Here is a 72,089-nt window from a genome sequence, read left to right on the forward strand (position 1 = left end):
GGGATTCGATCTTGCAACCTTTCAGTTACTAGTATGAGTATGTATTTTTAAGTTCTGTCCCAATTATCTCTGTTTCCAGATGAGTGTGTACCGGGCCAGCCGGATGGAGACCAGTATGTCAACAGTTCTGCAGCCCACTGAGGAGGAGCGCTGTGGGGCAGAGCAGCCAGCCAGCCCCCCCTATCAACCAGACAACTATGCAGCTCACCTCCACCTCCAACGGCTCAGCCTCACGATCAGCCCTCAACCCCCCCGACTGCCCTGCTTACTACGGCAGACATAACATGGACTAGTGGCCTAAAAAACACCTAACTAGATTAGTTGTGGTTTAATCTCACTTAACCCAGAACTGAAATGTTACGTCATTTGGTCAGCTGCTCGATTAGGTTCTAGGGGGAAGTGTGTTAGAAATGGAGATTTCCGTTTTGCCTCCACTCTCACAAAAGGAAAATCTCAGTCAATCCCTCCCACCCCCTTCTGATATTTTCACCGGTGGTTATCATCCGCCAAAGTAAAGCAGTTTAAGCACCGCCTTCACCCAATCCTGATATGTCCAAATAAACAGTGATGAAAACCCAAACCCCAGAACTAATGCTGCTCGTATTATGCCAACAGGTGTACTGTACCAGTTATGTTTACGGTAGGTACTGTCCACGGGAGATTATACGTGGTTTAGTGCACTATAGCCTGGGCTAGTGCTTTATTCTCACACATTCTAAAGCCAACACAACATCGGCTAGGGCTGCCTCAATTCGTTGGGGGATGGACTCTACAAGGTGTCGAAAACATTCCACAGGGATGCTGGCCCATGTTGACTCCAATGCTTCCCACAGTTGTGTCAAGTTGTCTGGATGTCCTTTGGGTGGTGGACTACTCTTGATACACACGGGAAACTATTGAGCGTGAAAAACTCAGCAGCGTTGCAGTTCTTGACACAAACTGATGTGCCTGGCACCTACTGTACTACCATACCTCGTTCAAAGGCACTTAAATATTCTGTCTTACCCATTAACCTTCTGAATGGCACACATACACAATCCATGTCTCAATGCTTAAAAATCAGTATTTAACCTGTCTCCTCCCCTTCATCTCCACTGATTGAAGTGGATTTAAGTGTCATTATTAAGGGATCATAGCTTTTGCCTGGATTCACCTGGTCAGTCTATGTCTTTAAAATAGCAGGTGTTCTAAATGTTTTGTACAATCAGTGTATATCAAACTGGGCTAGAGTCTAGAGCTCTTCTTTAGGCAGACATGGGTTTTGTGGCCTTGAACCTAGTGTAGTGTTCTATTCTCATCTAATATATCTGTCCAGGGAGCTCATAAGGATTCTTTCCATCATTAGGGCTGTGTTTGGAACACTCACCAAATCACTTCAGCTAGCATCAATGGCAGCCACAGCTCTCCCTAAGAAAACACTGATGTTTTTGTGTGAGAGTCAGGCAGGGTGTGTATGTTAATTTCTTCGTGCGTGTGTGCGTGTGTGCGTGCGTGCGCGCACGTGTGTGTGTGTTTTCTTTTCCGGGAGGGGATGTGTGTTGGTTCAGCACCTGTTGTCAGGGATTACTGCTCTGAGACGACAATTTGAGGAGCAGTACTCTGTCTGCCTGGTCAGGGCAAAGGTCAGATATATATAGACAGGAGAGGAAAGAGGGGGACACAAATAGAGTCTAGAAGAGGGGGGAGGAGAGTAGAGGAAGAAAGGAGGGAAAACAGTGAGATGGGTCAGTTGAAAGAGAGGAGGGATCAGAGTGAGAGTGGTCATTCAAAAGAGAGGAGGGATCAGAGTGAGAGTGGTCATACAAAAGAGAGGAGGGATCAGAGTGAGAGTGGTCATTCAAAAGAGAGGAGGGATCAGAGTGAGAGGGGTCAGTAGGAAGAGAGGAGGCATCAGAGTGAGAGGGGTCATTAGGAAGGGAGGAGGGATCAGAGTGAGAGTGGTCATTCAAAAGAGAGGAGGGATCAGAGTGAGAGGGGTCAGTAGGAAGAGAGGAGGGATCAGAGTGAGAGTGGTCATTCAAAAGAGAGGAGGGATCAGAGTGAGAGTAGTCATTCAAAAGAGAGGAGGAATCAGAGTGAGAGTGGTAATTCAAAAGCGAGGAGGGATCAGAGTGAGAGGGGTCATTCAAAAGAGAGGAGAGTCAAGAGAGAGGGGTCAGAGAAAAGAGAGGAGGGATCAGTGTAATTCAAAAGCGAGGAGGGATCAGAGTGAGAGGGGTCAGTGAGAAAAGAGAAGAGGGATCAGTGTGAGAGTGGTCATTCAAAAGAGAGGAGGGATCAGAGTGAGAGGTGTCATTCAAAAGAGAGGAGGGATCAGAGTGAGAGTGGTCATTCAAAAGAGAGGAGGGATCAGAGTGAGAGTGGTCATTCATTAGAGAGGAGGTATCAGAGTGAGAGTGGTCATTCAAAAGCGAGGAGGGGTCAGAGTGAGAGTGGTAATTCAAAAGAAAGGAGGGATCAGTGTGAGTGGTCATTCAAAAGAGAGGAGGGATCAGAGTGAGAGGGGTCAGTTGAAAGAGAGGAGGGATCAGTGTGAGAGTGGTCAGTAGGAAGAGAGGAGGGATCAGTGTGAGAGTGGTCAGTAGGAAAAGAGAAGGGATCTGTGTGAGAGTGGTCATTCAAAAGAGAGGAGGGATCAGAGTGAGAGTGGTCATTCAAAAGAGAGGAGGGATCAGAGTGAGGGTGGTCAGTAGGAAAAGAGAAGGGATCTGTGTGAGAGTGGTCATTCAAAAGAGAGGAGGGATCAGAGTGAGAGTGGTCATTCAAAAGAGAGGAGGGATAAGAGTGAGAGTGGTCAGTGAGAAAAGAGAGGGATCAGTGTGAGAGTGGTCATTCAAAAGAGAGGAGGGATCAGAGTGAGAGGGGTCAGTTGAAAGAGAGGAGGGATCAGAGTGAGAGTGGTCAGTGAGAAAAGGGAAGAGGGATCAGTGTGAGAGTGGTCATTCAAAAGAGAGGAGGGATCAGAGTGAGAAGTGTCAGTAAGAAGAGAGGAGGAATCAGAGTGAGAGGGGTCAGTAGGAAGAGAGGAGGGATCAGAGTGAGAAATGTCAGTAGGAAGAGAGGAGGGATCAGAGTGAGAGGTGTCAGTAGGAAGAGAGGAGGGATCAGAGTGAGAGGTGTCAGTAGGAAGAGAGGAGGGATCAGAGTGAGAGGTGTCAGTAGGAAGAGAGGAGGGATCAGAGTGAGAGGTGTCATTAGGAAGAGAGGAGGGATCAGAGTGAGAGGTGTCAGTAGGAAGAGAGGAGGGATCAGAGTGAAAGGGGTCAGTAGGAAAAGAGAAGGGATCTGTGTGATAGTGGTCATTCAAAAGAGAGGAGGGATCAGAGTGAGAGTGGTCAGTTGAAAGAGAGGAGGGATCAGAGTGAGAGTGGTCAGTAGGAAGAGAGGAGGGATCAGTGTGAGAGTGGTCAGTAGGAAGAGAGGAGGGATCAGAGTGAGAGGGGTCAGTAGGAAGAGAGGAGGGATCAGAGTGAGAGGGGTCAGTAGGAAGAGAGGAGGGATCAGAGTGAGAGGGGTCAGTAGGAAGAGAGGAGGGATCAGAGTGAGAGGGGTCAGTAGGAAGAGAGGAGGGATCAGAGTGAGAGGTGTCAGTAGGAAGAGAGGAGGGATCAGAGTGAGAGGTGTCAGTAGGAAGAGAGGAGGGATCAGAGTGAGAGGGGTCAGTAGGAAGAGAGGAGGGATCAGAGTGAGAGGTGTCAGTAGGAAGAGAGGAGGGATCAGATTGAGAGGTGTCAGTAGGAAGAGAGGAGGGATCAGAGTGAGGGAGGAGGGATCAGAGTGAGAGTGGTCAGTAGGAAGAGAGGAGGGATCAGAGTGAGAGGTGTCAGTCGAAAGAGAGGAGGGATCAGAGTGAGAGGTGTCAGTAGGAAGAGAGGAGGGATCAGAGTGAGAGGTGTCAGTAGGAAGAGAAGAGGGATCAGAGTGAGAGGTGTCAGTAGGAAGAGAGGAGGGATCAGAGTGAGAGGTGTCAGTAGGAAGAGAGGAGGGATCAGAGTGAGAGGGGTCAGTAGGAAGAGAGGAGGGATCAGAGTGAGAGGGGTCAGTAGGAAGAGAGGAGGGATCAAGTGAGAGGTCAGTAGGAAGAGGTGTCAGTAGGAAGAGAGGAGGGATCAGAGTGAGAGGTGTCAGTAGGAAGAGAGGAGGGATCAGAGTGAGAGGGGTCAGTAGGAAGAGAGGAGGGATCAGAGTGAGAGGTGTCAGTAGGAAGAGAGGAGGGATCAGAGTGAGAGGGGTCAGTAGGAAGAGAGGAGGGATCAGAGAGAGGGGTCAGTAGGAAGAGAGGAGGGATCAGAGTGAGAGGTGTCAGTAGGAAGAGAGGAGGGATCAGAGTGAGAGGGGTCAGTTGGAAGAGAGGAGGGATCAGAGTGAGAGGTGTCAGTAGGAAGAGAGGAGGGATCAGAGTGAGAGGGGTCAGTAGGAAGAGCGGAGGGATCAGAGTGAGAGGGGTCAGTAGGAAGAGAGGAGGGGTCAGTAGGAAGAGAGGAGGGGTCAGTAGGAGGAGAGGAGGGATCAGAGTGAGATGTGTCAGTAGGAAGAGAGGAGGGGTCAGTAGGAAGAGAGGAGGGGTCAGTAGGAAGAGAGGCGGGATCAGTAGGAAGAGAGGAGGGGTCAGTAGAAAGAGAGGAGGGGTCAGTAAGAAGAGAGGAGGGATCAGTAGGAAGAGAGGAGGGGTCAGTAGGAAGAGAGGAGGGGTCAGTAAGAAGAGAGGAGGGATCAGTAGGAAGAGAGGTAGAGGTGAAACGGTATACTCTTCCGCCTCTCGAAGCCCCCATCTGTATTATATTATATTCATATTTATGTAGTTATCTGTATTACCTCATCTGTTCACACACAGAATATGGAGCAGGGCCATGGGTGGGTGTGTGTGTGTGTGTGTGTGTGTGTGTGTGTGTGTGTGTGTGTGTGTGTGTGTGTGTGTGTGTGTGTGTGTGTGTGTGTGTGCCGATATGTTACTTAGTATTTTATTTGGTCTGTTACTTAGTATTGTATTTAGTATGTCACTTAGTATGTTATTTAGAATGTTACTTAGTATGTTATTTAGTATGTTACTTAGTATGGTATTTAGAATGTTACTTAGTATGTTACTTAGTATGTGTCTAGGATTTAATGTGTATGTATAATGTACGTATGTTCTCTATATACATGCTTGGTTCAAACAAACACTGGTGCTTAAAATCACTGCCACAGCTGGTGGCTGACGTATCACAGCCAGGTATGACATGCCAAGTGTCACTCAATGCCCAGGTGTGTGTGTGTGTGTGTGTCTTGCTTTGAACACCTGACTGAGCGTCCACAAACTGCTCCTTTCCTACAATGTGTGTGTGTGTGTATGTGTGTGTGTCTGAACAATGATGCACACACACACACACACACACGCGCACACACACTTGCTTGTCATGCTTTGTTTCAGCTATCTGTGCATGAGGATAAGCGCCAGTGTGATTGATGCATGATTGTCACAAAAAAACTGGACATATCTGTGACCGTTTAATTTAGAAGATAAACAAACTATTTCAACTGATTTACCTGAACTGAGAATATTATTTCCTCCATGATTGTCATGGCACACAATGTTTTATAAAGTATAGTCATTTTTATTTCTTCTTATTGAGTGTGTCCGGTGTCTACATAAATTAACATGAAAAGTGAAACAATTTAATGTGTTATGGTATGGTGACTGTACTGAATATACAGGTGTATCTATCTTTGGTTTTGTGCATCAAAATATGTTGCCCAGAGTTTTACAGTCTTCATGTTCGTGTTGTATTGAATGACATTGTGACCATGTCAACGTCAGTGGTGTATAGGTGAGGACGGAGTCAAGCGCAGGAAACAGAACTGAGTAAAAATAACATACTTTACTCTGGAAAAATAAACAGTACAATAAATCCACGTAGGGATAACAAACCCTAACACACAAGACTAACACAAGATAGGAACAATCACGCACAAAACATAATGGAAAAAGAAATGTGGATAGGTGGCAGCTAGAAAGCTGGTGACAACGACCGCCGAACTCTGAGAGGAGAGGCACCAACTTCGGCGGGCGCGCCAACACCGGCCTCAGAGACAACCCGGAGGACGAGGCGCAGGGCGATCCGGGTGGAGATGGTGATATTCCTGTAGTAAGGAAGGGTCCAGGATGTCCTCCACCGGCACCCAGCATCTCTCCTCCACCGGCACCCAGCATCTCTCCTCCACCGGCACCCAGCATCTCTCCTCCACCGGCACCCAGCATCTCTCCTCCACCGGCACCCAGCATCTCTCCTCCACCGGCACCCAGCATCTCTCCTCCACCGGCACCCAGCATCTCTCCTCCACCGGCACCCAGCATCTCTCCTCCACCGGCACCCAGCATCTCTCATCCACCGGCACCCAGCATCTCTCATCCACCGGCACCCAGCATCTCTCCTTCACCGGCACCCAGCATCTCTCCTTCACCGGCACCCAGCATCTCTCCTCCACCGGCACCCAGCATCTCTCCTTCACCGGCACCCAGCATCTCTCCTTCACCGGCACCCAGCATCTCTCCGGCACCCAGCATCTCTCCTTCACCGGCACCCAGCATCTCTCCTTCACCGGCACCCAGCATCTCTCCTCCACCGGCACCCAGCATCTCTCCTCCGGACCCTCCCACTCCATGACGTACTGAAGGCCCCTCGCCTGACGCCTAGAGTCCATGATGGCTCGTACAGTATACGCCGGGGTCCCCTCGATGTCCAGAAGGGGCGGAGGAACCTCCCGCACCTCGGACTACTGGAGCGGACCAGCCACCACCGGCCTGAGGAGAGACGCATGGAACGAGGGGTTAATACGATAACCAGGGGGAAGTTGTAACCTGTAACATACCTCATTCAGTCTCCTCAGGACTTTAAATGGCCCCACAAACCGCGGACCCAGCATCCGGCAGGGCAGGCGAAGGGGCAGGTTTCGGATAGAGAGCCAGACCCGGTCTCCCGGTGCATACTCCAGGGCCTTACTCAAATCAAATCAAAATCAAATTTATTTATATAGCCCTTCGTACATCAGCTGATATCTCAAAGTGCTGTACAGAAACCCAGCCTAAAACCCCAAACAGCAAGCAATGCAGGTGTAGATGCACGGTGGTTAGGAAAAACTCCCTAGAAAGGCCAAAACCTAGGAAGAAACCTAGAGAGGAACCAGGCTATGTGGGGTGGCCAGTCCTCTTCTGGCTGTGCCGGGTAGAGATTATAACAGAACATGGCCAAGATGTTCAAATGTTCATAAATGACCAGCATGGTCGAATAATAATAAGGTAGAACAGTTGAAACTGGAGCAGCAGCACGGCCAGGTGGACTGGGGACAGCAAGGAGTCATCATGTCAGGTAGTCCTGGGGCATGGTCCTAGGGCTCAGGTCCTCCGAGAGAGAGAAGGAGAGAATTAGAGAACGCACACTTAGATTCACACAGGACACCGAATTGGACAGGAGAAGTACTCCAGATATAACAAACTGACCCCAGCCCCCCGACACATAAACTACTGCAGCATAAATACTGGAGGCTGAGACAGCCTCCTTACTGCGGTGGCGGTCGGCACTCGCCTTCTGTCGCCTGATGGTCAGTTGCAGGCGTACATGCGCTGCGTCCCAGGTTTCCTCCGAGCGCCGAAACAAGTCATCCACCGCAGGTGCCTCGTTCTGGCTCTGATGCCACGGTGCCATAACCGGCTGATAACCTAGTACACACTGAAATGGAGACAGGTTAGTGGAGGAGTGGCGGAGGGAGTTCTGGGCCATCTCTGTCCAGGGGATGAAAACCGACCACTCCCCCGGCTGGTCCTGGCAATAAGACTGCAGAAACCTACCACATCCTGGTTAACTCTCTCCACCTGCCCATTACTTTCTGGGTGAAACCCTGAGGTAAGACTAACCGAGACCCCCAGACGTTCCATGAACGCCCTCCAGACCATTGATGTGAACTGGGGACCCCGATCAGACACTATATCCTCAGGCACCCCGTAGTACCGGAAGACATGTGTAAACAGGGCCTCCACAGTCTGTAGAGCCTTAGGGAGACCGGGCAAAGGAATGAGACGGCAGGACTTAGAAAACTGATCCACAACAACCAGAATCGTGGTTCCCTTGTGACAGAGGAAGATCCGTCACGAAATCCACCGATAGGTGGGACCACGGCCGTTGTGGATGGGTAGGGGTTGTACTTTCCCTCAGGGTAGGTGTCTAGTTGCCTTGCACTGAGAGCACACCGAGCAGGAGGAAACATACACCCTCACGTCCTTAGTGGGCCACCAGTACTTCCCACTAAGACAGAGCAGTGTCCGACTGATGCCAGGATGACCAGAGGAGGGTGACGTGTGAGCCCAACTATGACCGCTAAGGAGGGATCAGGATGAGCCAACACAGGAGCCGAGGTAAACAGAGCCTTCAGTTGACAAAAGCTCTGTTCGCCCCAGCTGTCCACTGCAGTCGCACCGGTCCCCCCTTCAGCAAAGAGGTAATGTTAGCCGGTGGCAGCTAGGAAGCCGGTGACGACGACCACCGAACGCCGCCCGAACAAGGAGAGGCAACTTCAGCGGAAGTCATGACAGACCATTATACTTTTCTACCTGACTGAAGTATGAATACATATTATATACTGTATCAAACAGTAGCTAGACATCATTCTGTCAAAATAGTAAAAGTTGTGAATTATCTGAAGAATCCTGCTGATACACCACAAATAAACATATTTATGATACAGAAAACTTTCTAAAGTAGTACATTATATCAAGATAAAATGAGGAACGTTAACTTGGAAAGTTGACGTTCTCTAAATGGCTGTCTTGACAGACATCCCAGCCTTCAGGACAATCCATTCCACAGGAGGACAGACTGTCTGTGTTCAGCATATCCATCACTCTGATCAGAAAACCTGGAAAGTAGTGCAGTATATGGGGAAGGGACCTGACGACAACAACATGAGGAAAGTTAACTGTCTGTGAGTCCCAGACAATCCATTCCACAGGAGGACAGACTGTCTGTATGGAGAGATGCTGTGAACAGCCCATCGATTCGTCTGATCAGTAAATCCATTCAAGTCTCTGTCTGTCTGTGTTGGTCTTGTCTGCCTGCCCATCTGTCTGTCTGTGTCCGTCTTGTCTGCCTGCCCATCTGTCTGTCTGTCAGGTGGTCTCTGAGACGAGCTCTGAACGTCAACAGGTGTCTGGAAGAACTTGTTCCACAGGAACAACAACTCCAGTCTGATCTCATTTTAGGTCTCTGCCAAAATACAGTCAGTTGCTATTAAATCTAAACCGTCCCACTGATTTTATGGCAGTTAAAAGTCCTGATAAAGCAAACAGTCTAAGTGAGCACACATTTTCATTTCAATTGATTGTGAGGCTATTGTACACCATCTGTGACTGCATGATCTGCCATGATGAGTGTGTCCGTTCGTGTGAGTTACGATAGTGATTGGGAGCTGATAGTGATTGGGAGCTGTTATGTTGTGTTGGCAGTTGGTGTGTAAATGAAGAGGAGACCAGGCTGGTTGTTTCTACAGATATGACATTACTCCTGTGTTATTATTCAATAATGACAGATCCTTTTACTGCTCCTCTGTGTTCAGACCAGACGGTGTGACAGAGCTGGTATTGAGAACGGGTGGGGGTCTTCTGTTTGGCTGGGCCAGGTTGTTATGGTTACAGCTACTCTATGTGAACCCATCTGCTTTAGTGTGTGAACACGTACTTGTGTATAAATTGCAGGTCATTTCCTATAGACATCCAGAGTCGGAGGAGAAGAGAGACAGGAAGCTGCCAATAGCTGAATATACTCAGTGGGCAGTTTATTAAGTACACCACCCTGTTCACAATGGTTCGTTCCTACAGACAGTGAGTCACGTGGTTGTGGCTTACTATATGAAGCAGGCAGATAGTCATCGAGGCATTCAGTTACTGTTCGACTTAGAATGGGCAAGATGAGTGACATAAGGGACTTTGAGTGTGGTATGATCGTCGGTGCCAGGCGTGTCGATTCCAGTAGCTCCGAAGAGGTTGGCGTCCTGGGCTTTTCACGCACGACAGTTCTGGGTTAAGAAAGCTTACAGGCGGGCCATAAACAGGCAAATAACGCCGCAGTACAACAGTGGTCTGCAGAACGGCATCTCGGAACACACAACTCATCTGTCTTTGTCACGGATGGGCTATTGCAGCAGATGACCACACCAGGTTCCACTCCGATCAGAAGCGGCTGCAGTGGGCACGCCATCACCAACACTAGACAACTGAAGAGTAGAAAAATATTGCCGGGTCCGACGAATCCAATCCATTTGGCCAAACAGCTTGAGTCCATGGCCCCATCCTGCCTGGTGTCAAAGGTACAGGCTGGTGGTGGTGGTGTAATGGTGTAGGGAATAGCACACATTTGGTCCCTTGATACCAAATTAGCTACGTTTCTGTGCCCCGAAGAATACAGTAGGAGGAGGCAATGGGGGGTCCGACACGGAACGAGATGGGTGTACCTAATAAACTGGCCACTGAGTGTAGCTCTCATATCAACGTGCCCCATATAACAGCAACACATACACATGCACACATGAATACATTAAAGCAAATACTGTCCGTCATTGGTTGACACCATACTGGAGACACTTGATCATTGGAGAAAACGTCCACTAAATTAGTTGTTCTGTTGTCGCTCTGTCCAATGCGTCATGTTGATATGTGCGTTGCTAGTGAATTACAAGTGCATTTTATAGCATAACCTGAAAACCAGGGATTGTGGCATCTGTGTGATGCAAACACAAACATCTCTTCGCAAGAGTTTCTTTTCTAGTTTTTTTCAGACAGTTACTGTATCACCCACGTGTCTGTTTGTTCTGAGCTGATATTCACACTTCTAAAACCTGTGGAAGAGCTGGGTGATATGGAGGGAGGGATGAAGGGATGGAGAAGGGTTCAGAAAGCGGGCACGTTCAAATAGCAACACCTACATAGACACACACCTGCAAGTACACACATAAACATGCACCTGCATGCACACAGAGGGGACAGACAGACAGACAGACAGACAGACAGACACTCAGATTAGCCAAAGGTTTAGCAGCTCTGAATGCTACCAGATGACTCACTCTCCTCTTTCTTCCACATTATTTTTCTCTCTCTCCCTCCCGCTCTCTCTCTTCTGATATCTCAGCTTTAATAGATTCCTTCCTCGTTTGTTTAGCTGACTGCTGTCCTGTTTCATTCCTCTCTTTTAGACAATGTTTCCACGTTAACAGGGACTGCATTTATGGTAAATGCTGCATATGTCGGCTCAATCTGAAGTTAATTTGACATTTCTATATCTGAATCTGTAACGCTTCAGTTTTGCTCTCTTTCCCACATCCCTCTTTCTTTTGTCCCCTTCTGTCCTGTCCTCTCAGGCTGGCTCATCTTTTGTTCATTGTTATATACTCTTCCAGACCCAGGCCCTCTCTCTCCATCTCTCTTTCTCCCTACCCCTCTCTCTCCACCTCTCTCTCTCAGTGGAAGAAATCAGACCATTATCAGTTTGTTTAAGGCCATCTCTGCCCTCGGTGTCACATCCATTTGAGAGGAAGAAGAGGAGAATGAGAACTGATTCTGTTCTTCAACAACAAGCATCTGTTTCACTCTGATGCCATCTAGTGGACCAAACTAAAACTGTCTAGTCTTTCTCGCACATCCCGGAAATACACACACACACACACACACACAGGGGTACAGATGTAAAATCATTAACTAGACTGTAGACTGTAAGAGATGACTGAATAATCAGGAAGATGTTGACTAAATATCCCAAACCAATTTATAACAATGGAGTACCCTATCACTCCTACCAAATTCAACATTTTCTGGGTGATCGCTGAGAGTTTGGACATTTTGGTCATGGAAGATGAGCTGGTGAGTGTGAATAGTGTATGGTATTCAACATGTATTCTCTTATACAACCCTGAATGTGTTTTACCCTGTGAAGAGGGAGGACCAGAGAAGGTGTAGGCTTTCACATTAGCCAAGACAGTTAAACTGCTGATTCAACGAGGGGCACTATTCAATCAGCATCACCGAAGTATCCCAGGAAGAGCAGCGAACAAATTAAAGGTCATTTTCAATTGAGCTGACATATGCAGCGTTTACCTGAATGCAGTGTCCGCAAGAAACAGGAACATTGCCTTTTAATTGTCAATCGGCTATAACGCGGCTCTTCAGTGCTACGAAATGAATAAAGCCCTTATAGATCTTATTTTTTGAAGACTATGATTAGGTGATACTGCTTTAGCTGGAGCAAAAGCCTGCAACTACACAACTGTTTGCAGATAAGATTGTATTTTGAACATGCAAATAAGAGCAGTGTGAACTAAAATCAACTAAAGTAAAATCAACTAAATTTAACTTGAAACAGAACACAGAGAACATGTTGCTGAGGAGAGAGACGGGATCACATCACCTCCATAGCAGAAAACCTCCAGGACTCGGTTAGTAGATTTCCATCCCCTCCATCTCACCCTCCTCACCCCCACCTGGTAGCAGTTGCTGCTCTGAGTTCAGCACATGCCATAGACTACTGTACATCTCTTTTCTCTGGCGTGTGTTTACAGTCAAAGCTCTTTGACAGGATGTGTGAAGCGGTGGCTCGTTCCTGCCGCAGGAAGAACATCAAGCTGATCGTTGGCATAGTGACCGTGGTGATCGTTATCATTGCCATGGTCATCGTCGTTCTGCTGACCACTGGAGTCATCCCGATGAAATAACACCAACCATACCACCCTGAGATTCTCACTGTGTCTGTGATGCAACTCTCCCTGTGTGTTAGAAATCAATAAAAGAACACACTTCACACACGTAGCCTACATACTAAGCAAACACACTCGCATGCACACAAACACATCTAAAGCCTCATGGCTTATATTGTACTTTATCTCTTGCAAAGTCTTTGTACGTGTTGCTCAATACTTTCAGTTACCAGAGTGAAGATTTCTGTGCACACACACACACACACACACACACACACACACACACACACACACACACACACACACAAAAGGATCCAAACATTTCAAAGGTCCCTGTCTGCATGGCACTCAAGAGTACAGAAAGCACCTCCTTCTCCAAACAGCTAGACTGCCCATGACAGCTGAAACAGAGCAGTACCTAGCCAATTGGTTTGCCCTAGTTTATGTCAGGCCTGCAATCTGGAGGCCACGCACTGCAAGCCTGTGTATGTGGCCGAGACTGCCAAATATCAGCACCACCAGCTTGTACCTCCACCCAGGCTGTCTCAGCACCACGAGGGGCTGGTACTGAAGCAGCGTGACAGAAAAGGCCTGCTCCATGTAGCCGTCCAATCAGCACCTCCCCCGGACCTCTCCCACAAATATATCTGGTGTGTTTGTACACAGGAAAACACATCAAACTAGCTTCCCCTTACACAAGAATGTTTATGCATGTGTGCTGTTGGTGAGACGACTCAACAGGTCAACAAAGCGGCCAACAAAGAGGCCATGTCATGCAGTGGGGGAGATCTTCGTGGGCTGTACTCAGCCTTGTCTCAGGGTAGTAAGTTGGTGGTCTGTTGATATCCATCTAGCAGTGTGGGGGCTGTGCTTTGGCAAAGTGGGTGAGGTTACATCCTGCCTGGTTGGCCCTGTCCGGGGGTATCGTCGGACGGGGGCATAGTGTCTCCCGACCCCTCCGGTCTCAGCCTCCAGTATCTATGCTGCAATAATTTGTGTAGGGGGGCTAGGGTCAATCTGTTATATCTGGTGTAATTCTCCTGTTTTATCTGGTGTCCTGTATGAATTTAAGTATGCTCCCTGTAATTCTCTCTCCCGGAGGACCTGAGCCCTAGGACCATGCCTCAGGACGACCTGGCATGATGACTCCTTACTGTCCCCAGTCCACCTGGTCGTGATGCTGCTAGTTTCAACTGTTCTGCCTGCAGCTATGGAACCCTGACCTGTTTACCGGACCTGCTGTGTTCGACTCTAACGCACCTGCTGTCTGGAACTCTGAATGCTTGGCTATGAAAAGCCAACTGACTTTTACTTCTGAGGTGCTGACCTGATGCACCCTCTACAACCACTGGCCATGTACTGTTATAATCTCCATCCGGCACAGCCAGAAGAGGACTGGCCACCCCTCAGAGCCTGGTTTCTTCCTTGGTTTCTGCCTTTCTAGGGAGTTTTTCCTAGCAACTGTGCCTCTACATCTGCATTGTTTGCTGTTTGGGGTTTTAGGCTGGGTTTCTGTATATCACTTTGTGACATCAGCTGATGTAAAAGGGCTTTATAAATACATTTGATTTATTGCTAGAAATGTACAAATCCTTGTTTGAACAGCAGCCATTCACAACATGGGCAATGAACTCCATTACATTTGGCTCATGTAGAATACAAAGTGGGCAATTGTTTGCAGGGCACCAGAGTGATAGATTATATTTTGTTGCAGCCTCGCCTTAACAGTAAAGGTGAGAATGCCCTCACCAACGGCAGCATTCTGGTAGAAGGAATGGGAGACAGAGTGGCCAACACAGTCCAGAGTTGCAGTAGCTGCATCCGTCTGAAACCAAGGAGTGTTGTCCTGGATGTAGGACGAGACGTTCCATCACAGGTTACAGAAGCTTCCACAACACCACAATCTGCCACACCTGGATCAGTTTGCATATCAGTCTGTGTCCACCTGAACTCTACTCCAGTTGAACAGGACCGGACAGTCTGACCTCACTCCAAAGCCCGCAGCATGATTGTCCAATTTTCCATTGGCCTTCCTCCTGAAGCCCAGGAAGTTGTCCTCAGTGTCACTGGCCAGTGGAACCTTCCTACTCCGTAGGTCCAGGAGGAGGGAGGCTCAGGCTAACTGCCACATGGACACTGTTGAGCATGTTCAACAGGTGAGTCAGTCTGGTAGCAGCGTAAATCCACTCAATAGTCATGACACCTAAACCCCACTCTCTTTGGCTCAGGAAGACATCCCGTGCTGTGTGTTGAAGCAGAGACACTTTCTCACCACTTTAACAGTTTGGTTAATCATTTCCCTCAGATCCTTCTGTGGGAGATGCACATTTGAATCTATGCTAGGGCCACTTCTCATAGCTTTTAGCTTCCAGACCACAGGCAGAGGGGAAATGTCAATCATATCAAGCCTGCTTGAATACTCATGGACAAGCTCCTGTCCCCCCCCTCCCGCCAGCAACATTAAACAAGATCACTATATGTTTCATGACGAGTGTAAACGCTGATTGGTTTATTCATTAGTGTTAATGTTGGGTCTTATCAGGTTTAGACTTGTACCAGTGTACCTCTGCTGCATCTTTCATAGAACACTGCTTATAGTCTTTCACTTCCAGCCCAAACCATTTCAAAAAGTCATCACACAGAGAGATGTTTGTCATTTCCCTGAACAGAAGAGGCCACATTCTGATGTAAAATACCACAGGAGACCAAACCAGTAGTAGAAGTACTGTATACCTAGTCCAGGCACATTGATTTATTATTTAAGAAAGAGTTATTAATCTTCACCACTAAAGGAGTCTACAAGGAGTATGAGGGGGCAAATCCACATCTCACATTATCAATCTCATTCAAAAGGTCCTGTGAAAGCACACAGTGAAATGCAGAGGACAGAAACAGCCCAATTCCAAATTGACCCCTGGCACCTAGCATTGGATGCCTCGGCATCACTCACATTAAGAAGTGAAAGCCTGTGACAGAGGCTGGCTTGCTCCTAACCTGGAACATTTTTCTGTATGGTAAAAATCCAGAGAACAATATGGAGCTATCACAGCTATCCAATCCTCTCAAATCTACATCTGCACGGAGTGCCAAGGGGTTAGAGGTCAATTTCGGATTGGGCAAAGGAAACATCTCCAATTAAAAAGGCAGAAGTAAGGTGTAGTAAAACCCCAGACAGAGTCATTTCCAGGGAGAGGACAGGTAGGCCAGAGATAGCTGTTATTGGGCAGTTTCCGGTCTGTGTAAGTGGGCGTACCGTCTCTCACAAGACCATTTTTGCACATGCTCAAGTTGGAAAGCATGCCAATGCGAGAGAGGGAACGCCCACTTACACAGAAAAGAACCTTGACAATTTTTTTCATGAGTCGTCTTCATTATCCCCTATCTTGTGGGAGAATATATAGAGAGCGAGAGTTCCTTATTTAAATGGCTCAATTGTAATCTCAGTCATTATTGGTGCCTAAGACATACCTAATTTGATCTGAATGAGGTGTTATTCACCACATGCAAAAAACAGGGTTAGGTCAATTCCACTTCAATTCAGAAAGTACACCAGATTCCATTTCCACATTTTCCTCATTGAAAAGCATGGGAATTTCAGTGTACTTCCTGAATTGACTGAAATTAAAATACAATTGACCACAACTCTGGCAAAAAATATAATTGCATCTCAGTTATCTCAAATAACAGTAGACTTTGGTTATTTTGTCTGGTGAGCTATTGTAGAATGAAGTTGCCTCTAGAAGCTGATTTAGGGTCAGTTTTGCATTTCTCCCCGTAATGGCTAAGGTTTGCCAATCTTAGATCTGTGCATGTAGGGAACTGCTACCAGGAGTAAAGAGAGGAAAGCAGAATAATACATATCTACACTTAACAAAAATTTAAAACAGAACATGTAAAATGTTGATCCCATGTTTCATGAGCTGAAATAAGATGCCAGAAATGTTCCATACACACAAGAAAAATGTATTTCTCTAATTTTGTGCACAAAACAATTTACATCCCAGTTAGTGAGCATTTATCCTTTGCCAAGATCATCCATCCACCTAACAGGTTTTGGCATATCAAAAAGCTGATTAAATAGCATGATCATTAAAACAGGTGCACCTTGTGCTGGGAACAATAAAAGGCCACCGAAATGTGCAGTTTTGTTACACAACGCCACAGATGTTCCAGGTTGAAGGAGCATGCAATTGACATGCTGACATTAGGTATGTCCACCAGAACTATTGACAGATAATTGAATGTTAATTTCTCTACCATAAGCTGACTCGAACATCATTTTAGAGAATTTGGCAGTACGTCCAATTGGCCTTACAACCGCAGACCACATGTAACCACGTCAGTCCAGCACCTCCACACCCGGCTTCTTCACCTGCGGGATCATCGGAGACCAGCCACCCAGCTGACGAAACTGTGGGTTGGCGCCACAGGAGGTTGGTGGCACCTTAATTGGGGAGGATGGGCTCATGGTAGTGGCTGGAGCGGAATGGAATCAAATATATCAAACACATGGTTTCCACAGCGTGTTCCATACCCCGCCAATATCCAGCAACTTCACACAGCCATTCATGAGTGGGACAACATTCCACAAGCAACAGCCTGATCAACTCTATGTGAAGGAGATGTCATGCTTCACGGGGCAAATGGTGGTCACACCAGATAATGAGTGGTTTTCTGACCCACGCTCCTACTTTAAAATAAAAACATTTTTTGGGGTATTTGTGACCAACAGATGCATGTCTGTACTCCCATCATATGAAATTAATAGATTAGGGCCTAATTAATATATTTCTTAAATGAACTGTAACTCATGAAATTCTTTGAAATTGTTGCATTTGTATTTTTGTCCAGTGGATTCCTACAGCATTTCAGGACACATGATACCGTGAGGAAATGCAAGGATAAGAGAGACGAGCGATTCACAACAAAACAAAAACTGGATACAGTGATGTCCCATGACGATCCTCATTGGAGGGTTGGGTGGGACACCGGAGTGGTCTTGCCTTTCCCTTTCGACTCGTAAGTCCTAAACAGAACCGAAGTCCAGAGCCTCTACAGGACCTGCTGAGAACCGTACCAGGTGAGAACCAGACCAATTGAGGTGTAGGCAGGCAGACACCAGCCCAGGCCTGAGGAAGTTCATGGCTCACCCACACCTGTTCAAAAGGTTGGGGTCACTTAGAAAAACACATTTGTCTATTAAAATATCAAATTGATCAGAAATACATTGTAGACATTGTTAATGTTGTAAATGACTATTGTCACTGGAAATGGATGATTTTTAATGGAATATCTACATAGGCCTATTATCAGCAACCATCACTCCTGTGTTCCAATGGCACGTTGTGTTAGCTAATCCAAGTTTATCATTATAAAAGGCTAATTGATCATTCGACAACACTTTTGCAATTACATTAGCACAGCTGAAATTGTTCTGATTAAAGAAGCAATAAAAAACTGTCCTTCTTTAAACTAGTTGAGTATCTGGAGCATCAGCATCAGTGGGTTCGAACACAGCGTTGTACGAGATCTTCAGTTTCTTGGCAATTTCTCGCATGGAATAGCCTTCACTTCTCAGAACAAGAAAAGACGGACGAGATTCCGAAGGGCTTTGTTTCTGGCCATTTTGAGCCTGTAATCGAATCCACAACTGCTGATGCTCCAAATACTCAACTAGTCTACAGGCCAGTTTTATTGCTTCTTTAAAATCAGAAGTTTTCAGCTGTGCTAACCATTGCAAAAAAGGGTTTTCTAATGATCAATTAGCCTTTTATAATGATAAACTTGGATTAACTAACACAACGTGCCATTGTAACACAGCAGTGATGGTTGCTGATAATGGGCCTCATGTACGCTTATGTAGATATTCCATAAACAATCAGCCGTTTCCAGCTACAATAGTCATTTACAACATTAACAATGTCTACACTGTATTTTTGATCAATTTGATGTTATTTTAAATGAACAAAAAAAAAGTGCTTTTTTCATAAAACAAGGACATTTCTAAGTGAAGCCAAACCTTTGACAGGTAGTGTGATTTTTACACACACACACACACACACACACAGCTCAAAAAAATAAAGGGAACACTTAAACACAATGTAACTCCAAGTCAATCACACATCTGTGAAATCAAACTGTCCACTTAGGAAGCAACACTGATTGACAATAAATTCCACATGCTGTTTTGCAAATGGAATAGACAACAGGTGGAAAGGCAAGGCAATTAGCATGAAACCCCCAATAAAGGAGTGGTTCTGCAGGTGGTGACCACACACACCGCTTCTCAGTTCCTATGCTTCCTGCTGATGTTTTGGTCACTTTTGAATGCTGGCGGTGCTTTCACTCTAGTGGTAGCATGAGACGGAGTCTACAACCCACACAAGTGGCTCAGGTAGTGCAGCTCATCCAGGATGGCACATCAATGCGAGCTGTGGCAAGAAGGTTTGCTGTGTCAGTCAGCGTAGTGTCCAGAGCATGGAGGCGCTACCAGGAGACAGGCCAGTACATCAGGAGACGTGGAGGAGGCCGTAGGAGGGCAACAACCCAGCAGCAGGACCGCTACCTCCGCCTTTGTGCAAGAAAACAGACTCCATGAGGGTGGTATGAGGGCCCGACGTCCACAGGTGGGGGTTGTGCTTACAGCCCAACACCGTGCAGGACGTTTGCCAGACAACACCAAGATTGGCTGTGCTCTTCACAGATGAAAGCAGGTTCACACTGAGCACATGTGACAGACGTGACAGAGTCTGGAGACGCCGTGGAGAACGTTCTGCTGCCTGCAACATCCTCCAGCATGACCGGTTTGGCGGTGGGTCAGTCATGGTGTGGGGTGGCATTTCTTTGGGGGGGCCGCACAGCCCTCCATGTGCTCGCCAGAGGTAGCCTGACTGCCATTAGGTACCGAGATGAGATCCTCAGACCCCTTGTGAGACCATATGCTGGTGCGGTTGGCCCTGGGTTCCTCCTAATGCAAGACAATGCGAGACCTCATGTGGCTGGAGTGTGTCATCAGTTCCTGCAAGAGGAAGGCATTGATGCTATGGACTGGCTCGCCCGTTCCCCAGACCTGAATCCAAATGAGCACATCTGGGACATCATGTCTCGCTCCATCCACCAATGCCACGTTGCACCACAGACTGTCCAGGAGTTGGCGGATGCTTTAGTCCAGATCTTGGAGGAGATCTCTCAGGAGACCATCCGCCACCTCATCAGGAGCATGCCCAGGCGTTGTAGGGAGGTCATACAGGCACGTGGGGGCCACACACACTACTGAGCCTCATTTTTACTTGTTTTAAGGACATTACATCAAAGTTGGATCAGCCTGTAGTGTGGTTTTTCACTTTTATTTTGAGTGTGACTCCAAATCCAGCCCTCCGTGGGTTGATAAATTTGATTTCTATTGATAATTTGTGTGATTTTGTTGTCAGCACATTCAACTATGTAAAGAAAAAAGTATTTAATAAGAATATTTCATTCATTCAGATCTAGGATGTGTTATTTTAGTGTTCCCTTTATTTTATATATATATATATATATATTAGAGAGAGAGAGAATTGTCAGTCAGTGGCTGTAGGGTTTCAGTCTAAAACACAGAGCCCTGCAGCACTGGGGTAGACTGCTATCTGTGTGTCCACCCAGTGCTGTAGTAGAGGGGTTTGTTCGCTCCTGTTGGTGTCCTGTATGACAGTCCTCTCACATCTTATCTGTTAGGAAAAGAGGAGATAGAGAATGTGAGAAATAATGTTAAAAACACAACATTGTTAGCATAGTTACGATCAAGTATGCTCTCATTTCAGTAAGTGAATCTGTTCAGAGAACTTTTATTTGGCCTTTTCACTCCAAAAGGCCAAAAGAAACAATGTCGTCAGTAGTGGTGTAACAGACCGTAGTTGATCCGTGATCCGTATGTAATACCCCCCACGGTGTGAACCGAGGATCAATTGCAAAGTTTAACCATCATAGTGTAAAATATAGTTTTACTGCCGCGGTTACTTTTTAAAGTCATAATTTCCTAAATCTCGATGCAGAGTTGCAGTGAAAAGAAAGACAAGAGGTGCGTCCTGCGTTTTACTCTGAAGCCTGAAGGTTGTTTTGATTATAAACATTTGAAGCGGTTGTGTGTACTGCTCACGTGAAACGGGCATGTTGAATCCTAACGAATCAATCCTGGATCCTCGCGGTCAATCCTGGGGTTCAGGTCCTATTTTTATTTCACCTTTATTTAACCAGGTAGGCTAGTTGAGAACAAGTTCTCATTGGCAACTGCGACCTGGCCAAGATAAAGCTTAGCAGTGTGAACAGACAACACAGAGTTACACGTGGAGTAAACAATTAACAAGTCAATAACACAGTACTAAAAAGGCGAGTCTATATACATTGTGAGAACTTTAGCGTCTCTATGTCGGCTGGGTAGCAGGACAGTGTGGGCGTATGATAACTAATGTTTTGTGTGCAAAAGGCATGAGGTAGGCGAATAATTACAATTTTGCAGATTAGCACTGGAGTGATAAATGATCAGATGGTCATGTATGTCGAACTGCTTTGTTTTATCTTGGCCAGGTCGCAATTGTAAATGAGAACTTGTTCTCAACTTGCCTACCTGGTTAAATAAAGGTGAAATAAAAAAATAAAAAGAGGACCTGAACCCCAGATACCCCCCTAATGTACAGGACTACCTTCATAGATCTACTTGTTCAAGTCCCTGTCTCACCTAGACCCTGCCCTACACCGGAGGACATAATGGGATCTCACCACTGAGGTACCTAATGTACAGGACTACCTTCATAGATCTACTTGTTCATGTCCCTGTCTCACCTAGACCCTGCCCTACACCGGAGGACATAATGGGATCTCACCACTGAGGTACCTAATGTACAGGACTACCTTCATAGATCTACTTGTTCAAGTCCCTGTCTCACCTAGACCCTGCCCTACACCGGAGGACATAATGGGATCTCACCACTGAGGTACCTAATGTACAGGACTACCTTCATAGATCTACTTGTTCAAGTCCCTGTCTCACCTAGACCCTGCCCTACACCGGAGGACATAATGGGATCTCACCACTGAGGTACCTAATGTACAGGACTACCTTCATAGATCTACTTGTTCAAGTCCCTGTCTCACCTAGACCCTGCCCTACACCGGAGGACATAATGGGATCTCACCACTGAGGTACCTAATGTACAGGACTACCTTCATAGATCTACTTGTTCAAGTCCCTGTCTCACCTAGACCCTGCCCTACACCGGAGGACATAATGGGATCTCACCACTGAGGTACCTAATGTACAGGACTACCTTCATAGATCTACTTGTTCAAGTCCCTGTCTCACCTAGACCCTGCCCTACACCGGAGGACATAATGGGATCTCACCACTGAGGTACCTAATGTACAGGACTACCTTCATAGATCTACTTGTTCAAGTCCCTGTCTCACCTAGACCCTGCCCCCTACACCGGAGGACATAATGGGATCTCACCACTGAGGTACCTAATGTACAGGACTACCTTCATAGATCTACTTGTTCAAGTCCCTGTCTCACCTAGACCCTGCCCTACACCGGAGGACATAATGGGATCTCACCACTGAGGTACCTAATGTACAGGACTACCTTCATAGATCTACTTGTTCAAGTCCCTGTCTCACCTAGACCCTGCCCTACACCGGAGGACATAATGGGATCTCACCACTGAGGTACCTAATGTACAGGACTACCTTCATAGATCTACTTGTTCAAGTCCCTGTCTCACCTAGACCCTGCCCTACACCGGAGGACATAATGGGATCTCACCACTGAGGTACATTTTTTTTAAATGTAAGAGTGAATTACTTAAATAATAAATATACTGTAGTCTAATCTTAGTCTATTAGAATTATCCATTTGATTTGGAATAATTATGGCTTTTATTAAATGTTATTGCCACAATTAAAGTTCAAAGAAAAGAAATTCAAGTATTTTTTTTTCTGCAGGGTCAAGCCACAGAGGCGACAGGAGCTTCGAGGCATCTCCTCCACAAAATAATTCGACGATGAAGGAGCTTTTTGTGAAGACCTTTGCGAGCGAGGACACAGGAAAGACGTTTGCCAACACCATCAAAGAGGAGATGGCATCCGACAAGGCAGAAAGCAGCATTCCAGTTGATGGTGATCCCCTGGCATGGTGGAAAGGAATGAGTGTAAATACCCTCACATTGCCATGATTGCAAGATGCTACCTGGCTGTACCTGGCACTTCAATTCCTAGCGAGAGGGGTGTTCTCCACAGCAGGGGACATAGTAACTGCAAAGAAGTCTACCCTCTCAGACAATGTAGACATCTTTTTGAAAAATGATTTTAAAGGTTAAGCTCAGGTCTCCTTTGCTTTCTTTTTTTGATGTGGACAGACAATTTTTTCATTCACTATTGTTCAAAGGAAGACGGTATAATGCTTCATATTGCACTTTAACAATTGACTATTGAATATTTGATTTAAACATTTAAAAGTTCCTTGCTTCAAGTCATAAATGGAAAGCAAAGTTATATCCATCTTTTTTTTGATGATCCGAAAAATGATCTGATCCGTGACTCAAAACAGTGATCCGATCCGGGAGTTTTGTAATCTGTTGCACCACTACTCGTCAGACATGCAACTAAACAGACAAAAACAGTCTCATGTCAGATGCAGAGTCCATTCCACCTGTCAGTGACCGTGCTTAAAAAGTGTCACGTGAAAATCACAACATCCTGTCAACAGATCACTTAAAATATTGTTCATCCAGCAATAGCAGTCTGCTGCGTGTTAACTTTGGGCTGTTGGGAGTTCTTGCTCAACCATGCTTAGATCTTTCAACTTGACACTTCCAAAACCCACACTCAAACCACAGGCAGAGATAACTTGGTCTTATGAAACATGGCACAAGAGCAGTGGATGAGAAAATGGTGTTTTAAAATGATAGAGATGTTGGTAAAAGAATATAGGTGAGTGTGATGCCTATTGTGCAAGTCCTCAATGATGTGTGTGTGTGTGCGCGTGTGTGCACGTAAACTTAGGACATAAGAGGCTGAGCATGTGTACACCTTGGACATAAGCGGCTGTGTGTGTGTGTGTGTGTGTGTGTGTGTGTCTGAAACCCACCTGTGTCATTCACAATATATTTGTCCGTCTGTTGTTTGAGGGCATCTGCGCTGTTTACGGTGTCTTTAACAGATGCCTAAAAGATAACCAGCCCTTCACCAAATCAGCCAATCAGAGCAGCTACTGAGCAACCACATTTGTTGTCAGGTGGTCGATTATAACGTGACAGACAAAAAGCTCAGGGTCATGTTCAGCAGGAAAACTTTGGCCAACGTTCAGATAGAAATGTACAATGTAGAATATACATACCTCACTGGTATATAGAATACGTAACCCATTCAGCTCTAGTCATGGCTTCTCTATCTGCAACATTCCACATTGTTTTTGTACTGAACATGGCCCAGTATTTAGTTTCTCAGCCATTGGGTCATTTGTGTTGAGTCAGTGTGTGTGTTCATGCAGTGTGCGGTTTCGTCAATGCAGTGTGTGCGTTTTTATGAGTGTGTTCATGCAGTTTGAAAACAGATGACTGAGGGCGTGGCATGCAAGACATCCAGGGTTAATGCAATTGGTTAATGACCTCATACAGACAATCTTGACCAATCAATCGTAACATTTGGATTGTCCCTCTGTGCAGGCTTTTACTCCAAACCAGCTTCCACACAGCTGGTTCAGCTAATACTACAGTCATTCTTCAATCTGACCAATGGAACTAGACTAAAGATCTAGAGACTATAAATCATTCTGGTCCAGATTAAAGATCATGACCCCTATAGTTTAACATACGTTTTAGAGCTGGTTGTAACAGAAGCTGGCACATCAGTCCCCCAGGACCAGAATTGGCCACCCTTCCTAATGGACTGTTATAATCAAATCAAGGCAGATCAGAATCTGTCAGGGTAAATCATGATTTTATTATTTTATATTCATATTGCCATCACATTCTTCTGATTGATATGATAGAGGCATGTTTTCAGGAGTGATTGGGAACAGTTTAACATGTGGACCAACCCCATGGTTCTGGATCACTGTAGGCTGATATTTTTTCAACGACGCCTGTGGGAAAACAAACAAACAGGCCAACTGATTCCCTGCAACATTCACAACAGTCATAACGCTCTGACCTAAAATGTCTCGGGATGTGCTTGTCAAACTTATCAGTACAGTCCACTGTCCTTAAGGAACATTGTGTTTCAGCATCTAGACTGTCCATACACAGGTGTGATTCAAATGATGCATCTAAAGTCTACGCAGCTCGCCCAGCCAGTAGAGTGTGCTCAGCTACTGAAAGGCAGCATACAAACCACATGACGTGATCTCACTAGTGCAGAGTGTGTGTGTACACAACTCATGGACTAAATCCTCCAAAACAAGAACCACATTTCCAAAAGGAAAATAAACTTGAAATGGGCATTATACCTCATTGAAGAAACTGGAACATTAAGAGTTATGTCCACGTGTTTATCAAATTAACTGGCTAATGTAGTGTCAGCTATATTAGGGGAAATCTCTATGATTATTTTAACGAGAGACAGGCAGTGGGGGTGTGACCTTGTCCCAAAGTGGCACCTCCGCACTGTACAGTATAGATCACTGAACACAAATCTACTGAGCTACTCCGTCAGTGAACTACAAACTTCATATGAACTCTGTTTGCTGTGATGTGCACCCCTACTGGTGGAGAGGGGGGAGCACCAGTGTGTTGGTTTGTTATGCGAGGCTGTGGGAAGAGTCTCTGTTCTCTGATGGGTAGTGGAGAGCTGCTCAGGATTGTCAGAGGGTCACATGGGTTAGTACGCATGCCATGCAAACCAAAGAATGAGCATGTTATTTCTCTCCTCTCTCACAACCACTTGTACCACATCCAGTTTGTGAACAAACACTCTCCCATCCATCCCTCCATGCACATGCAGTGTAGAGGCCTTACCTTGTTCCTGTAGTATAGTAGTACAACCCCCAGTACGGTGGCCAGGCCCAGGACTATGAAACAGTACTGCATGTACACCATCACCATTGGCAATAGCACCAGGTTAGTGTGGAACGTCGTCAGGATTTCACCGTCGATATAACCATTCTACCACAGGGGGAGAGAAAATATCATGAGTGGACAGATTTATGGGGGTGTAGAAAGAGTTAGGGGTACGTATATATGATAGGGTTATGGTGAGGAATATAGAACGTTATGGTGGAGAGATGGGTATGAGGTATACAGCAGGTTGGGGAGGAGAGTGTAGCGAAAAGCTTGTGTTCCTAGTGCAGCAGTATGTAACAATTCACAAATCTAAAAGTAAAATAATGGAATTAAGTAATACAGAAACATTTAGACTAGCAATGTCGGAGCCCGGAGGTTAGGGGTGGAAAGTGTTGATGGTGGAGTGTTATGGGAGGAGAGATGGTATGGGGTATACAGCAGGTTAGGGGGTAAGAACCCAGTAAGTGTCTCAGTCACCTCCTCAAACCACATCATGGGCATCATCACCTCTGAGATCTTCCCCGTTTCCCTGCTCCAGACGAACACAAACCGTCACAGTTATACACACAAATGCATGCAACAGTCACAGCAGAGGAAGACAGTTCTTCTCCCATCAGAAACTACCACATTGAACGGGACCCTCCAGCTTTATGGCCTTTGGGGTTAAAGGTCAGGGAATGTCCTTATATGACATGTACATGTTGAAATGTGGAGTGATGGTTGGGCGTCAGATAGGGGTTATAGATCAGAGAGGTTGAGGGGCAGGTCCTAAAATGAACACCCTCCACCCGACCAAATGCGGGTAGATTTTAGCATTGGCAGGCAGAATGTCTAGCAGTTGTCACACAGAGCACTTGGGCAATCCAAAGCCCACATGTAAAGAATAGTAAAGAATGCATCAGTGATTTGTAGGCCATTTCTTACAACTTTCTGAAGACATTACAGCATGAGAACGCCTGTGTAATGTTACTACCTGGTTAAGTGTCTCTGTAGCCAGTTAGCAATGCCGAAAGTCATTTCTAAAACCTTCTGAATTAATCATGACGTATCAATTGGCTGGGCATTTGCCCCCCCCCCCTCCGGACATGGACAAAGCCCCCCCCCCCCGGACATGGACAAAGCCCCCCCGGACATGGACATGGCCAAAGCCCCCCCCCGGACATGGCCCCCCCCCCCCCCCCAGACATGGACAAAGCCCCCCCCCCCCGGACATGGACAAAGCCCCCCCCGGACATGGACAAAGCCCCCCCCCCCCGGACATGGACAAAGCCCCCCCCCCCCGGACATGGATTAAGGTCCCCTGCACCTCTCTGGAAGACACATTTCAGTTGAATGCATTCAGTTGTGCAACTGACTAGGTATCCCCCTTCCCAATCAACAGTCCTTTGCAAGGTGCGCAATTAAAAATTAAAGGGCAACTACAATCTTTTTTTTTTTTTAGATTCTCATCTACCTGCCAGTGGCTGGTGGACAAAAAAAAGGTAGAGGCCCTGGGTAGGGGTTATCCTTACGTGATCCCAGACACTTTCTTCATGTACAAGTTGAGCTGCAGACGGATAGACACATTCAGAGGTACACCAGTCTCCTGCAGAGAGAGAAATTAATAAACTGCATATTTACAGCTTTAATAAGTCAAATGGGGAAAATACTTGCCACAGCAAGCAAACAATGTTGGGTTGTTGGCGGAAGAGTATGAAATATGTTCCCTAGACATCTAATGACAAACAAGTGGTCTGTACTGAGTGCACTAAATACTGAGACTAATTGAAATAGATTAAACATTTGGACAAGGGCTCTTTGGCCTCAGTTGAAGAACCAGTCGTTAAGCTTAGTAAGAGAGCTCGAACCAAACATCTTGTCTTACTCGTTTCTCTTCAGGGTAATTTCATTCCACTCCCTTGGTGTCCAAACACACAGTTTGTGGCACAAAACAACTAAATCTACTTGACGATCGCTTTGCTTTCCAAGCCAAGCAAAGTTGCTTAAAGTCTGTACTGTGTCAAAAACAGGATCACACCTAGCTAAATTAATACTCAAGGGACTTACACACACAGCTCAAAAATACCCTCTGAACAGTCTGAGCATCAGTCCCACACACAATCAACTAGGACTTTGTTAGCAGGCTTAGTCGTTATAAAATACTGAGAAACAAATGAAAACATTTGCCTGACAAAAATGCTTTGTCCCCAGTCTTAGAGCAATGTGTGTGGAATTCCCTAGTTTCAAACAGAGGAATAAACATACTGCATAGGCCTGCATACAGAGTGAGAGTCTCTCCCCCCCTGTGGAAATGTTAGTGTTACATTGCTCTTCGCGCAGTAAATATTTCCCCACAATCTACAGTACTTAAGTTAGAACTTCGTGTGTAAGCAGAACACATAAAAACAGATACAGGATAGAGACGCAGTCAGACAGCTGTTTATATGCTTCTAAAGGAAGGAACTCCAAAATAGTGAGGGAACTTGCTCATTTATCCCTCATTTTACCAAGTTAGTTAACTCAGAACACAATCTCATTTTACAGCAATGACCTGGAGAAGAGTTACAGGGGATGAATGATCCAATTGGAAGCTGGGGACCATGACTGCATGAGGGCCAGATTGGGAATTTAGTCAGGACACCGGGGGTAACACCCCTACTCTTATGATAAGTACCATGGGATCTTTAGTGACCAGAGTCAGGACACCCGTTTCACGTCCCAGCCGAAAGATGGCACTCTACACAGGGCAATGTCCAATCACTGTCCTGGGGCATTTGGATATTAACATTTTTTTTTTTAAACCAGAGAACAGAGTGCCTCCTACTGACCCTCCAACACCATTTCCAGCAACATGATCCTACTATCCAGGGACTGACAAGGACCAACCCTGCTTAGCTTTAAAGGCAGCTAAAGATGGGGTCCTAGCTAGAAACACTAGCTGGTGTTATTGATTTATTGTGTGAAAAGTGCATTTGAAATTATTCATGTGCATCCCAACAAAGGTTTGAGAAACAACCATTGTTATTAAGAGGCACATCAGTATCATCGCAGATCGTTAGTGACTTCACTTGAGGTGAAAGTATTAGCTGCCCAAGCAGACACAGTGCATACTGTCACAAGCTATGAGAGTTGTTTTTCACCCCATCTGAAACATCAATACCTGCCTGTGCCATATCACACCAAGTTACTGAATAACATGGGACTTGTCAATAAGATTGATCTCCCAACCTTTGTCACAATAACATTTTACTGCCTAGATTCATAACAGACTGACATTATCTACTGGGTCCATTAGCGAACATTTCAGTACAGATCTGTAGGTTACATTCATCAATAGATGAGTGAAAACCAACTGTCATTAATCAAAACTGGAGATTAGATAGTCAGGGTCTGTCAGGTGAGGTCAAAGACTGAAGTGTTAAACTAGACTACAGTTAAACCATAGACAATATGTTTTTGACAGATCAGCAACTCTGTTCATACAAGTTGTCAATATTACCTTAACGTTTCGAATTCCGTTAGCGAGAAACAAAATTAGGGGTGGGGGCTTGCAAGCTCATGACTCTGCGTAGAGGCTGTTGGGGACGGTTTGCCAGACAGATTGAACCTAGTCCTGGACTAAACAGCATGCTTAAAATATCCTTTCCATTTTTTTTTATCCAGAAATAGGCTTAATCTGTGTCTACTCCTTGAAGTTACATGCAAATGTAGTATATCTACTTCATTCTAACATTTCCAACGCTGTTCTTCAGGCCCATCTTCATTCAGTAAAAACCCCCAGCTCTGTTTGTCCACAGGACTGTTGAGAAAACAGCCAGATGCAAACAAGACCAGACCCAGTGCTGGTTAGGTACTGTACAGTATGTGGGGTAGTGTGAGTGCCATGCACTCACTCAGTCATACACCCTTCCCCCTGCACACACACACGTATTCCACAAACACACTAACACAACCGTTCCTAGACACAGAGAGAAACACTTGGCTCATTTGAGGATAGAGTTCTACTATTCTGATCTGGTTCTGTTCAGACAGTTCTAGGAAACAGTTCTAGGAGAGCTGGATGGACCTTGGGGACCACAAGGACTCATGCTGGGATCTAACCCCAGATGGTTAATCCCACATCGGGGATCCTTCCTCCACTCTCCCTCCTTGATCTCTGCAGGGCTCAACTGTCCCAGTCTGATACCACTGCCTGCCAATTCTTACAGCAGCAGTTATGAAAGTCATGTCTTCACTTTATTGACTAAAGAAGCCTACCTGTGTGAAAGTAAACTTCCACATGCTCTATTAAAAGATACCAAGAGGACAGAGTTAATGGCACAGGAGGTTGTGCACCACTGCACTTTCCCTGGATAGGACTGTGGCAGTCATGACATTTTACCAGCTGGTTATTGTTATGCAAAAGCCTGCTGGTCTCACGGTAATTGACCGTTAAATGAACATACACATGTTTAGCATCACCATGCTTCACTCATACAAGCATCATAAAAGCCTCTGATGCACACCTATAGAACATCTCCATTTTTAAAAAGTCTAAAATTGTTTAAATATACGGGCCAATATACAACAGCTAAGGGCTGTATTCAGGCTCTCTGCGCTGCGTTGTGCATAAGAACAGCCCTTAGCCGTGGTATATTGGCCATATATCACACCCCCTCGTGCCATATTGTTTAAATAGAACCCGGAGTACCAGGCCATTTTCAACCTGATGATTGTTAGCAGGTTGGGTAGGCTACTACTAAGGCATGTCCAGAGTGCATAAAAGGAGATCTTGATGACTCAAGTCATATAGAATTTTACTGCAGTAATGACTCATGACTGCTGGTGTGGTGGTAAGTTCATCTCAACAGCCCTACATCCAAAATGTCACTGGTACAAGCCCTGTTCCCCCTTACTGCTACACCAAGACTGGTCAATTAACCAATTTCTGGGAAAGGCTTATAGCAATCTGTGTGTCTACCATGCCTTTAGAATGGGTGTGGGTGAGAGCGTTACCTAAAACAAGTGTGGTACTTACTTAGACCGCAATAAGCTAATCTTATCCCACGATGTACCATTACACCACATCTATTGGGTCAAATAAAGGGTCAAAATACTAGCAGCTCAGGCAAACATGGCCTTATCTGTAGCCACATCGCATCACCTGTAGCCACATTATAAAATTGTACCAATATTGTTATATGGTATTGACAAACAGTACAGGACAGCCAAACGCACCAGTCACACGAACACCCTCACATTTTAGTTTACTTAATCCGTTTTAGTGGTACCATACAGGCATCATACCACCAGTATAACAGTCATACCCATATCAAAATAATAATCAATACTGCAATTATAATTAGGTTAATGCTATAGGTCACAATGGCATAGGCTGTTTGTCACTTCATCTTTCTGCAATTCCACACATCCTCTCTCCTGAGCCCCTCAAAACACATTGGAGAAGGTGGTCTGATAGAGGGGACTTAGACCTTCTCTAATATGGCTGAGAATGAAGCAAGGAGATTGGAGGTGAAGACTCGAAAGACTACCATCAGCATGCATGTTTTGGTTCTGGGTACCCAGATTACACGGACTAGACTTTTGGCTGCTAATATCGGAGGGAGTTGGGTACAGTCAGACTTCGTTAAATCTCCCCAAAACCTGTGTGTGACCACAATACAAAGCCTAGTGAAGACTGCAAAGGAGGACAGAGCTGCCATCTAGATATTTACACACCACTGCCACAGCAAAGCCCTCTGTATAATCTAGGACCCCAGCTACCCTGGTCACTAACGGTTTTCACCCTTACAGTCCGACAGACCAACTCATGTTGTTAAAGTTTTACAGCAAGGTCTTATTAGCTTCATACCAATTCCTCCCCTGACTGTACTATGAAAAGTGCACAGTTCAGAGTTCACATACAGTACAGACAACTTGGCACAGAAGTTGGACAATTTAATCTTTTTTTAAAGATATCTGCTCTCACATCCATTAGCTCAGGGGTCAGCAACAGGCTTGGTAAAAGGAATTTGACAAAAAATGTTTAATTTAGAAAATATTTTCCAATTACTCCCACAAATTAAAAAAATACCTACATGGGGGCATCACAATATAAATCAAGGTATGAACTGATTGTTTGAAAATACAATCTCTTTAGGGGCTTAGTTGGTCAATTTACAGTGTAAGAATAATGATGTTCCGGCCTCCTGATCATCCTCCCTCCAATAAAAACAGCCAGTGGCTGAATCTGGTCTACCCCTGTGTTAGCATCTCCCACAAGTGTCTTTTAAAACAAGCTTTCTGTGATTACAGCTGAACAAGATCATCTCTATGGTTTGCACAAACAGTGAGAGCGGATACAAACGTCTTCCTGACTCAGTCCTGAGTCTTCATGTGAAGGTCTCTGAAAATTAATGTCTAAGACCAATTTCCTCCAGTCCAGGGGACAGATAATTGTAAGAAACTGTTAAGGCCAAGCGCTCTCTGTTTTTATGGGTTAGGTGATCGCCACTAGGACAGTATGTATGCATGCTTGACATTCCATACAGCCGTCAGATTAGATGTGTTATCAAAATTGTGTTAAGGATGGTGTGGCATCACTTTAACTGCCTTTCTGGGTGATAAACAGAGAGAAAGAGTTGTAGGCAATACCAGTTTCTACCAGATAAACATAGATAATGACATATTTGGCAAACCGAGATACTGGGTAAATTTATGTTCTGTACATACCATAGTGGGTATGTTTTTGACCATGACTACTTCTAATGATAAGATGAAAACAAAGTTTTGGAAGCGTCGACAGACCTTTACCGTATTAATGACTGGAGTTAACAGATGTGCTCAAATTTTCACAGGTTTCAAAACGGATAGTTTCTTTGCTACAGTTGCCACAGTGTCAAAAAGGTCAAATAAAATGTCAATCAAGTCAATCAACAAGGCTACTTATGCCTGACAGGCAGGGCGCTTCCAGGCAGCCTGAAACATTTGTGCCCCATTATAGAGATGTACAGTGCAGTCAGAAAGTATTCAGACCCCTTGACTTTTTCCACTTTGTTAGGTTACAGTATTGTTCTAAAAATGGATTAAAGAAAAAAAAAAACTCAATCTACACACATTACCCCACATAATGACAAAGCGAAAACAGGTTTATAGAAAACAAATACCTTATTTACATAAGTATTCAGACCCTTTGCTATGAGACTCAAATTGAACTCAGGTGCATCCGGTTTCCACTGATCATCCTTGAGATGTTTCTACAACTTGATCGGAGTTCACCTGCGGCAAATTGAATTGATTGGACATGATTTGGAAAGGCACACACCTGTCTATATAAGGTCCCACAGTTGACAGTGCATGTCAGAGCAAAAACCAAGCCATGAGGTCAAAGCAACTGTCCGTAGAGCTCCAAGTCAGGAATGTTGACGGCACAGATCTCGGGAAGGGTACCAAAAACATTATGCAGCATTGAAGGTCCCCAAGAACACAGTGGCCTCCATCATGGGCTCCCAAGAGGTGCAGCGGACTAAGGTACTGCATCTCAGTGTTAGAGGCGTCAGCACAGACCATGGTTAAATTCTAGGCTGTATCATAAACAGCCGTGATTGGGAGTACCACACAATTTGCCCAGGCTTGTCCAGGTTAGGGTTTGGCCATCATTGTAAACAATAATTTGTTCTTAACGGACTTGCCTAATTAAATCAAATTTTTTTTAAATGTAAAACTGAAATGGAAGTTTAAGACTCTTCCTAGAGCTGGCCGACCAGTCAAACTGAGCATTCAGGGGAGAAGGGCCTTGGTCAGCAACAGAGCTCCTCTGTGGAGATGAGAACCTTCCAGAAGGACAACCATCTCTGCAGCACTCCACCAATCAGGCCTTCATGGTAGAGTGGCCAGACGGAAGCCACTCAGTAAAAAAGGCACATGATAGCCCGCTTGGAGTTTGAGAAAATGGACCTAAAGGACTCTCAGATCATGAAAAACAATGCAAGCGTCACGTCTGGAGGAAACATGGTACCATCCCTATGGTGAGACATGGTGGTGGTAGCATCATGCTGTGGGGATGTTTTTCAGCGGCAAGGACTGGGAGACTAGTCAGGATCAAGGGAAAGATGAATGAACAATGTACAGAGATCCTTGATGAAGTCCTGAGTGCCCTGGAGCAGGTTATCAGACCGGGGTGAAGGTTCACCTTCAAACAGGACAACAAGCCGAAGCACACAGCAAGACAACGCAGAAGTGGCTACAGGGACGAGTCACTGAATAGTGGCCCAGCCAGAGCATGACTGAAGACACCTGAAACTAGCTGTGCAGCGATGCTCCCCATCCAACCTGACAGAGCTAGACAGGATCTGCAGAGAAATGGGAGAAACCCCCAAAATACAGTTGTGCTAAGCATGCAGCGTCATACCCAAGAAGACTCATGGCTGTTGTCGCTCCCAAAGGTCCATCAAAGTACTGAGTAAAGTGTCTGAATATTTATGTAAATGTGCTAATTCCAGGTTGTTTTTTTATTTCTTTGTTATTATGTGGTATTGTGTGTAGATTGAGGGGAACATTTGATACATTTTTGAAAGAGGCTGTAACATAACAAAACGTGGAAAAAGCCAAGGGGTCTGAATAATTTCCAAATATATATATATAACACACACACGACCAGTCGAAAGCTTGGACACACCAACTCTTTCAATCGCTTTTTAATTTTACTATTTTCTACATTGTAGTAGTGAAGACATTAACTATGAACACATATAGAATCATGTGTTAAACAAATTAAAATATTTTATATTTGAGATTCTTCAAAGTGGCCACTCTTTGCCTTGACAGTTTTGCACTCTTGGCATTCTCTCAACCAGCTTCTCCTGGAATGCTTTGCCAACAGTCTTGAAGGAGTTCCCACATATACTGAGCACTTGTTGGCTGCTTTTCCTTCACTCTGCGGTCCAACTCATCCCAAACCATCTCAATTGGGTTGAGATCGGGAGGCCAGGTCATCTGATGCAGCACTCCATAACGCTCCTTGGTCAAATAGCCCTTACAGAGCCTGGAGGTGTGTTGGGTCATTGTCCTATTGAAAAACAAATTATATTCCCACTAAGCGCAAACCAGATGGGATGGCATATGTCTGCAGAACGCTGTGGTAGCCATGCTGGTGAAGTGTGCCTTTAACTCTAAATAAACCAGAGTGTCACCAGCTAAGCAGCCCCACACCTAATCCTCCATGCTTCACGGTGGGTACTACACATGCAGAGACGATCCCTTCACCAACTCTACACCTCAAAGATATGGGGGTTGGAACAAAAAATCTTTAATCTCAGACCAAAAGACAGAATTCCAACGGTCTAATGTCCATTGCGCGTGTTTCTTTGCCCAAGCAAGTCTTCTTATTGGTGTCCTTTAGTAGCATTTTCTTTGCAGCAATTCAACCATGAAGGTCAAGGTCAGTCTCATCTAAACAGTTGATGTTGAGATGTGTCTTTTACTTGAACTCTTAAGCATTTATTTGGGCTGCAATTTCAGAGACTGGTAACTAATGAACTTATCCTCTGCAGCAGAGGTAACTCTGGGTCATCCTTTCCTGTGGTGGTCCTAGTGAGAACCAGTTTCATCATAGCGCTTGATAGTTTTTGTGACTGCACTTGAAGAAGCTTTCCGGATTGACTGACCTTCATGTCTTAAAGTAATGATGGACTGTAATTTCTTTGCTTTTTTCAGCTGTTCTTGCCATAATATGGACTTGGTATTTTACCAAATAGGGCTATCCTTCTGTATACCACCCCTAACTTGTCACAACACAACTGATTGGCTCAAACATATCAAGAAGGAAAGAAATTTACAATACAAGGCACAACTGTTAATTTAAATGCATTCCAGGTGACTACCTCATGAAGCTGGTTGTGAGAATGCCAATAGCGTGCAAAGCTGTCAAGGCAAAGAGTGGCTACTTTGAAGATCAATCAAATATATATAGATTTGTTTAACACTTTTTTTGGTTCCTACATGCTTCCACGTAATTATTTCATAGTTTTGATGTCTTCACTATTAGTCCACAACGTAGAAAATAATACAATAAAGAAAAACCCTGGAATGAGTGTGGCCTAACTTTTGACTGGTACTCACACAAATAAACATACAAATATTACTCACAGGGTGGATGTCTATGAAGAGTCCATGTTGGTCCTCAGTAGGCTGAAGTCCGTGTACATAGTCCAGCAGGACAGGGTCAGCATTGTAGAAGTGCGGGTGGGAGATAAACACTGGGGAGTCTAGAAAACAATATTAATACAATTAATATCTTATGTAAGAAGTATTTGTGAGACAAGCGGTTGATTCCTGAATTTGAACTTTTGTTCAAATCTCCCCTCGACATCAATGCATGATTTATACAAAAAATGGTTATACAGTATGTGGGCATTTCTCAAGCTACAATTCAGCCCCAAGTGTATTTGTTATATTGATGCATGTTCTATGGGGTGCTAGATTAGGAACATGAGGCATGACAGCATTATGTTTCATTAAAGTGCTTCTCCATCTTTACACAGCAGCATGGCACCTCTGTGCGTTTGCCATACCTCCTCCACTAGTCTTTATCAGACAAGGTATCTGGGTCATGATTAAAAAGATAATAACTGTCACCCATGAGGTGTGCCTGTATCTTGTGTGTTTGAAAACAATTAAATAGGTGCAGGGAAATTAGTTTTTACAGCCATACACCCCTGAAGGAAATTCAGGTGAGTGTTTTTCTCAAAGACGGATTTGACCTTGGCAGCTCGGGTATTCGAACCAGCGACCTTTTGGTTAATGGACCAACACGCTAACTGCTAGGCTAACTGCAGCCCTAACAAATCATGTGCATGCGTCCGGGTGTGCGCGCGCTCGTGTGTGCACTGACTGGATCTGCAGCTGCTGACGTTGAGGAGGCCAGACTGTCTGCAGGGACAGAATCCCTCATTGGGAGCGTAGTCTGAGCCATTAGCGAACAGAGTCTTAGGAGCCACGTAACGATACAGAGGAATCCCCTCCATTATCCCCTCACGCTGGTACACCATCTCCAAAGATCTTTAGAGAGAGAGAGAGAGATACTGTATATATAAACTCAGCAAAAATATACGTCCTCTCACTGTAAACTGTGCTTATTTTCAGCAAACTTAACATGTGTAAATATTTGTATGAACATAAGATTCAACATACAAACTGAACAAGTTCCACAGACATGTGACTAACAGAAATGGAATAATGTGACCCTAAAAAAAGAGGGGGGGTCAAAAATCAAAAGTAACAGGCAGTATCTGGTGTGGCCACAAGATGCATTAAGTACTGCAGTGAATCTCCTCACGGACTGCACCAGATTTGCCAGTTCTTGCTGTGAGATGTTACCCCACTCTTCCACCAAGGCACCAGAAAGTTCCAGAAAATTCCTGGGAGGAATGTCCCTCACCCTCCGATCCAACAGGTCCCAGACGTGCTCAGTGGGATTGAGAGCCGGGCTCGTCGCTGGCCATGGCAGAACAAAGCCATACTGCTCGTTCTGTGTGTGGTGGCATTGTCATGCTGGAGGGTCATGTCAGGATGAACCTGCAGGAAGGGTACCACATGAGGGAGGAGGATGTCTTCCCTGTAACGCACAGCGTTGAGTTTGCCTGCAACGACAATAAGCTCAGTCCAATGATGCTGTGACACTGCCGCAGAGAATGATTGACCCTCCACCTCCAAATCGATCCCGCTCCAGAGTACAGGCATCAGTGGAACGCTCATTCCTTTGACGATAAACGCGAATCCGACCATTACCCCATGTGAGACAAAACCGCGACAGTGAAGAGCACTTTTTGCCAGTCCTGTCTGGTCCAGTGATGGTGGGTTTGTGCTCATAGGCGACATTGCCGGTGATGTGTGGACCTGCCTTACAACAGGCCTACAGGCCCTCAGTCCAGCCTCTCTCAGCCTATTGCGGACAGTCTGAGCACTGATGGAGGGATTGTGCCTTCCTGGTTTAACTTGGGCAGTTGTTGCCATCCTGTACCTGTCCCGCAGGTGTGATGTTTGAATGTACCGATCCTGTGCAGGTGTTGTTACACAGCTGTCCATCATGTCTCCCTGTAGCGCTGTCTTAGGTGTCTCACGGTACGGAGATTGCAATTTATTGCCCTGGCCACATCTGCAGTACTCATACCTTCTTGCAGCATGCCTAAGGCACGTTCACACAGATGAGCAGGGACCCTGGGCATCTTTCTTTTGGTGTTTTTCCAGAGTCAGTAGAAATGAAAACTTAGGACACTAAAGAGGCCTAACTGTGACCATAATTGCCTAGCGTCTGTAAGCTGTTAGTGTCTTAACGACCGTTCCACAGGTGCATGTTCATTAATTGTTTATGGGTCATTGAACAAGCATGGGAAAGTGTTTAAACCCTTTACAATGAAGATCTGTGAAGTTATTTGGATTTTTATGAATTATCTTTGAAAGACAGGGTTGTTTCTTTTTTTGCTGAGATATCTCAGATATATATCTATATCTATATGTGTATGTGTGTGTACCTGCAGGCGTCAGGACTGTAGAAAGGCAGTGTAGATTCTTTAGTCATGAAGGGAGGCCACATTTGTCCTGCTGTACCATTGATCATGTTACACTGAGGAGTCTTCCAATTGGTCAACTAGAGAAAGCGAGAGACTGAGTGTTATCATCCATTGAGCACTCTTCCTAGAGCAGGAAATTATTCAGGATTTCACTGCAGTCAAACTTTATTACTTTGGATTCATTTAATTATTTAGCAGGGATAGTCCACCCCATAACAGTTGCCATTGATTTCCATGGAGTCCTTCTACAAGAGGCCCAAATCAGTTTTCCTCCATGCTTTTTCTAACAGCCCCTCAGCCCCATCTGTAAAGGTGAAGGCACATGGCTGTGTGACCTCACCTTGGTCAGGCCATTCCATGAGTCCACTTTGTGAATCAGCCTGATGTCATCTTTGCCGGTGTGGATTGTGAACAAACCAGTGTTTGAGTTGTTGAACTGATGGAAGAAACAGACAGATAGTGAAGGGTGAAATATCAAAAACCAGACAACCAACCTAAACAGGTTGTAGATAGAACCTCATGGTATTTGCGTACTCTGTCACAGAAAAGTCCTAGGTGGCAAAGGTCCAGATGGATATTGTCATTAATCGCTGTCGTAACAAAGCCCCACCTCACAACCCATCCTAAACTGTTCACAGCCCTCATGTTGGTTGAGAGAAAATTTAGCATTTTTAAAAGCCAATTTCCTGCAATATGGCAGAGAGAGAACTTTGCAGTTAAACCAAATTGAATGTAATTCTCATGTCTGTGTGTTCTTATTAGCCAGCCTACTGGTTTTGCTACACTCGTTATGTCTAGTTGTCCTAGGCATAGCTAAGTGGTCTGTAATCAGACGTAATGTGTGCAATTAGGTGAGACGTCAGAATATGAGAACAGTGAACCCAACCTTGGTCCAGGGCCAGCTCAGTCTCACCTCCTGGGTCAGTCAGCCCAAGCAATTATTGTTTGTTCAGTTGATGCCAAAAATCAATGTATACAAAAGAAAACAAAAAACACATGCCTAAAGTAAAAAGAGGTAACATTGTCACAAAATGACCACTGGCAGGCCAAGAGGCTTCTGGCCATCCGTCTCACCGATTGCCGATCACCTTGATTACCCCGCACCTGTGTGCTTATCAAGGCTTCACCAGACTTCCTGGCAGACCACCTGCCCCGGTTACTGCTGCCCCCTGGGAATGGAGTAGAGGTTCGTCCAATTAATCGGAATGGCCGATTAATTAGGGCTGATTTCAAGTTCTCAGATAATCAATCTTGCAACCTTACGGTTAAACTAGTCCAACACTCTAACCACCTGCCTCACGAGGAGCCCGCCTGTTACGCGAATGCAGTAAGAAGCAAAGGTAAGTTGCTAGCTAGCATTAAACTTAATCATAATCAATAGCTATAACTACACATGGTTGATGATATTACTAGTTTATCTAGTGTGTCAAGCGTTGCATATAATTGATGCAGTGCGCATTCGTGAAAAAGGACTGCCGTTGCTCCAACGTGTACCTAACCATAAACACCAATGCCTTTCTTAAAATCAATATACAGAAGTATATATTTTTAAACCTGCATATTTAGCTAAAAGAAATCCAGGTTCGCAGGCAATATTAACCAGGTGAATTTGTGTCCCTTCTCTTGCATTCATTGCACGCAGAGTATATGCAACAGTTTGGGCCGCCTGGCTCATTGCAAACTAATTTTCCAGAATTTTACTTAATTATGACATAACATTGAAGATTGCGCAATGTAACAGGAATATTTAGACTGCTGGATGCCACCCCTTAGATAAAATACGGAACCGTTCCGTATTTCACTGAAATAATAAACGTCTTGTTTGAGATGATAGTTTCCGGATTCGACCATATTAATGACCTAAGGCTCGCATTTCTATGTGTTATGTTATAATTAAGTCTATGATTTGATAGAGCAGTCTGACTGAGCGATTGGTAGGCAGCAGCAGGCTCGTAAGCATTCATTCAAACAGCACTTTCGTGCGTTTTGCCAGCAGCTCTGCGGTTTGACTTCAAGCCTATCAACTCCCGAGATTAGGCTGGTGTAACCGATGTGAAATGGCTAGCTAGTTAGCGGGGTGCGCCACTAATAACGTTTCAAATGTCACTCGCTCTGAGACTTGGAGTGGTTGTTCCCCTTGCTCTGCATGGGTAACGCTGCTTCGAGGGTGGCTGTTGTCGATGTGTTCTTGGTTCGAGCCCAGGTAGGAGCGAGGAGAGGTACGGAAGCTATACTGTTACACTGGCAATACTAAAGTGCCTATAAGAACATCCAATAGGCAAAGGTATATGAAATACAAATGGTATAGAGAGAAAGTCCTATAATTCCTATAATAGCTGCAACCTAAAACTTCTTACCTGGAAATATTGAAGACTCCTGTTAAAAGGAACCACCAGCTTTGATATGTTCTCATGTTCTGAGCAAGGAACTTAAACGTTAGCTTTCTTACATGGCACATATTGCACTTTCACTTTCTTCTCCAACACTTTGTTTTTGCATTATTTAAACCAAATTGAACATGTTTCATTATTTATTTGAGGCTAAATTGATTTTATTGATGTATTATATTTTAACTTAAGTGTTCATTCAGTATTGTTGTAATTGTCAATTTTACAAATACAAATGTAATAAAAAAATATATATATATTTTTTTTATTACTCATTTTTTATTATTATTTTTTTTTTAATATAAATGCATTTATTTTTAAATTTAAATTTTTTTTTTTTAAATAAAGCCGATTAATCGGTATCGGCCTTTTGGTCCTCCAATAAATCGGTATCAGCGTTAAATCATAACCGGTCGACCTCTAGAATGGAGTGTGGAAGTGGTAATGTCGTGTCCACCCATGTGGCAACCCTAAATTAACACCCATATCATAACAATAAAAAATGGGGGCACTCTGGGGGTTGAGGCCCCTGGGCACATACTCTGGCCATGATAACTGGTTAGCCTAACTTACCTACCTGGCTAACGTTGGCTTGTTGATCAACTGGAAATGTCTAACAGGTTTTCAATAGCTCTTTAAGGTCAGTCAGTGAATGACATAATAGGAAAAAAATAAAAAAAATCACCCACGCACCTCCCTCCCATCTAAAATGGCTTGCTCTCCTCCACCCTCTCGCTCACCCACTCACCTCAGCAAAAAGGCCAAACTTGCCAGTGGAGGGCAGCATCCCAGGGAGCCATTTATTGAGGAAGTCCACCAGCTTGCTGTCGTAGCCCCACATCAGCTTTCCTACAGACTTGGTGAGGAAAGGTCCCTCCTTAAAGGTCTTAAAGGTGGTGCTGATCATCAGACGCACTGCGAACGGCAAGTTCTCCATCATCACTGCTGCACCCTGGGAGACAGAGGTGGTGGTAGAGATGAGAGCAAAGACATAGAAGTCCAGTTTTAATAAGTGTGTGTGTGTGTGTGTGTGTGTACTCTGCAGTGCTGTCTTACCAACACCAGCATGTTGGGGATGGTGACCACATCCGACTCATTGCCCACTGACATGCTGGGCTCAAAGAAGTAGCTCCTGTATTCAAGATATGACACTGTGTGGTTTGGATGGAACGTGATGTTCTGCTTCTGAATGTGCTTCCTGAAAACACACAACCCAGGTCAACCTCAAACTGACCGTAGATGTAAATGGACAGAAACTTTACAGCTAGTAGAAGGTGTTTATGATTACTTTATAGATTGTTAAATAGTACGTTACAGTTGACTGAAGCTCTGAATGAATAGCTGATAGGGATAAGAGGGAAGCCTGGGGAAATTAGAGGAGAGTGAGCTTGCAGGGGAAAGCCTGTCAATACTTCCCCACTTGCTGATTGAGAGCATAAAAACCATGACTATGCACTCCCCCACTGAGCCCATTTTTCCCCAACTGACCTAATTGTTACACAATGGTCCACATGTACAGGCTCAGAGCCACAGAATGTTGAACCCCAAAAACTGGAAACCATATGCCCCGAAGTCAACCTCCAGAACACACAAACTAAGCACTAGCCATCTAACCCAGAATGACCCCCCCCCCATACACACACTTCCCCCGACTCCTCATTGTGAGTTGCGAATTGACACACATACACACATAGTGTTCTATGTACAGGCTAAGAGCCAGTTTGACCCAGAGGAGCCAGAGTGTACATTGCCTTTAGTCTAGCACTTTAGAAGTGATTACATAGGTTTCAGCTAACGACCGCTCCCTCAGATGGTTAAGGTTCCAGGGACCGCGGCTGGACCAGGAGTTCTCGTTCCTGGAGGACTCCCACTGCCAGTCGTTACATACTGTTCTTCCAGCACACAGGATTGAATTAACCAAGCATTTGCCCCCTTTCTGATTCTCTATTTTTGCTTACTTTTGATACCGAATGTTATCTGATCTTCAACCAAAACATTAGATAAGTTTACAAATAACAAAAAGTATACTTTAACTTATTTAACTAACAGTTATGCAACACCCAATTCCCCTGTGTGAAAAAGTAATTGCCCAATTACATGTGTGGGTTTTCAAGAATGAACTGCTCATTTCAAGACCTGCCACATCGCAATTGGGATTAGGTCTGGACATTCCAAAACTTCAAATCTGTTGATTTTTAACCATTTTGATGAAGACTTGATTGGGTGTTTTGGATCATTGTCTTGCTGCATGACCCAGCTGCACTTCAGCTCACAGACGGTTGGCCTGACATCCTGCTATAGAAATCTCTGATACAGAGCAGAATTCAAGGTTGCTTTAATTAAGGTAATTCGTCCAGGTCCTGAGGCAGCAAAACATCCCCAAACCGTCACACTACAACCACCATGCTTGACTGTTGGTATGAGGTTCTTACTGTGGAATGCAGCGTTTTGTTTTCACCAATCATAAATGGGACACATTTCATTCAAAAAGGTTTACTTAAGTTTGCCAGAAAGCACCTGGAAGATCATCAAGACTCTTGGAAGAATGTTCTACGGACAGAATGTTCTATGGACAGTCAAAAGTCTAACTTTTTGGACGACATGGGTCCCATTATGCAAACATTGCTGAAAAGCAACAAATTTGAAGTCCAGACCTAATCCCAATGAAGCTGTTGTGGCAGGACTTGAAATGAGCAGTTCATGTTTGAAAACCCACAAATGTGGCTGAGTTCGAGCAGTTCTACATGGAAGAGTGGGCCAAAATTCCTCCACAGCAACATGAGACTCATCAACGACTACAGGAAGAGTTGTTGGATTCATTGCAACTTAAGGTGGCACAACCAGTTGAGTGTAAGGGAGCAATTACTTTTTACGCACAGGGCCATTGGTGTTGCATAACTTTGTTTATGAAATATGTAATTGTGTTATTTCTTAACTCTGGTTCCTTTTATCTAATATTAGGGTTTGGTTGAAGATCTGATAATTCAGTATCCAAAATGTGGCTAAAGTAAAGATAATCAGAAAGGGGGCAAATACTTCCACATCACTGTAGGTCTAAAAAGCAGCCCTTCCTCCCTCCCATCAGCACAACAGTACTGGTTCATTACTGTTTGGCTTATTAACTATCGAGGGGATTCCACTGAGACTGCCTCCAATTAGCTTACAGAGACAAAAACAGGAGATGACTTGAGAGAAGTTGTTGGAGTATAAAGAGAAGGGGAGGAAAGGTAGAGAGAAAGAAGACTTACGTTTGAAAACGTAACCATCTACAGTCTCTGTTATTGGGTGAAAGAGGCCAGATCAATAAGGGGTTCAGGGTATACGATAGACAGGGGTGACAGAAGCTAAGAGACAGAAAGGCTGGTTGACATTTATTAAAGACCATGTATGCTTGATCAGGAAATGTGGGTGGAGGCTCCGTACGGAGGGTGACGCAATTGTGGCGCCTTCAGAAGGCTCGCGGGGGTCAAATCAAGCTCTATACCACATCGCTTTGCACCTCCGAAGTTTTATAACAATGCAGAAGGCTCTGTATAGCTCCGTATTGACATGAGTGGTTGACGGTAGTTGAGGGCGGTACATCCTGTACAAACAAACTCACTACCTTGACAACAGCTCTGCGAAGCACAAGAGGTATGAATGCCCTTGACTTCTGCGGAGGCCACATCACAGTAAATGCTGTATGGCCAATACAGAGACCGGATTGACCATAATTTAAAAAATATATATATTTTTTTTTTATTGGGATGAGTCTTGTCCTTGAGGCAGAACTGAGGAATTGCCACTAGATGGGCCAGCTACAAAGTCAAAATAGGCCATATTGTAAAAATGTAAAGGTTAGGCATTAGGGTTAGCAGTGTAGTTCAGGTTAAAATACGATTATATGACTTTGTTGGCTGTGCCAGCTAGTGACCATTCTGCAGAGCTGCCTCCAGAGCAAGATTCATGACAACAAAAAACTGCAAGAGACAGTGAGAGAAAGCAAGAGGGAGGAGAGGCAGGAGAGTGGGAAGAGGGAGACCATGAAATACGGATCGAGTCTACGCCATCATCCCATTACACTAGGAAAAGCAAGTGCACTCCTCCTCATCCCTCGCTCCTTGGGTGAAAGGATGAGAAGAATGCTATGCATTTGGCCCCACAGGGCTCCAAGTCCCACAGCTGACACTAAACTACAGCCATGAACCTTCAATTGAGTGACAGGGGAAGAAATGTTCATGCTCTTCATTGTAATCAGAGGGCTGATATAAATACTATGCATGCCAATCTCTCTTGGCTATGAGTTGAGGAGACTGACAGCATCACTTTTTGAAAGAAACATTAACGTGTTGAAAATCCCAAATTGTTTGCATAGTCAACTTACACACAGCTCTGACACACTTACCCCACCACATGCCGCCAGGTGTATTTTCACAGTCCCCAAATCCAGAACAAATTCAAGAAAGCGTAAGGTATTATATAGAGCCATTAATGCATGGAACTCTGTTGCATCTCATATTGCTCAAATAACAAACCTAGTTAAAAAAAAGACTACACAGCAACACATCACAGCACAACGCCTCTCCTCTATTTGACCTAGTTTGTGTGTATGTATTGATATGTAGGATACGTGTGCCTTTAAAGAAAAGGGATGTAGTTCTGTCCATGAGCTGTTCTTGACTATTAATGTTCTGTATTATTCATATGTTTTATATTTTGTGTGGACCCCAGGAAGAGTAGCTGCTGCTTTTGCAACAGCTAATGGGGATACTAATAAAATAAATTCCAGATGCATGAAATGGCTCTTCAGCAGAGGAAGCACAAGACTATCCTCCTGGCAGATAACAGCCGATTCAAAAAAGGGGTGAGGTGCTTTCTTGGAGAAAAGCACGCACACATTTAAAAACAATGCTCCTTATCCTTTTACTTATAAAATGTATTGCACAACTAGCTAATTTTGTTTCTAACTTTAGTTATTTTGGGATTCCACCCATGTACAGGGCATTCGGAAAGTATTCAGAACCCTCGACTTTCCACATTTTGTTAGCCTTATTCTAAAATAGTTTTTCCACCTCAATCTGCAAACACATGACAACGCAAATACAGGTTGACATTTTTGCAAATGTATATAAAAACAAGAAATATCTACAAACGTATTCAGATCCTTTACTCAGTACTTTGTTGAAGAACCTTTGTCAGCGATCACAGATAGTCTTCTTCGGTATGACACTACAAGCATGGCACACCTGTATTTGGGGAATTTCTCCCATTCTTCTCTGCAGATCCTCTTAAGCTCCGTCATGTTGGATGGGGAGTGTCGCTGCACAGCTATCCTCAGGTCTCTCCAGAGACATTCGATTGGGGTCCGGGCTCTGGCTGGGCCACACAAGGGCATTCAGAGACCTGTACCGAAGCCACTCCTGCATGGTTTTGGCTGTGTGCTTAATGTTGTTGTCCTGTTAGAAGGTGAATCTTCACCCCAGTCTGAGGTCCTGAGCACTCTGGAGCAGGTTTTCATCAAGGACCTCTGCTCCATTTATCTTTCCCTTGATCCTGACTAGTCTTCACAGTCCCAGCCACTGAAAAACATCCCCACAGCATGATGCTGCCACCACGCTTCACCGCAGGGATGGTAACATGTTTCCTCCAGACATGACACTTGGCATTCAGGCCAGAGAGTTCAATCTTGGTTTCATCAGACCAGAGAATCTTGTTTCTCATGGTCAGAGTCCTTTAGGTGCCTCTTGGCAAACTCCAAGCGGGCTGTTGTGTGCCTTTTACTGAGGAGTGGCTTCCGTCTGGCCACTACCATAAAGGCCTGATTGGTGGAGTGGTGAAGAGATGATTGTCCTTCTGAAAGGTTCTCCATAGAGAAATTCTGGAGCTCTGTCACAGTCACCTCCCTGACCAAGGCCCTTCTCCCCATTGCTCAGTTTGGCCGAGCGGCCAGCTCTAGGAAGAGTCTTGGTGGTACCAAATTTCTTCCATTTAAGAAATGGAGGCCACTGTGTTCTTGGGGACCTTCAGTGCTGCAGATTTTTTTTGGGTACCCTTCCCCAGATCTGTGCCGACGATCCTTTCTCGGAGCTCTACGGACAATTCCTTCAACCTCATGGCTTGGTTTTTGTTCTGACATGCATGGTCAATTGTGGGACCTCAAAGACAGGAATGTGCCTTTACAAATCATGCCCAAACAATTTAAATTTACCCCAGGTGGACTCCAAGTTGTAGAAAGACCAAGGATGATCATTGGAAATAGGATATTGCCTGAGCTCAATTTGAGTCTCATAGCAAAAGGCCAGAATTATGTAAATTAATATTTTTAAAGTTGGTGTTAATTTCTAAACTGTTTTCGCTACATCTGAATACTTTGCCTCAACGCGTGATTGAGAAGTAGACTAATTTCATACAAAACGCATTTGTTTCCACATTTCCTTGCCTCGATTACTTTTGACATTTTAGAAAAGCAGGCAAGGCGGCGGCAAGAGGCGAGTAAAACCAATCAAGACCCTCCAGTGTCAGGAGCACCAATGTTCCCCCTCCTAAAAAAAGGGACAAGGCTATCACTCACTCTACCCCTCCGCTCATCCCTTCCTCTAAACTTGTGTCCTTCTCGCAGAGAGAAGAACATACATGTTAAATGCCGTGACCGGTAACAGGAAGAAATTGTCAAGCAGAGGGCATGTCACCAGTAAGTAAAAACAGAAGAAGCATTTGACTGATGTCAATACTTCAGCCAAGAAAAACAACCCTCCTAGGTGCGCCCCGCCCCGTATCTTGGATATAGAGATGGATACGTTGCACAGATCAGTCAGCAAAATGTTTTAACCATGCAGTAATCACATATAGAGAGCAAGGCTAGGATTCCATCGACAGGACACTGCATCCTGACAGAAATACAGTAAGTTGTTTTGGTTTTGTTATGGGTCACATGTATATTGCAGATGCTTTTGTTGGATCCGAAAATTACTGTGTGCAGAACGTACAGTAAAGCTGCCAGAGCTGTTCTTTATCATTTTTGATCGCCTTGTGCCGGTGGTTTCCCCTACCTGTTAAAGACTGTGCTAATGTCTCCAGTCATAATTAAGTAGAATTATATTTTCCTGTGATACCCCCTATAGCCTACCTACTCTAAGCCACTCTCCTCACTGCATTGAACAGTATTTTGCGTGAACAGTAATTGAGTTATATTGTTAGCCTAAATATCCAATCACATTAGCAGGCCATTCTAATCGACCTGGCCCGGGTATCCTGGAAGGATATTGACCTCATCCCGTCAGTGGAGGATGCCTGGTCATTCTTTAAATGTGCCTTCCTCACCATCTTAAGTAAGTATGCCCCATACAAAAAAAGAACCAGGAAGAGATATAGCCCTTGGTTCTCTCCAGACCTGACTGCCCTTGACCAGCACAAAAACATCCTGTGGCGTTCTTAGCATCGAATAGCCCCGTGATATGCAACTTTTCAGAGAAGTTAGGAACCAATATACACAGGCAGTTAGGAAAGCTAAGGCTATTTTTTTCAAGCAGAAATTTGCATCCTGTAGTACAAACTCAAAAAGGTTCTGGGACACTAAACTCGATGGAGAATAAAAGCGCCTCCTCCCAGCTGCCCACTGCTCTGAGGCTAGGAAACACTGTCACAACCAATAAATCTACTATAATTGAGAATTTCAATAAGCACTTCTCTACAGCTGGTCATGCTTTCCACCTGGCTACCCTTACCCCGGTCAACAGCCCTGCACTCGCCAGAGCAACTCGCCCAAGCCTCCCCATTTCTCCTTCACCCAAATCCAGATAGCTGATGTTCTGAAAGAGCTGCAAAATCTGGACCCCACAAAAAAGCCGGGGTAGACAATCTGGACCCTTTCTTTCTAATATTATCTGCCGAAATTGTTGCAACCCCCCATCAGTAGCCTGTTCAATCTCTTTCGTATCGTCTGAGATCGCCAAAGTTTGGAAAGCTGCCGTGGTCATGCCCCTCTTCAAAAGGGGGACACTCTAGACAAACTGTTACAGACCTATATATATCCTACCCTGCCTTTCTAAGATCTTTGAAAGCCAAGTTAACAGACTACCGACCATTTCGAATCCAACCGTACCTTCTCCGCTATGCAATCTGGTTTCAGAGCTGGTCATGGGTGCACCTCAGCCACAATCAAGGTTCTAAACGATATCATAACCGCCATCGATAAGAGACATTACTGTGCAGCCGTATTCATCGTCAAGGCTTTCGACTGTCACTCACCACATTCTTATTGGCAGACTCGACAGCCTTGGTTTCTCAAATGATTGCCTCGCCTGGTTCACCAACTACTTCTCTGATAGAGTTCAGTGTGTCAAATCGGAGGGCCTGTTGTGCGGACCTCTGGCAGTCTAAGGGTGTGCCACAGGGTTCAATTCTCGGGCCGACTCTTCTCTGTATACGTCAATGATGTCGCTCTTGCTGCTGGTGATTCTCTGATCCATCTCTAAGCAGACGACACCATTCTGTATACTTCTGGCCCTTCTTTGGATACTTAGCTAACCTCCAGACGAGCTTCAATGCTACACAACTTTCTTCCCGTGGCCTCCAAATGCTCTTAAATGCAAGTAAAACTAAATGCATGCTCTTCAACCGATCACTGCCCACCCAGCATCATTACTCTGGGCAGTTCTGACTTAGAATAAGTCGACAACTACAAATACCTAGGGTTCTGGCTAGACTGTAAACCTCCTTCCAGACTCACATTAAGCATCTCCAATCCAAAAGTAAATCTAGAATCGGCTTCCTATTTCACAACAAAGCATCCTTCACTCATGCTGCCAAACATACCCTCGTAAAACTGACCATCCCACCGATCCTCGACTTCGGTGATGTCATTTATAAAATAGCCTCACTCATATCACCCTCACTAACTTTAAGCACCAGCTGTCAGAGGAGCTCACAGATCACTGCACATAGCCCATCTCTCAACAGCCCATCCAACTACCTCATCTAAATTCTGAATTTATTTATGCATCTTGAGCTATATTGTAATTACTTCACCACCATGACCTATTTATTGCCTTACCTACCTTATCTTACCTCATTTGCACTCACTGTTTATAGATTCTCTTTTTTCGACTGTATGTTTCTTTATTCCATGTGTAACTCTGTTGCTGTATGTGTCGAAATGCTGTGCTTTATCTTGGCCAGGTTGCAGTTGTAAATAAGAACTTGTTCTCAACTTGCCTACCTGGTTAAATAAAGGTGGGGGAAAAAAAGAGGGATAGTAGGCCATCTTACAGAAGTCTGCAAATGCAAGGATGCATGGAATGCTTTATTATAAAGGTGGTGAGAATTAACTTCCCCAAACCTGAAACCCACACACAGCCTGTTAGAATAACTGTCAACATTTACTTTTCCTCAGCCAACAGGAGTAGTAATAAAAGAAAAATCAATAGCCTACGTCGATCTACTATCCCCCATAGCACAAAAGATCACCTATTTTATTGGTCAACTTGTTGTTCTGTGTGAGAAAGAAATAGCCTATCCCAACACACTCTGGGACAGTTGTGGAATGATTGCTCCAAAATTCATATAACCAGTAGGCTTAGGCTACATCCCCAAAAGGTTTAAAAGCAAAAGCATGCAACAGATCGTTCAGATTAAGATGTTGATCAACTTATTTCTTCACATTCTCATCCACCATGGGAAACAGGTAGGCCTAAGGGTAAGAGATGTGGTCAGGGTTGAAGGGCTCTCTGTTCTGCCATAGGTCAGGGGTCACGGTTTAGAGCCCTCCGTCCCACCATATGTCAGTGTTAAGGGTTATAGAGAGCTGGGGTAAGATGTCAGGTGTGAAGGCCTACCTGTATACATAGGGTCCCCTCTGCTCCACCATGGGTTTCTCTCCAGCCAGGACTTCAGTAGGGTTCAGGACATTGAAGAAATAGACAGTCATGAAGAAGGGGACAGGGACATCCTTCCACATGGTGTAGGACATCTCATTCTTAGGGTCTATCACTAAGTTCTGAGGAGAAGACAATGACTTAACTACCATACAAAACAACATATGTACACATGAATATACATAGCGTTCAATATGACAGCTCATTCTATGCTCTGTGGGAGGGGCTCACTGACAGAAGCCCATATTAACTGTGTGACCCATGTGGGAATCAAACACCTTCAAAATAGTGGATTCGGATATTTGAGCCACACCAGTTGCTGACAGGTGTACAAAATAGAGCACACTACCATGCAATCTGAATATAGAAAACATTGGCAATAGAATGTCTTTACTGAAGAGCTCAATGACTTTCAATGTGGGACTGTCATAGGAAGCCACCTCTCCAACAAGTCAGTTCGTCAAATTTCTGCTCCGCTAGAGCTGCCCAGGTCAAATGTAAGTGTTATTGTCAAGTGGAAACATCTATGAGCAACAACGGCTCAGCCGTGAAGCAGTAGGCCAAACAAGCTCATAGAATGGGACTGCCGAGTGCTGTTGCGCGTAAAAATTCTGTCCTCGGTTGCAACACTCACTACAGAGTTACAAACTGCCTCTTGAAGCAACGTCAGCACATTAACTGTTCATCAGGAGCTTAATGAAATGGGTTTCCATGGCCAAGCAGCCACACACAAGCCGAAGAGCACCATGCGCAATGGCAAGCATCGGCTAGAGTGATGTAAAGCTCTAAGCCATTGGACTCCGGAGCAGTAGAAACGCGTTCTCTCGAGTGACTAATCACACTTCACCATCTGGCAATACGGACGAACGAATTTGGGTTAGGCAGATGCCAGGAGAATGCTACCTGCCTCATGCATAGGCATGGTTCAGGCTAGGCCCCTTAGGTCCAGTGAAGGGAAAACAATGCTACAGCATACAATGACATTTTAGACAATTCTGGAATGGAATGAGATGTTTGGCTAGTTCCTTCGTGATTATATACCTTCTTACAATATTGTGCATACTATTTAGCTTTACGTTTCTGCTTGTTAAAACTAAGAGAAGATATAACCTATTTGATACCAACGTGCACAGATTTCATTTTAATCATTAAAATATCAAATCAAGGAACGCTAAATTTTGTTCCAGCTCAATAATAAAATGTGAATATTTTTTTTTAAATCTCCCTCAAAACCAAATGAACAATTAAACTCAATTTGTAGTAAAATTGTTAAATTGATATCGTTGTAAATTGCTGTAAATGGCTACTGTTTTTAATTGCATTGAGTTTGTGATGTATCAGTCAGTCTTGCTCGACTTTTTTTGTTTTGTTACATGTATGTAATGTCTCCGGCTGGATCAACCTAATTTTAATAACTAATTAAATCAATCACCAATATGTAGGTCAGGTTCATTATAGGCACTTCGCTATACGTTAGTCGTGACTGACCAGGAGAAATATTAACGGCGTTGCGTTAGAGGTTTTTAAATGATTAAAAACATATAGGTAAAAACAATATTTTAATTGAATCTCCACTTACCTTGACTATTTGGTTGTCGATAATGATTGGTCCAACGAAAACTATAACTGTTCCAAAAACTACCGTCAGAGTGCCAACGACTAAAAGTCCGAATGCTAGCTTAGATTTATTCATAGCTATAGACACAGTTTAATTTGGCACCAATAAAAATGTACTAAATCAAGCTATAGCTAGATAAAAACAAATGCATGTAGGCTGTCGGCTATAGCCAAGTCGTTCAGTGGCTTTTGTTTGGAACGCTGTCTGTTTTATTGCAGCTCTAGACAAGATTCAAAAATATGGAGTGTCAACCAATATACACCTACACCTTAACTGAATGGCAAGTGTTGAAGTTCCTTGCCACTCTCCAGAATATGATTTGAAAGTCCAAAGAAATTTAGATAATGCCGGTCTTAAAGTTAAGTGACGGCTCTCAGAGTGGAACCGGTGTGTTTATATCGTTCAAGCCACGCCTCCCGACACGCTGGAGATGGTGTGTGTGTGTTTAATTACCGTAGCAGAGAAACGCATTTAATTTATAAATCACAACATTTAACGCAAAATCACATTTTAAGACCTAATTGTATAAGAACTAAGCAAATGAGGCCCCAGGTCAGAAAATGAAGATAAAACCCAACATATTAATCTGTCACATTTTCTGTTGCAGTTGTGAATTATGAGACAGACAGACAAAGACAGGCAGAGGACAGACAGATGAACAAGGACAACACCACGTGTAAATTGTTGTGAAATGCTCTGGACCAAAAGAGACCAGTGGAAGGGTATAAATCTGTGAAGGTTATCTTATTGGGGCAGCAGGTAGCCTAGTTATTAGAGTGTTGGGCCAGTGGTTACTGGATTGAATCCCTGACCTGACAAAGTAAAAATATATCGTTCTTCCCCTGAGCAAGGCATTTAACCCACTGTTCCCCTGTGCCATGGATGTCATTAAGGCAAAATGCAGAACACACATTTCAGTTGTACATCTGACTACTTTCCCTAAATTGATTCAAATGGACCCTCAAGGCAATTTATTTGACCTACACACCACATTTTAAATTATAAAAAGGGATTATTTAGAAGTTTAGGACTCTCTCTGTGTCCCCGCTGGGAAAGCTAATGAGGGTTGAAGGGGCAGGGGTGGAATTGGTGAGAAATACATATGCACAAAAGCTTATTTCTCAAATTGTCTGCATACTGTACATTTGTTTACATCCCTGTTAGTGAGCATTTCTCCTTTGCCAAGATAATCCATCCAACTGACAAGAAGCTGCATAAACATGATCATTACACAGGTGCACCTTGTGCCGGGGACAATAAAAGGCCCCTCTAAAATGTGCAGTTTTGTCACACAACACAATGCCACAGATGTCTGAAGTTTTGAAGGGAGCGTGCAATTGGTATGCTGACTGCAGTAATGTCCAGCTGTTGCCAGATAATTGAATGTTCATTTCTCTACCATAAACTGCTTCCAATCTAATTTTAGAGAATTTAGCATGGTATGGGTTATGGTATGGTCAGACATGAGCTATGGCCAATGGACACAATTGCATTCTAGCAATGGCAATTTGAATGCACAGAGATACCGTGACGAGATCCTGGGGCCCATTGTCGTGACATTCATCCACCGCCATCACCTTGTGTTTCAGCATGATAATGCACGGCCCCATGTCGCAAGGATCTATACACAATTCCTGGAAGCTGATAATGTTCCAGTTCTTCCATGACCTGCACACTCACCAGACATGACACCCATTGTGCATGTTTGGGAGGCCCTGGATCAACATGTATGACAGTCATTTCCAGTTCCTGCCAATATCCACACAACCACAACCATTGAAGAGGAGTCGGACAATGTGAGGTAAATGGTGGGCATACCAGATACTGACTGGTTTTCTGATCCACGCTCCTACCTTTTTTAAAGGTATCTGTGACCAACAGATGCCTATCTCTATTCCCAGTCAGGTGATACATTACAGAGACTGCATCTACACAGGCATCCCAATTCTGATATTTTGCCCAAATATTGTAGAAAGAGCTGATCTGATTGTTCAAAAAAACAATAAATGGAAAAAGCTCAGAATTGGGCTTCCTGTATAAACACAGCCAGAATGTGATTGAGTGTGTGCAACAGCATATAGGCTCTAAGCTTGAAACCCAGTTTTATACCCACCTCCAGGTAATATGATTCACAGCAACATCTGACATTTCAACAGTTTTAACCAACCTAAACTCATATTCTCCATCTGTAGAGCATGACAAAAGAAAGTTCATACTGGTCTATAAACCTTTTTTTTAGTTCATTTATTCTCACCCAAGGTGGAAGGTAGGCCTAGTGGCCTATACTAGAAATGACCAATAAAAAAGGTAAACCCTTCTAATCACAAAGGCACTCAAACACCTTCAACAGATGCTAAACAGGAGGGTGTGTCCTTTTCCAATATCAACATGGTTTGAAAAGAACTCACCTGTTAGTGGGTGAGCATAATATCATCTGAATGCCATTGTTTAAAAAAATACCTGCATGGGTGAGATTTTTAATATAATAATTTCCATAATTTGGGTTTCTAAAACTCCTGGCTTGAACTGACTGTTTTTTAAAGATCTTGACCTCAGACCTGAACTGATTTTGGGCCTCTTAATTAATCTCATGATGACCTCATGTCAGTCTGAATTTCAACGTATCTGAACTCATGTGTCTATCTGATGACAGAGAGGGGACCAGGCTTGACCACGTGTGGACTTCCTAAACATCCTGCATGTCACCAGGCGTCAGTGTCTACATCCCTCCTGACACAAGACAGATCCCTCGCACCATCCCTCTGTCTCAGAGGGTAGGTTGTCTTTTGTCATACAAATCATCAGTCATTTGGCTGTTTTGAAACATTTCTGTGTTATATCTGCTCCATTTAATTAAACCCTCATTGCAGTAGACTCCAATTTGTGCAGAAACATTTTTTCCAATAGGGTCAAATAAGATGTTCAAATGGTTTTGGGATTTGGGGAACTGTTAAAAACTCCTTCTACCTCTACCAAACTTTCCTCACAGGTAAAGATGCTTTCAGTTTCCTCTGAATGTTCGAGATTTCCGTAATTTAAAAAGGTTACAGCCTCCTAACCTGGGAGGAGGCCATTACCACGTCCTAATGAATCTAACAAGGAACTTGTTTGACCTTCCCATATTTAACACCTTTTATATATAATTTAAACAATTCTGTCAACATATTAACACCTTAAGATAACAAAAAGGAAATTGTCCTTCCTAATGTCCACATCCTTCAAAACTAGTTGACCTGTTAGCAGGTGTTAAACACCTGACAGGCATTGTTTTGTTAATAGTTACAAACACCACAGCGTAATGGATTTATGGCAGAGGTAGATAAGATAACTAACATCAAGCTTGACTAGAGTAGAGAGGTATTCTCTTCCTCCTTTATCTCATCCCCGGTCTTCTTCATCCACCACTTCCATAAGTCTCACCCTGCCATATCCAGTCTACGTCCCAAATGGCACCCTATTCCCTACTTAGTGCACTACTTCTGAGCCCTGTGTCAAAAGTAGTGCACTAAATAGAGAATAGAGTGCCATTTGGGATGTATATATGGTCATCCACATTGGAGATATTGTGGGAAGAGACTACCGTTTTCTCTAACTCAGCTACATGGACTGCTTCTGCACGTTGCAGGTATGACTAACTGGGCATTCGCTCCAGGGCATCCATGCAACTTAAGACTGTATTAACTTCAAGTGAAATTTCTAACATTTTCAAGTTCATATTCATCTTCAGCATCAACATAGTGTACGTGAAAATGTAACTATTTTATCCATCTTCGGTGAACAGTTTAGAAATTAGAGCATCTTCGGTGAACAGTTTAGAAATTAGAGCATCTTCGGTGAACAGTTTAGAAATTAGAGCACTTTTTTGTACATACAATTCCCTCTATTTTAGTGGAGCAAACGTATTGAGAGCATGCAATGACTACATCAAGCTTATGACTGTTTGTTTTGGTTGTGGGGGTATGATGTGTGTGTCTAACTTTCTCACTCATCATTATTCACTTTTCAATCAGTATTATCCATAATCATGGTACATCCACATTAAAGTAAAGTATTCAGAAACAGTTAATATTATTGTTTACAATAAAAGTGACTCCAAAATGACACTACATTATTTACCATTAATTTCTATTGGACACAAAATCATCTGAAACACAACCAAAACAAACACCAAATACATCCAACAAATTTGGGGGGACCCCACAGTTTGGGAACCACTGTCCTAGGGTATTGAGGAATGGTTTTGTTTTTGCAATGGCCAGAGACTCTGAAGGGACATGTGAACCCCTGTGTGCCCTTGGTGGGAAGACGGTTGATCAGGTGGTTCCCACACTCAGTACATTCCTGTCTTGACTCCTGTTTCATGTCATACTTTTTCGGCATATAAAACACGCGCATGTAGAGACCCACGCATTTGAATGTCAGTTTTCGAAGTCCAACAAACCCAAGGCCAAACAGGGAAATGTATAGGCTTACCAAGGCTGTGATGAATACGGTTCTCATGTGATCACATTAAAGCTCAGACAAATTGACACTGTAGTTACCTCATGAGACATTTATTCAGTCAGCCTGATGTTGCTAACAGCAACATACTAGGCCATTGTAGGCCTACTCCCCTTAGCTAACCATCACTAATGAATCAAACCACACTTCACAGTTGATATTCACAGCTTCACCCCATCTTTATCCATGGACATGGGACATCTAGGGTGATGAAGAGAGTTCCTCTTAATTAAATGGCACAAGGCTTAGTAGCCCACCACAAGCCCTCATCTGACTGGCCTGTGAAATCTGTGATCCGGCCTGCCCCTGTCCTGCTTTTAAGCATCAAAAACAGGCTTATGCTGTCTGGCGGGGTGATCAAGAGCTGGCATGGCTCCCTCTGTCACATGCCTTCCTTACTGACCAAACGCTGATAAGCATAATACCGGTTTTGACACACACATACACACACATGATCAGACGTGGTTCTCCAGAGTACTTCCTTTTTTACATCATTTTTGTTGTTGTTGTGGAAGCTTGACTTTGAGGGCATTGTTCCATACTTTATGAATCACACACAGTTGATGTGTTGCAAAAGATTTGTCAAATGATTCCAGGTGGTGTGTGGGGAAACGCATAAGGGCAGTAGGTATGTTAGTGTGGAATTTAATCAAACACATGCCACCAGAGTAGGACTGGCAAAATATCAACTGTCAACTCCTTCCACTGGGACATGCTGCTGTGCAAATCAAATGCAATTGTGAAATATTTTATTTATTCTTTGATGGTGCTTATTATACACTGCTCAAAAAAATAAAGGGAACACTTAAACAATACAGTGTAACTCCAAGTCAATCACACTTCTGTGAAATCAAACTGTCCACTTAGGAAGCAACACTGATTGATACTAAATTTCACATGCTGATGTGCAAATGGAATAGACAACAGGTGGAAATTATAGGCAATTAGCAAGACACCCCCAATAAAGGAGTGGTTCTGCAGGTGGTGACCACAGACCACTTCTCAGTTCCTATGCTTCCTGGCTGATGTTTTGGTCACTTTTGAATGCTGGCGGTGCTTTCACTCTAGTGGTAGCATGAGACGGAGTCTACAACCCACACAAGTGGCTCAGGTAGTGCAGCTCATCCAGGATGGCACATCAATGCGAGCTGTTGCAAGAAGGTTTGCTGTGGCGTAGTGTCCAGAGCATGGAGGTGCTACCAGGAGACAGGCCAATACATCAGGAGATGTGGAGGAGGCCGTAGGAGGGCAACAACCCAGAAGCAGGACCGCTACCTCTGCCTTTGTGCAAGGAGGAGCAGGAGGAGCACTGCCAGAGCCCTGCAAAATGACCTCCAGCAGGCCACAAATGTGCATGTGTCTGCTCAAACGGTCAGAAACAGACTCCATGAGGGTGGTATGGGGGCCCGACATCCACAGGTGGGGGTTGTGCTTACAGCCCAACACCGTGCAGGACGTTTGGCATTTGCCAAAGAACACCAAGATTTGCAAATTCGCCACTGGCGCCCTGTGCTCTTCACAGATGAAAGCAGGTTCACACTGAGCACATGTGACAGACGTGACAGTCTGGAGACGCCGTGGAGAACGTTCTGCTGCCTGCAACATCCTCCAGAATGACCGGTTTGGCGGTGGGTCAGTCATGGTGTGGGGTGGCATTTCTTTGGGGGGCTGCACAGCCCTCCATGTGCTCGCCAGAAGTAGCCTGACTGCCATTAGGTACAGAGATGAGATCCTCAGACCCCTTGTGAGACCATATGCTGGTGCGGTTGGCCCTGGGTTCCTCCTAATGCAAGACAATGCTAGACCTCATGTGACTGGAGTGTGTCAGCAGTTCCTGCAAGAGGAAGGCATTGATGCTATGGACTGGCCCGCCCGTTCCCCAGACCTGAATCCAATTGAGCACATCTGGGACATCATGTCTCGCTCCATCCACCAACGCCACGTTGGTCATACAGGCACGTGGAGACTTCACACACTGCTGAGCCTCATTTTGACTTGTTTTAAGGACATTACATCAAAGTTGGATCAGCCTGTAGTGTGGTTTTCCACTTTAATTTTGAGTGTGACTCCAAATCCAGACCTCCATGGGTTAATAAATTTGATTTCCATTGATAATGTGTGTGATTTTGTTGTCAGCACATTCAACTATGTAAAGAAAAGTATTTAATAAGAATATTTAATTCATTCAGATCTAGGATGTGTTATTTTAGTGTTCCCTTTATTTTTTTGAGCAGTGTATGACTACTACAGATTTTTGGGGAATTTTAACATCCTGGTCTTTCAACTATTTTAAACTGAGTATTCTACCCCGCGCATACTACAGTAAGCAACCACTCATACTCGCTATGACTGCTAAGTTGTAAAAGATTTTGAACACAGCCTCGGGCTCTTTATTTTTCATCCCTCTGCTCCCAACTTCATCATCTTTCATTTCCTTAAAGACACGCTCTGGAACTTTGGCGACTACTAAGTATTTTAGAAACCTCCTGCTTTGGGCTGGATGTGCCAATGTATAGTTCATATATGCATAATTTATGAACAGAATTACTGTCTCACCTCAATTTGCCACTAAATCCCAAGTTTGAAAGAGACAGCTTCCAGAAACTGTGCTTCACCATTTTCCCCCACGTGTGCCAGCGCCCTAGCAATTAGAGTTCCAGCTAATGACCTTCAGTTTGTCACCATTTGAGTGACAGCTAAGATGCACAAACAGCAAAGTGAGAGCAATGACCTGGTGCACATATGTGACATACTATGCAATTTTCTGGGACCACATTTGACTTTCAGATCTAAGGCTAAAAAAGTATGCAGAAGAACAAGATCATCTGAACTGTTCCCCTCCAATGCGTCTCCATGCGTTCACTTCCTTCACGTGGCCCTGATTTCCTGTTCTAAAACAACAGCCACGACCTTATGATGTTAGGGTATGGTCACGACTCACAAGACAGGGGCAGCCCCAAAACAAAAACGGGCCAGATCAAGCGAAATATAAAATGTAGCCCCCCCCCCCCCCCAAAGAAATGTCAATTGAAAAAAGGTTAAACGAAACAAAGTGCAGCTTGTTTGCAGTCTTTCCAGCTTCTGCTTGGAAGTTAATGTGTTAGCTGTGTTGATGGCTAGCTCTTCTGAACAACTGTGTCCTACCGAGAGAGCACATTTTCTATGCGAGGCAAAAACAGGCCTCATTAGCTCATTGTTATGGAAGTGTCCAAATAAATGTCACAAGAAAACAGCTTAAACAAATGCAGCTAACGTTACTGTTGTTACTCTGTCTGCACTGTTTGACGTGACTGCAAGTTAGCCGTACTTGGCTAGCTAGCAAGCAAGGGAAAATAACGTTCAGCGAGCATGGCAATCTAACATTTAGAACGAACTACTGGGTCACGTCCATAGATACAGAACAAAAAGACTAAAATGACAGTCACGTCCGTAGATACAGAACAAAAAGACTAAACGACAGTCACGTCTCCGGCAACCGAACCTGCTGGCTTGGGTAGCAAACCCTAGATTTGTGTCGGGACTACATCTTGTGGAAGGATGAAATATTATGAATAAATAAATTAAACTATGTCAATCATTATTTGAATATAATGGTAACCCGTTGTATAAAAGTGAAAATGCACTCTTAGCCGGTGTTATTGGCTAACAACACCCGTGCCAACATATGCTCCAAACACCGGCTTCTCGGGCATATCATTTATGTAGCCTACGCTCTAGCTCCCCCTAGCTGCATTGCTGTGTGAAAAGTGAGTCCAGTCTGTAAGGCCAGAATTCCAACTTATCTTTTTCTTGTCAAATCACACAAACAAATGCCAAATAACTCAACTCTTTTTTTTTACCCTGATTTTTTTTCAATTCAAACGTGTTTATTCCTGCCAAATCACAACGATAGATGGAAGTAGAGTTGTTGAATGAAGAATGTTTGCAGTAACATTGACATCATGAAATAAAATACATATTTTCCAAAATGTTTTATTAGAATGGAGAACACATTGGGAGGGATCTTAGACGATTCCCCAATACAGAATCAGATCCTTGACATGTTGAGCTTATCAAAGATCCACCACCATATTTTACAGTAGAGGATGGATAAACATTTACAGAATGGTTGCTTGGAGGAGGGTTTTGTATATACACTACCGGTCAAAAGTTTGGGGTCACTTAGAATGTAATTTACAATGTCATTAATGTAATTTACAACACTAACAATGTCTACACTGTATTTCTGATCAAGTTGATGTTATTTTAATGGAAAAAATGTTTGCTTTTCTTTCAAAAACAAGGAAATTTCAAAGTGACCCCAAACCTTTGAACGGTAGTTTATATATATTTTTTTTTAATTTGATTTTTTTTCTAGTCCAGGGGAGAGTCATGTAATTGATGAAAGCGTTTTAGAATGAGTTGCTTAATAGGCTATAGATTGACGTGTGCCCGATGCTGCCCCTCAAATCTGATTCTCTGCTGGGCGCGGAATATCAAGTGTGCTTGCAGGCTATTTAGTGTGGTTCAATCAAATGAGCCATAGCCTATAGAATACAAAGTGCCTGCTCGGAGAAGCATAGAGCAAAGTTATATTTCTAAGATGGCTGCTGGGATGGTGCAAATAAAACTGGGTTGTATTACACACTGCAATGGATATTCCAACCCCCGCCTGCTCTGCTCTTGCTCATCCAAAACGTTATTGTGTGCTGCCTAACCAATGGATATTCCAACCCCCGCCTGCACTGCTCAGCCAAAACGTTATTGTGCTGCCTAACCAATGGATATTCCAACCCCGGCCTGCACTGCTCGTTGCTGCCTAACCAATGGATATTCCAACCCCGGCCTGCACTGCTCAGCCAAAACGTTATTGTGCTGCCTAACCAATGGATATTCCAACCCCGGCCTGCACTGCTCAGCCAAAACGTTATTGTGCTGCCTAACCAATGGATATTCCAACCCCGGCCTGCACTGCTCAGCCAAAACGTTATTGTGCTGCCTAACCAATGGATATTCCAACCCCGGCCTGCTCTGCTCATCCAAAACGTTATTGTGCTGCCTAACCAATGGATATTCCAACCCCGGCCTGCTCTGCTCATCCAAAACGTTATTGTGCTGCCTAACCAATGGATATTCCAACCCCGGCCTGCACTGCTCATCCAAAACGTTATTGTGTGCTGCCTAACCAATGGATATTCCAACCCCGGCCTGCTCTGCTCATCCAAAACGTTATTGTGCTGCCTAACCAAAGGCTGTGCAGGACTACCGTAGCAGTTCAGGAGGAGTCAATGGCTTATTCAGATTTTTATTTATTTATTAGACCTAGTCCAGAAAATGCACTCTTGCGCACAGACTAGCTTATAGCCTATATTCTGTTCAGTTTGAGGAGAGCGCAAAGATGGAGGTCAACTTTGATAGCTTGTTACTACTATAATAGATTTGATTAAAAACAATATTTTTCTTGCCAATGATGTATTTATCAGTTATTGACCTCACAATAAGCCAGATTTCAGTCATTTACATTGTGGTGCTGAAACTTGAAGCAGCAGCCGCGGCACAATCAATTGGAAATGGACAGCTCCTGGTGCTGAAAGTAGGCAAATTAGAGTAGGAATAATTCATTTCAAGAGAGCTTTGTGTTTCTTCCTATCTATTTTTGAAGATAAATAAAAACTGATGTGATTATATAAAGTGATCTATAACAGTGCTATGGTCCGCGATGCTCTCTCATTGCAAATAAGACACTGATTTGGTGTTGGAGAAATATGATATCCAACAAATGTAAATGCCAGTGGTGGGTCTGGCATCTGCATATGCAGAAAATAACCCCGTACCTACTGTAAAATGTGTTATGGGGCTATTTGGTTTCCACTGGTCCCGGGGCCCTTGTTAAGGTCAACGGCATGATGGACTTTACCCAGTACCGGGACATTTTAGCCAAAAACCTGGTTGCCTCTGCAAGGAGGCTGAAACTTAGCTGCAAGTGGATCTTCCAGCAAGACAATAACCTCAAGCACACATCAAAAGCTACAAAGAAATGGTTAACTGACCACAAAAATCTAAATTTTGCAATAGCCAGCTCTGTCTCCGAATTTGAACCCGATTGAACCTGTGGTTTGAATTGATTTTCCCATGAGCGCAGACGAAGAATATCAATAATCTGGAAAGATTCTGTATGGAGGAATGGTCTAACATCCTTCCCAATGTGTTCTCCAATCTCATAAAACATTATAGAAAAAGGCTGTGCCGTTATCCTCACAAAGGTGCCGGAGTATTGAAAAGAGGGGTGCCAATAATTTCCACCCCATCTATTGAGAAAAACAAAATCTTTCTTTGAGCAGTTGTATTAGTATAAAATCATATCATTTTAAAAAATTTGGGAGCATACATTATTGCTCAGTAATTGTATCATTTTTTTTATACAGTCTTTTTTGCTCATCTTTATCAAGTGTGCCAATACTTTCCATCATGACTGTATATGTGTGTAGTCACTCACTCATCCCCGTCACGCCGGCTGGTGCGTGTGTGTATGTATGTATGTAATAATGTAATCTTTCAAGTTGATCTTCACTTCTCTGTTCTGCTCCGACCAATCAGTGTTCTTCATTTGCTGTTTTTGATTGAGTCAGGCTTGTCGTCTGAGGGAAACAAATCCATATTGAGGATAGAGGCAGACCAATCAGTGCATTCACACATGATCAACATTTTACTGTTTATCTAACCGTTATAGGTTAACGTCTCACCTTGTCGACCATTTCCTGCATTTTGTGGATGAGGGCGAACATGTGACCAGCATCCTCCTTCAGCTTCTTCTCATAGGATGAGCTTCGAAGTTCCACCTTCTCCAGCCTGCTGCTAAGACCCTCCTCCTGGCCCTGAGTGACAGCCGCAGCATCCACTGAGAAAGAATAAGAGAGGGACAGTGAAGAAAGAGGATCAGAGGGGGAAGAGGCATAAAAAAATGATTAGCCAATAGAAGTCTATGAAATTAACAAGATATATAAGAGTCTAACAAAATGTGTGTAAGTGTGTGAGAGAAAAAAAAGGAGACGTGTGTAGTACCCAGTGCGTCCTGTAGGGTGGCGATGCGTAGCTCCAGGGCTTTCCGTGTTCTGTCTGCTGCTTCCAGGGCCTGTAGCAGGCTGGGGATGTTTACCACACTGCCCTTGTAGGAGACCACCTCAGCCCCCACCGCTGCAGCTGGCCCCCTGGATCCCCCAGACTTCCGGCCACAAGCCTTCTCCTTCTTTGTAGCTCCACGAAACAACCCACGGTTACCTGAAGACAAAGAGAGACTTAATGTGAGTGTGTGCATGTGTCGGTACACACCCCTGCCCTCTCACTCATTGGGGACACACTGATAACAATTAGAAAATTACTGAACGTGTGTGTGTGTCTAACCTTCCATGCTGATATCAGGTTCTGTGTGTTCCGTCTCCTCCCAGCGAGAGGCTAGCATCCTGTATGGACATTGCCCCTCCACACACACCTTATTCAACAACACCTGGACTTGGGTGGGTGTGAGCCATAGCCCTAGAGACAGTAAGATGTTGTGAAGGTCTGCTTGTCTGAGGCCGCCAGTGAGCCGTTTGTCAAAGAACACACAGGCCAACAACACCCTACGAGATAGCACCTAGAGAGAGGGAGAAAGAGAGAGCAAGAGGGAGAGCGAGAGAGGTAGTTAGTAAGGGGAGAGAGATGAGAAACCATGAAGCATAGCCATGGGAAGATGTTAGGGGGGAGAGATACCCCTTTTTAATAAAGCATTGCATGCATCTATAATCGCATCTGCGTAGTGGCATACAGTTGAGCAGAGTCATTTTTGGAATTTCCACACAGAGATTTTTTTAGCAGGGTCCAGTTTTTTGGAGGCCTTTAATAAACGCATTTCCTGCAATTCTACGTCATTTACATGACAGAAGACACTGACAAACTGAAATCAAAAAATCCGGTCTTGAATGCAAACAATAGCCCTGGCCAATGAAGAGAGACAGATTGTACAATATTAGGATACAGTGCCTTTGGAAGGTTTTCAGATCCCTTGACTTTTTCCACATTTTGTTAAGTTACAGCCTTATTCTAAAATGGATTCAATACAACAATGTCCTCAGTAATCTACACACAAAACCCCATAATAACAAAGCGAAAACAGGTAATCAATTTGAGAAAATCCATAAAAAAAATAAAAACAGAACTACCTTATTTACATAAGTATTCAGACCCTTTGCTATGAGACTCGAAATTGAGCTCAGGTCCATCCTGTTTCCACTGATCATCCTTGAGATGTTTCTACAACTTGATTGAAGTCCACCTGTGGTAAATTCAATTGATTGGACATGATTTGGAAAGGCACACACCTGTCTATATAAAGGTCCCACAGTTGGCAGTGCATGTCAGAGCAAAAACCAAGCCATGAGGTCAAAGGAATTGTCCGTAGAGCTCCGAGACAGGATTGTGTCGAGGCACAGATCTGGGGAAGAGTACCAAAAATATTTCTGCAGCATTGAAGGTCCCCAAGAACACAGTGGTCTCCATCATTCTTAAATGGAAGAAGTTTGAAACCACCAACTCTTCCTAGAGCTGGCCGTCCAAACTGACAAAGCTCTAGAGTTCCTCTGTTGAGATGGGAGTCTTCCAGAAGGACAACCATCTCTGCAGCAGTCTACCATTCAGGCCTTTATGGTACAGTGGCCAGACGGAAGCCACTCCTCAGTAAAAGGCACATGACAGTCCGCTTGGAGTTTGCCAAAAGGCACTCAAAGACTCTCAGACCATGAGAAACAAGATTCTCTGGTCTGATGAAACCAAGATTGAACTCTTTGGCCTGAATGACAAGTGTCACGTCTGGAGGAAACCTGGCACCATCCCTACAGTGAAGCATGGTTTTGGCAGCATCATGCTGTGGGAATGTTTTTCAGCAGTAGTGACTAGGAGACTAGTCAGGATCAAGGGAAAGATGAATGGAGCAAAGTACAGAGAGATCCTTGATGAAAACCTGGTCCAGAGTGCTCCGGACCTAAGACTGGGGCGAAGGTTCACCTTCAACAGGACAACGAACCTAAGCACACAGCCAAGACAAGGCAGGAGTGGCATTGGGACAAGTCTCTGAATGTCGTTGAGTGGCCAGGAAGAGCCCGGACTTGAACCCCATCGAACAGCTGGAGAGACCTTGTAACCTAACAAAATTTTGAAGAAATCAAGGGGTTTGAATACTTTCTGAAGGCATTGTATATATATTTATTATAGGCTAAAGGACTATTAAATAACCTTTCCAGTGGCACTAAGGATGAAGCCTATGTTACTCACCGGGGATAAGCTACTTTGAAAAACAGTGCTGTTTGTTCATAATTGGGAGTTGAGAAATATTGTTTGAGGTTCTACAGACAGATTAGGAATTTGCATTCCAAACTGTACGTTTGTCCCGTGATTGTCTTTTTAAATATGCGAAAGACAAACTGACCGCCGCAACCAAGTTTACTAAAACAATCCATAGATGGCAGTTCCCATTCACGTCAGTACAGGCAGCCATTACTAATGTACCCATGAGTTTAACAGTCAAATACCATCCAGATGGCAGTTCCCATTCACGTCAGTACAGGCAGCCATTACTAATGTACCCATGAGTTTAACAGTCAAATACCATCCAGATGGCAGTTCCCATTCACGTCAGTACAGGCAGCCATTACTAATGTACCCATGAGTTTAACAGTCAAATACCATCCAGATGGCAGTTCCCATTCACGTCAGTACAGGCAGCCATTACTAATGTACCCATGAGTTTAACAGTCAAATACCATCCAGATGGCAGTTCCCATTCACGTCAGTACAGGCAGCCATTACTAATGTACCCATGAGTTTAACAGTCAAATACCATCCAGATGGCAGTTCCCATTCACGTCAGTACAGGCAGCCATTACTAATGTACTCATGAGTTTAACAGTCAAATACAATCCAGATGGCAGTTCCCATTCACGTCAGTACAGGCAGCCATTACTAATGTACTCATGAGTTTAACAGTCAAATACAATCCAGATGGCAGTTCCCATTCACGTCAGTACAGGCAGCCATTACTAATGTACTCATGAGTTTAACAGTCAAATACAATCCAGATGGCAGTTCCCATTCACGTCAGTACAGGCAGCCATTACTAATGTACTCATGAGTTTAACAGTCAAATACAATCCATAGATGGCAGTTCCCATTCACGTCAGTACAGGCAGCCATTACTAATGTACCCATGAGTTTAACAGTCAAATTTCCAGGGTTAGAGGTTCCAAACCCTTCTATGGTTGATATGTCTATGGCCATAAAGGAACAAGCGATTCTATATTTGGCTCATGTGCTGCCCAGATTGCAGCCTTACCGACTTTACACAGAATGCACAAAACATTTAAAATACCTGCTCTTCCATGATACTGACCAGATCAATCCAGGTGAAAGCTATGATCCCTTATTGATGCCTTATTAAATCCACTTCAATCAGTGAAGATGAAGGGGAGACAGGTTAAAGAAGGATTTTTAAGCATTGAGACAATTGAGACATGGATTGTGTATGTGTGCCATTCAGAGGTTCAATGGGCAAGATGTGCCTTTGAACAGGGTATGGTGCCAGGTGCACCTGTGTGTATCAAGAATTCTCCACCACCCAAAGGACACCCAGCCAACTTGCCACAACTGGGAAGCATTGGAGTCAACAATAATTTTCTGAGGGGGGGGGTGCAACTCAATATTAGGAAGGTGTTCCTAATGTTTGGTATACTCAGTGTATGTGCTTGTGATCAAACTGAATCCACAGCTATTTTTTAGAAGCTATTGATCTTCTGTGGCTAAATTATGTTCTCTGGTGTAGTATTTTGAATGATTTTATTTAATGTCTGTTCAGACAGGAGTAACATTTTTGGCTAAATTATTTAGAGGGTGCTGCAGCACCCCTACTTCCCACGGTGACTATGAAGTATAGTAACTTCTAGGGGGCCCTAGTATTTACAGTGTATGTGGGCCTTACATTGTGCTTCAAGAGGCAGTCTGAATTCTCACTAGTAATTCCCTCCTCTCCCAACATCTCTGGGAAAAAAAATGAGAAAAGAAAGCAATTTTAGTACACACACAACTTCTGGCATTTAACTTCCCCCAACCCAGTCTTTTCAGATCTTCATACCTCTTTCTCCCTCTCCCTCTCCCTCTTTCTCATCTATCTCTTCTCCATCATCATCAGTCTCCTCCGCTGCTGTCCCTCCACTCTCTCCTCTTTCCTGAAATCTTTTACTCCTCTCATCCCGTATTCTCTGCTTTTTGTCGTTCTTTATCTGGTCATCCTCCTGAAAAAGAGATTGGAGAATGTAAGCAGGACTAAATCAGGTGTAGTGAAGAAAACAGGTAACCTGTTCATTTGTGTGTGTGTACCGTTGGTGTAGGCGTTAGAGAGCAGAGACAGCGGTAGAGCAGTAGACCAAAGTCCCTCTGAAGCATCTCACAAAACAACTCTGCTAGCAAGCCCACCTAGAGAGAGAGAGGTCCGTATAATCATTTATGTTGTATCATGACAACTAACCTACTCCAAAGCGGAGCAGTACAGTATATCTCAGTGTAACTCAGTGTGGTCTATGGGAGTACTTTACCTCAAAGGCCTCCTTGGTTGTGGAGGTGTGGGGCTCCAGGAGGGAGGAGAGGGGGACGGGGCAGAGGGCTAGCCCAGGACGAGGCCTTGCAACCAGGCATGGAGCGGCAGGGAGAGGGGCCCCTTCCTCCTGATAGACAAAGAGACAAACACGCACAAGGCAGCTTTAGAATGGCTGTGAGTTGTGACTTGCCTGATGACTCATATTGAATGTAATTCCGCTGCTCTATCGATCGCTACAAACATTCAGTCTGAGACTGCCATCCTAGATCCTAGAACCTCACACTCAACGTCAACAAAACTAAGGAGATGATTGTGGACTTCAGGAAACAGCAGAGGGAACACCCCCCTATCCACATCGATGGAACAGTAGTGGAGAGGGTAGTACGTTTTAAGTTCCTCGGTGTACACATCACAGACAAACTGAATTGGTCCACCCACACAGACATCGTGAAGAAGGCGCAGCAGCGCCTCTTCAACCTCAGGAGGCTGAAGAAATTCGGCTTGTCACCAAAAGCACTCACAAACTTCTACAGATGCACAATCGAGAGCATCCTGGCGGGCTGTATCACTGCCTGGTACGTCAACTGCTCTGCCCACAACCGTAAGGCTCTCCAGAGGGTAGTGAGGTCTGCACAATGCATCACCGGGGGAAAACTACCTGCCCTCCAGGACACCTACACCACCCGATGTCACAGGAAGGCCATAAAGATCAAGGACAACAACCACCCGAGCCACTGCCTGTTCACCCCGCTATCATCCAGAAGGCGAGGTCAGTACAGGTGCATCAAAGCTGGGACCGAGAGCCTGAAAAACAGCTTCTATCTCAAGGCCATCAGACTGTTAAACAGCAACCACTAACATTGAGTGGCTGCTGCCAACATACTGACTCAACTCCAGCCACTTTAATAATGGGAAATGATGTAAAATATATCACCAGCCACTTTAAACAATGCTACCTAATATAATGTTTACATACCCTACATTATTCATCTCATATGTATACGTATATACTGTACTCTATATCATCTACTGCATCTTTATGTAATACATGTATCACTAGCCACTTTAACTATGCCACTTTGTTTACATACTCATCTCATATGTATATACTGTACTCGATACCATCTACTGTATCTTACCTATGCTGCTCTGTACCATCACTCATTCATATATCTTTATGTACATATTCTTTATCCCCTTACACTTGTGTATAAGACAGTAGTTTTGGAATTGTTAGTTAGATTACTTGTTGGTTATTACTGCATTGTCGGAACTAGAAGCACAAGCATTTTGCTACACTCACATTAACATCTGCTAACCATGTGTATGTGACAAATAAATGTGATTGATAGATTTGATTGATAGAAGTCGTTTGCAGTGACGTCAAAGTGAGAGCCTCTGTACAAAACAAGTCATCGGAGACTGGATCGTCTCTAACCAATCAGAGTATCAAAGCCAATTACTATTTCCGAAACGCTGCTTTACCCACGTGTGTTCAAGCTCTGTCCCAACCCATCAGTTTCTGGGACCAATCAGAACGGTTTGAATCTGTTCGCATTCGAGAAGTCGTCGGGAAGGGGATCAAATCCAGACTATTGGTAGATTTGATCTGGGCGTGGCGTTTAGCCACAGTGATGTGGATGGGTAGCCAGGTAAAGATGTGACTACTACAGGATATGTATCGAACTCTCACCACACACACACACACACTCACCTCCTGAGTCCTGAGTGTGCTCCAGTCGTCCTCTGTAGGTACGATCCGCCAGACATCAGGTAACAAAAACACCACTGTCTCCAGCTTCCCCTCACAAACATAGCTCAGCTCAGCCATCTTATACCTAAGAGAGGGAGTTGTTCATCCCATTGTAAATGGAGTGCCACACAGTGTCGAAAAGGGGAAAACAAAACAAGCATTTGATTGGCTGGTTTACTACCTGGCTGTGTGAGAGTCAAAAGAGTGTGTGAGCATAAAGATGTGCTTGTGTGATCATGAACATGCAAGTCGGTATACTGACCACTGGGAGCAGCCGCTGAGGTCCAGTCCACTCTGTTCCCTCACACAGCGCAGGGCTGTCCTCAGCAGTGCCCGAGGGTCCTTCAGCGGACTGGGACCGCCGCCATCTGTCTCAAGACACCACGGACCCCCAAGGGCCCGAAACTCACCCCCTACCTCCCCCAAAAGGAACTGACAGAGAGGGGAGAGAGATCATGTACAGTTGAAGTCAGAAGTTTACAAACACCTTAACCAAAGACATTTCAACTCAGTTTTTCATAATTCCTGACATTTAATCCAAGTAAAAATTCCCTGGTTTAGGTCATTTAGGATCACCACTTTATTTTAAGAATATCAAATGTCAGAAGTAATAGGAGAGAGTATGATTTATTTCAGCTTTTATTTCTTTCATCACATTCCCAGTGGGTCAGAAGTTTACATGCACTCAATTAGTATTTGGTAGCATTGCCTTTAAATTGTTTAACTTGGGTCAAACGTTTCAGGTAGCCTTCCACAAGCTTCCCACAATAAATTGGGTGAATTTTGGCCCATTCCTCCTGACAGAGCTGGTGTAACAGTCAGGTTTGTAGGCCTCCTTCCTCGCACACGCTTTTTCAGTTCTGCCCACAAATTTTCTATGGGATCTATGGGATTGAGGTCAGGGCTTTGTGATGGCTATTCCAATACCTTGACTTTGTTGTCCTTAAGCCATTTTGCCACAACTTTGGAAGTATGCTTGGGGTCATTGTCCATTTGGAAGACCCATTTGCGACCAAGCTTTAACTTCCTGACTGATGTCTTGAGATGTTGCTTCAATATATCCACATAATTGTCCTTCCTCATGATGTGCACTTCACAAAATAGGTGACAAATCCCTCCTGCAGCAAAGCACCCCACAACATGATGCTGCCACCCCCGTGCTTCACGGTTGGGATGGTTTTCTTCGGCTTGCAAGTCTCCCCCTTTTCCCTCCAAAAATTACGATGGTCATTATGGCCAAACAGTTCTATTTTTGTTTCATCAGACCAGAGGACATTTCTCCAAAAAGTACGATCTTCGTCCCCATGTGCAGTTGCAAACCGTAGTCTGGCTTTTTTTTATGGAGGTTTTGGAGCAGTGGCTTCTTCCTTGCTGAGCGGCGTTTCAGGTTATGTCGATATAGGACTCGTTTTACTGTGGATATAGATACATTTGTACCTGTTTCCTCCAGCATCTTCACAAGGTCCTTTGCTGTTGTTCTGGGATTGATTTGCACTTCTCGCACCAAAGTACGTTCATCTCTAGGAGACAGAACATGTCTCCTTCCTGAGCGGTATGACGGCTGCGTGGTCCCATGGTGTTTATAATTGCGTACTATTGTTTGTACAGATGAACGTGGTACCTTCAGGCGTTTGGAAATTTCTCCTAAGGATGAACCAGAATTGTGGAGGTCTACAATTTTTTTTTCTGAGGTCTTGGCTGATTTCTTTTGATTTTGCCATGATGTCAAGCAAAGAGGCACTGAGTTTGAAGGTAGGCCTTGAACTACATCCACAGGTACACCTCCAATTGACTCAAATTATGTCAATTAGCCTATCAGAAGCTTCTAAAGCCATGACATAATTCTCTGGAATTTTCCAAGCTGTTTAAAGGCACAGTCAACTTAGTGTATGTAAACTTCTGACCCACTGGAATTGTGATACAGTGAATTAATCTGTCTAAACAATTGTTGGAAAAATGACTTCATGCACAAAGTATATGTCCTAACTGACTTGCCAAAACTATAGTTTGTTAACAAGAAATGTGTGGAGTGGTTGAAAAACGAGTTTTAATGACTCCAACCTAAGTGTATGTAAACTTCCGACTTCAACTGTATTTAGTATGTAATTATGA

At 44.2% G+C, this 72,089-nt stretch overlaps 3 protein-coding genes across 7 annotated transcripts in view; 1 reads left to right on the top strand and 2 right to left on the bottom strand.

Annotated features, from left to right (window-relative positions):
- Positions 1 to 283, top strand: part of LOC135516910 (substance-P receptor-like) — a 10,573-nt gene extending 10,290 nt beyond the window's left edge. The window contains exon 7 of the mRNA XM_064940978.1: positions 80 to 283. Coding sequence (XP_064797050.1) covers positions 80 to 283 — 204 coding nt within the window. The remainder of the gene's footprint in view (positions 1 to 79) is intronic.
- A 19,955-nt stretch (positions 284 to 20,238) lies between these two features.
- On the bottom strand, positions 20,239 to 52,478 carry LOC135518144 (scavenger receptor class B member 1-like). Of its 4 annotated transcripts, XM_064943061.1 has the most exons (14): positions 52,087 to 52,478; positions 50,469 to 50,629; positions 41,713 to 41,854; positions 41,405 to 41,608; positions 38,610 to 38,705; positions 38,231 to 38,346; positions 36,592 to 36,758; positions 35,847 to 35,965; positions 27,254 to 27,327; positions 26,220 to 26,271; positions 25,698 to 25,844; positions 24,782 to 24,826; positions 23,831 to 23,906; positions 20,239 to 20,417 (listed from the first exon to the last, which is right to left on the bottom strand). In XM_064943061.1, the coding sequence occupies exons 1-14, from the start codon at positions 52,198 to 52,200 to the stop codon at positions 20,407 to 20,409; spliced, it is 1,524 nt and encodes a 507-aa protein (XP_064799133.1). In that variant the 5' UTR covers positions 52,201 to 52,478; the 3' UTR covers positions 20,239 to 20,406. The 4 variants fall into 4 exon arrangements, with proteins under 4 accessions (XP_064799133.1, XP_064799134.1, XP_064799135.1 ...); XM_064943062.1 differs by lacking the exon at positions 24,782 to 24,826; XM_064943063.1 differs by lacking the exons at positions 23,831 to 23,906; positions 24,782 to 24,826 and adding an exon at positions 24,362 to 24,364.
- An 8,002-nt stretch (positions 52,479 to 60,480) lies between these two features.
- ccar2 (cell cycle and apoptosis regulator 2) overlaps positions 60,481 to 72,089 on the bottom strand; it is a 23,023-nt gene continuing 11,414 nt past the window's right edge. For both annotated transcript variants that reach the window (XM_064943065.1, XM_064943066.1), the window contains exons 10-20: positions 70,240 to 70,409; positions 69,939 to 70,062; positions 68,223 to 68,351; positions 68,008 to 68,103; positions 67,763 to 67,922; positions 67,610 to 67,668; positions 64,006 to 64,237; positions 63,667 to 63,882; positions 63,348 to 63,502; positions 61,424 to 63,242; positions 60,481 to 61,377 (exon numbers count right to left, since the gene is read on the bottom strand). In XM_064943065.1, coding sequence (XP_064799137.1) covers positions 63,198 to 63,242; positions 63,348 to 63,502; positions 63,667 to 63,882; positions 64,006 to 64,237; positions 67,610 to 67,668; positions 67,763 to 67,922; positions 68,008 to 68,103; positions 68,223 to 68,351; positions 69,939 to 70,062; positions 70,240 to 70,409 — 1,386 coding nt within the window. In that variant the 3' untranslated portion in view covers positions 60,481 to 61,377; positions 61,424 to 63,197. The remainder of the gene's footprint in view (positions 61,378 to 61,423; positions 63,243 to 63,347; positions 63,503 to 63,666; positions 63,883 to 64,005; positions 64,238 to 67,609; positions 67,669 to 67,762; positions 67,923 to 68,007; positions 68,104 to 68,222; positions 68,352 to 69,938; positions 70,063 to 70,239; positions 70,410 to 72,089) is intronic.

This window comes from Oncorhynchus masou, chromosome 28, assembly GCF_036934945.1.
Source record: "Oncorhynchus masou masou isolate Uvic2021 chromosome 28, UVic_Omas_1.1, whole genome shotgun sequence".
NCBI lineage: Eukaryota > Metazoa > Chordata > Actinopteri > Salmoniformes > Salmonidae > Oncorhynchus > Oncorhynchus masou.

Bases quoted from the DNA above. Each gene is read 5' to 3' on its own strand.
- LOC135518144 (XM_064943060.1), bottom strand. From the start codon at position 52,200: ATGAATAAATCTAAGCTAGCATTCGGACTTTTAGTCGTTGGCACTCTG. The intron at 41,609-41,712 runs GTAAGACAGCAC...TCTGTCTCCCAG, and splicing joins TCCCCAACATGCTGGTGTTG to GGTGCAGCAGTGATGATGGA. The intron at 38,706-41,404 runs GTGAGTGGGTGA...TTCTTCCATCAG, and splicing joins AGTTTGGCCTTTTTGCTGAG to TTCAACAACTCAAACACTGG.